Source organism: Lolium perenne, chromosome 4, assembly GCF_019359855.2.
Source record: "Lolium perenne isolate Kyuss_39 chromosome 4, Kyuss_2.0, whole genome shotgun sequence".
Classification (NCBI taxonomy): domain Eukaryota; kingdom Viridiplantae; phylum Streptophyta; class Magnoliopsida; order Poales; family Poaceae; genus Lolium; species Lolium perenne.
The window spans coordinates 120,135,661-120,207,749 of NC_067247.2; the positions used below are offsets into that span (position 1 = coordinate 120,135,661).

At 42.4% G+C, this 72,089-nt stretch overlaps 2 protein-coding genes across 16 annotated transcripts; one reads left to right on the forward strand and one right to left on the reverse strand.

Annotated features, from left to right (window-relative positions):
• Positions 1-10,866: 10,866 nt before the first annotated feature.
• On the forward strand, positions 10,867-14,230 carry LOC127293752 (putative F-box protein At2g02030). The gene is made up of 2 exons (XM_051323395.2): positions 10,867-12,517; positions 12,779-14,230. Exons 1-2 carry the CDS (start codon positions 12,221-12,223, stop codon positions 13,982-13,984), a joined length of 1,503 nt encoding a protein of 500 aa, XP_051179355.2. The 5' UTR covers positions 10,867-12,220; the 3' UTR covers positions 13,985-14,230.
• A 9,956-nt stretch (positions 14,231-24,186) lies between these two features.
• LOC127293753 (uncharacterized) lies at positions 24,187-33,014 on the reverse strand. Of its 15 annotated transcripts, none has more exons than XM_071818765.1 (17): positions 32,141-32,959; positions 31,753-31,866; positions 31,558-31,661; positions 31,410-31,488; positions 31,218-31,325; positions 30,503-30,537; positions 30,030-30,258; positions 29,588-29,682; positions 29,063-29,130; positions 28,663-28,712; positions 28,184-28,372; positions 27,795-27,966; positions 27,384-27,499; positions 26,772-26,929; positions 26,070-26,342; positions 25,755-25,984; positions 24,187-24,654 (listed from the first exon to the last, which is right to left on the reverse strand). In XM_071818765.1, the coding sequence occupies exons 5-8, from the start codon at positions 31,234-31,236 to the stop codon at positions 29,678-29,680; spliced, it is 288 nt and encodes a 95-aa protein (XP_071674866.1). In that variant the 5' UTR covers positions 31,237-31,325; positions 31,410-31,488; positions 31,558-31,661; positions 31,753-31,866; positions 32,141-32,959; the 3' UTR covers positions 24,187-24,654; positions 25,755-25,984; positions 26,070-26,342; positions 26,772-26,929; positions 27,384-27,499; positions 27,795-27,966; positions 28,184-28,372; positions 28,663-28,712; positions 29,063-29,130; positions 29,588-29,677. The 15 variants fall into 15 exon arrangements, 13 of the variants coding, with proteins under 13 accessions (XP_071674866.1, XP_071674867.1, XP_071674864.1 ...); XM_071818766.1 differs by having other exon boundaries at positions 28,838-29,130; XR_011742769.1 differs by having other exon boundaries at positions 28,838-29,682; positions 30,030-30,251; positions 32,141-33,013.
• Between the last annotated feature and the right edge of the window lie 39,075 nt (positions 33,015-72,089).

The following is a 72,089-nucleotide window of genomic DNA, read 5'->3' on the forward strand; positions in this document are numbered from 1 at the left end:
CCGTCGTTGGCTCTGGGTCCGGCGGCGTGCTCGCGGCAATGCTATTCCTCAAGGCCGCCGACGGGCGGCCCGCACTACACGGCTGAGGAGGCGCTCGCCTTAGTGGCCAGGAGAATAGGGAAGGACTGGGATGGCCGGCGCCGCTGGTTAGCCAAGCTGTTCTGCGGCGGGGCGCGGACCACTTCGAGGTCATTCCGGCGGGTGTTCGACACTTCGGTGTGGCCACGCTCGGCAGGGACACCGTGCCGCCGGTGCTTGTGCCCTGCTACGACCTCGCCACGGGCGCACCCTTTGTGTTCTCACGCGTCCACGCCGTCGAGAGCGACGTCCGCGCGGCCACCTGCGCCGCCGCCGCCGTCGGGTCCATGGACGGGCGCATGGCCATCGCCGCCATGGGAAACCCGGCCTCCGCGGCGATCACGCACGTCCTACACAACAAGCAGGAGTTCCCGCTCGCCGCTGGCATGGACGTCATCCTCGTTCTATCCATCGGCATCGGCACCGGCGGTTCATCCACCTCCTCCGGCGCCCACGGGTGGAACACGCCGATGCCCTGGCGCTCTCCTTCGCGGGAAGAGCTGGCGCGCGACGCCGGAGGTGACGAGTTGGTCGGTGTCCTCTGCCGAAAGCTCGAGCAGCGCCCCGGTGACCTCTCCTGTCCGCCTCCCATGGACTAGGAGGGGCCTCGCCCACAACCGCCGGTAGCAGCGGGGCGGTGGGAGTAGGCTGGCCAACCTCGAGCTCGCCCACGTAGCGAGGAACTGGCCGCCGCTTTAGCGAGGAGCTCGCGCGCTGAGTCTCGCCGGCGGTGGTTGTGTAATTTTGTTTTTTTTGTGTTCCCAATAAAATTCCTGTCAAAACTTTGGCCAGAACTTAAGCGCCTACGTGGCTCAAACCAGTCCACGTTAGCAATACTGCCGCCCCAAACCACTCTTATTGTACTGAGGGGTCAATTGTCTGGTATCCCATAGTTAGGGGGTTAAGTGACCCATTTTAAACTTAGGGGGTTCTCTGCCCCAAACCTAATAGTTAGGGGGGTTATATAGACTTCTTTCGGCCATCAATGGCCGGCAAATTTCTTTAAAGATTGGAGGGGATTCCTTGTCCTGTATTGTTGGCTTTTGCAGTTTGACTAGGATTATATTCTGTTTTACTAATTAAATATGAGAAATATTAGGCTTTTAACTAGGCTTTTCGTCAACTATATAGCAAGCTGGGAAGTATTTCGAATATCCAATGTGATTAATGGAGTTGATTTGCATATGCCTCATTGATTTCCGAATTTGACATCTTACATTGATCTAAATATAATATATTAACAGATCCTTGGTAAGACCTGTACAATAGATTTTTTTTTTGTTTCATCCTTTTTGGATGTCCAGATATTGAGATATATCTTATTAGTACTTTGTTCTTAGAAGGATAAATCTTTATTTCCATCCTGAAAGATATTATTTGAAGTTTTTTATTTTTCACTTCTAGCACGTTGTTTCAGATCACTCACGAGCTTTGTTATTTTCATGCAGATTCTACTCTCAAGTAATTATGTGCAATAGTTTCAAGGTACAACTGGAAAGAACATCTGATTAAGCAACGGTCCTCTGCCTACCATACAACCAGTGAGTGGTGTAGATATTTTGATATAAATGGTTACATGTATATAATTATGTTCTCTTGTAGTAATGTTTTGGATGCCTAAACCTATAGAAATTATGTCCATTTACGGGAGTGTACGAAGCTCATACACTTATGCAGTTGAATTCAAGTTTTCCTTCCATTCATGCACTACACTAAGTTGGAATGTTCTCAAATAGTTACTAGCATATGGATATTAGTTGGCTGCAACTTCATTTTGTTTTCTAGAAATTTATTTATTTTGTTGTGAATGTGAATTTTCAGTTGCTCGATTACAGGATATTGGCAATCACCAAATGGATTTCATCTTCTAAGGGCACTCCATTCAGGAGATAACTATTGGTCAAAGCCAAGGTAGTTAACAACAAACGTTGCATTGAACATGGTACAGATTAATTATGTGAATTACTAAAACATGCTATATATGCAGATCCTAAAGATTTCAAGAGGCAGAGAGATAGGGGGTGGTATGCAAAAACTAAAGATGAGATTTCAAAGCTAAGGTCTGCAATAAGATGTACTTCCATTTGACTGTACCAAGTACTCAAAAAGTGTTCAAGTATTTGACACTCCTTAACCTGCACAGCTGGACTTCACCTTCTCCCGAGGTACCAGTAGGCACGTTGTACACACTCAGAGCTCGTGTTGGAGCCTTGTGATCTAACATTGAATCTTATGTTTATGCTGCACCATTTAGGGGTTTGATGAAAATTGTAGTAGGACTTAATTCTTCATACTGTTATAGGACTTATAATTTGACATTAACATGAAAGTTGCACTGAGATGTTGGAGCACCTTGCGGCTAGGTGCTGCTGATCTGTAGCATTGCAACAGTTGTGTACCACGCTATGATAAAAGTCAGCGTACCAACAAATATGGTAAAGAAAACGACAATATGATTTTCGTGCACTAGGTTCTGAAATATGACCTTTTACTTGATTGGAAATTTAACACCACATTTTTATATTAGTTTTCTTTATCTTCTAATATTCTTATTGTACCATAGGCTTGATAGTAACTTGTATGTATAATTCTCTTCATTTTGCAGAATACCTTTGGGAAACTCTATATTATTGGTTTTATTTTAATTTTTCAATCTTGATTGCGATCTCAAAACATCACAGAGAAATTTGACGTTTCAGAGTGGCCTGGTCAGCATGCAAACTCTGAGGTAAATTCTGTAACCTTTTTTTTTTTGTTTTGCTTGCATGAAGCTTCCATGCCCCCGATGGAAATATGGATCTTGAGCTAGCTTCTTGCATGGGTATTAGCCTATTAGGTAATGCCGTGTGCTTTTATAAATGTTGCAGCAGCAGAATTTATTTTATTTTTTTGTCATAGTTGATGCAAGTTGGCCAAATTGGTTTGGACATATTATGATCATAAGTGGTTCTGCACTAATGTAGCATTTGGTCTTTGAAAATTTAATTTTTTTTCTTCAAAGCTAGCCAGTTTCTATAGCTAATCTGTTTCTAATATATGGAGTTGGTTGGCATCACATTTTTGTACAGTACAAAACTTTTTCTAACACCTAATCCTCTACTCTGTGTTAGTGTACACATGTCAGTGGTTTGAATAAACACAAGGATGAAACTCAGTAGTGATCAAAATCTGGCTTAAGAAAGCCGATGAAAATACTGAAAAAGGCGGCTAGGATGTAGGATAGTTGTTTGGGAGCAAGAACCGGATGAGTGGACAGATACATTTTCAGTTTCTATATATTACCATTTTGTCGTAACTAAGTAGTGGCCAAATTGTTTCCTAATTAGTTTTCATGTTGAGCATTTTACGATCTCTATCACCCTGTTCCGAGACTTGATATTAGATCACTGTATATTATTTTGGTTACATGTGTTCAATTGCCCCTCGCCAAAGATGTTGAATGTGGAAGCAAGGTTTGTAGCCAATATTCTTGTGCTTCCAGATTTGGTGGCTTTATTTTCAATCTTTGTTTTGTTTTGTTTTGTTTATTTGGAATCTTTTGTTACATGAATTGTTTTGTCGGTGAGATCTTTTAGCCGACATTATTAGTTTGATGGACTGTTCATATTGACTTAAAAAAATGTTTGGCACCAATTCTATCGGTGCTTAAGATCTGTGGACTAATGATGATACTTGATTATGCACCAGCTTCGAGTAATCAAAATACCTATACTAATGCTGTAATGCAAATCCTTTGGCCATCTAATGCCATTTCATCCACTTTCAGTTCTTTGGTAATGATTCTTTGTAGCCCAAACGATAGAAGTGGAACTCAGCATTTGGAAATGTGGATTAACATGCCCTACAGATGCCGATGGCTGATGCTTTTGACCGCACTAATGCCAGCATCAATCCCATTGAAGAACCTCCAACGAAGAAGCTAAAATCTGATGGTGGATCTAATCTAACCGCGCTCCAAAATGAAGCATGTGTTTGACTGTATGACAGAGGGAAGACGATGAGAGCGTTCACAGGTCTTCACCTACTTCTTTGCTCAAGGATGATCTAGGTAGATTAGACATCCAGGTCTGAAATTAATAATAAGTAGTGCCATGCATCCTTGCTCCTCACAATGAAATTTAAAATTTCATAAGTGACTGAAGTCAGTATGTGTATAAATAAATGTTAAATTTGTGTTGTCATCTTTTTAGTGCGTAGATTGCAAGTTTGTGCAGTTGAAAACTTTATTACTCCCTCCGGTGCAAAATAATTGTCTGAAAATGAATGTATCTTCATGTTGTAGTGTGTAGTTACATCCATTTTTAGGCAATTATTTTACACTAGAGTAAGAATACTTTTTCCAACTTAAGCATGAAAATGAAGTAAATCAATGTGTTCGAGTATCTCGGACAGATTTTGTATTTTCGTATTGTCAGTTTATTTGGATTTTGAGCATGAGGTACAAATTGAATCTCTCATAAGTACTCCCTCCGGTTCATATTAATTGACTCTAATATGGATGTATCTAGACACATTTTAGTTCTAGATACATTCATATTGAAGTCAATTAATATGAATCGAAGGGAGTATATGATTTTTATGTTTCTATATTATTAGACCTCTTCATTGATTTGTTTAGCTTAGAATGAGTGAAGAGATTTCTAAGACTACACGTGCATTGCACGTGCGCGTTTACTAGTATGGTAAAAACATCAGGATATCGGGTTAAAGTTGGCAGCAATCTCGCCGGTGGCGTTGATGAGGGCGGGGATTCTTCTGGTCACTGCATCAATGGAGTAGTGAATCTCGTTCAATCTAGTTCAGTCTATACGTGTTACATATTTGGTGTCAAAAACTTCAAATCAATTGAAGAGTTCAATGGTGATGACTTCGGCTTTGTGGCGCTGGCCCTTAGGGACACGTGCACGAATACTTCTCGACTGTCATCAACAATGTTAGGCTGACTCCGATAGGGGAGCGACGACAACATAGCGTCAGAGGCTCGTTCTAGCGTTGATAGTGGTCGTTATGTCGGTCAAGAACCTTTATATTTTTTTTTACTATGTTTGGAGTACTTTGAACTTCTTCTGAACTTCTATAATAGATCTAGATTCTTCTTGAAAAAAATAGAAACTCAAAAATAGTTGTAAGAGTGGAGCGTGTATAATGCTTAATAAGACCATCTTATCTTTATTATAACTAGCAAGGTTGCCCTCGTAAATGCAAGAGCATCATCTTTAGTATGACAATTTCCCAAAAAGAAAATCTAAATGTTGATTTTCCCTTTCTATTACCTTCTGTATTACAAAATACACAACATATTTGATATGGAGATAATTTGAAGATAAATTGTTTACGATTGTCTATATGATTATAGTACTAAGAAATAAATAATAAATTACCAATCATTTGAATGAAAAATCTTATGTTATCGATTTAACGAAAAATAAAATCTCATGATATTGATTCTTTATTTCTTACTGATTTGATACTATGAATGTCAGGGTAGAGAGGAAGTAACCTCATGATCTTGCCATCATTACTTTGATATTTCCATTCTTAATGAAAGTACTTCTCCCATTAAAAAGTAGATGATTTAGATTTTGAACAATTTCAACTATGCATATCAAAATAATTTTGATTTTTTTGTAAAATTAGTTTGAGCGATGGACCTAATGCATACTTTTTATTAAATAAATGAGAAAACTTGGAATTAGCAGTCCAAATGGATATGTTCGACACCACACTTTGTGGAGATGTATTTTGGAACAAAATAGAAATCAAAGTAAGTATGCATCTATAGCTATATTAAATACTAAATCAAATTATTTTGTAATAATGACAAAAGAATCGAGAACTGCTTAAATTAATATTCAATGAACTTTCAGAATTGAAATATACATATTAGATAGAACCAACGGACAAGAAGAGGAAGCCAATTCAAACAAAAAATAAAGTAAGATCAAACTAATCACTGAGGCATATAACTAACTGAGATACATTACCGAACACGAAAATCTTCCTATTATTTCTTCGAGGGGCTAAATTTCTGAATCATGGAATCAAAATTATATAGACATGTAGTAAATGCATTATTTTTTCTGGACTGTACTACACAGCGGCGCCGCACATTTGCGTTTCCGTGCGGCGGCTGACATCTGCATGCTCGTGTCAGAAAAAAGGTGCGCTAGCTCCTTTAAGCTCACATGTGAACACAATGACTTTTCACTGACTCCTTTGGTTCACATTCAAACACGATGACTTCTCAGCAAAAAAACACAATGATTATCTCGAGCTAGAACGGAATCTAAGTTGTACTACTTGTACCAGTATCTAAGTTAGAGCGAAATCCATAAGTTTAAACATTGTTGTGGCTACAGACAAAAAAAACATATCAGATTATTTAGAAACAACTACTATATTTTTCGAAGCAACCACGCGAGGTTCTCCGGAAAATGAATACCAGATTTTTCAAAATAACTATGAGTATGAAGTTCTCTAACACAAGTTATTTAACAGTAGACTACCAGATTAATTGCAAAGAACTACTAGATTATATACTCTACAAATGTCTACCAGATTATTTTCAAACGACTATCAAATTATTTACAAATGACTATCAGGTTAATTACAAACAACTACGAAGTACTTGATTCTATACAGACGGCTATCAAATTAGTTGCAAATGACTACCAGGTTAATTACTCTTAGTCACCAGGTTTTGACTGTTAGTACTACTAATTTGCACGTAACATCCTTTCCGTAAGAAGTTGTCCGTAGGTTCAGCATTATTGCTAATTAGGCACTGTACTAGATGCCAAAAGAAAACTGCCAGGTTCATTAAGGCTAATTGCAATTTTAATTAAGCCTAACTGCCAGGTTCTAGACTTCAAAATCTGCGAGAAAACCATCTTCCACAAACAAATTGATGCGCATGCATCTGATGTCACTCCAGGTTTACATGCAAAAATTAAGGACAGGGAAGAAATCAAGAAGAGGACTCGTAAAGAACTACTGGGGCTGTGGCTCTATGTGCTTGGCAGCGGCCGGCCACCTCCACCGCAGCTCCGTACTTGGCGGCGACGACGGCTTCAAGCGCTGCTTCGTGCTCGGCAGCGGCGGCGACATCGCGACGACCTCCAGCGCTGCTTCGAGCTTCGCGCCGGTAGCAGTCGTGCTCGGCGGCGGCGACAACCTCCCCACTGCTCCGTTCTCGGCGCGAGGAGGTGGCCGTGTGGCGACGGCGACGACGACTTCAAGCCCTGCTTCATGCTCGGCGGTGGCGGCGGCGGTCGTGCCTCGTCGGTGGCGACGACCTCCAGCGCTGCTTCGAGCTTTGCGCCGGCGGCGGCCGTGTGGCGCCGGCGGCCTCCCGCGCGGCTCCGTGCTCCGTGCTCGGCGCCGGCAGCCTCCCGTGCGGCTCCGTGCTCCGTGCTCGGCGCTGGTCATTCGGCAGCCTCCTCCTCCACTTTTCCCTTTTGGCGCTGGTCTGTTTCGCTTGGTGATGTGTGGTCCTCAAGAGGACTCAAGATAAGGTTGGGTGGGACAACGAGGATTAGGGGATGTGATCGGTCATAAAGAGAAGCGATGCATTTTTTTCCTTATAGGAGCCGTCGCACAGGAGCCTGTAGATGCGGCGCTGATCGTTAGATTTTCCCATTTTTTCTTACATCTAGTCAGAAAAATTTGGTTTCAAATACGTGAGCGTGCAAAAAAAATAAAATTCGTTGTATATCTATTTATTGCATCCATACTTCAAATACCTAAACTCGAAAACAAAATCACCAGGTTGTATCTATTTGAAACATGTAGCTTAATATTCGATGAAAAACTTATATTCCATGTACGCACAAATTTTAGCTTTTCAAATGTAACGGTCTAGGAACACATGTACCTTAATTTTCTTGCCATAATTTATAGTTTCTACATGTGCCAAACCTCATCTTTTTATAATCATGTAACGTGTGAAGACATCAACTTTGCATATAAAGCGATTTTTTTCAGCGTAACCATATCAAAGTACTGATTGCTCTGCCTCATCGCTATTGTGATTAGTGATTCATCCACCATAGCTTAATCAAGCTACCGCCTTTCAATTTACTTGGTGGCAATCAATAAGAATAATTCCCTATGATTAGCATTCTTGATGGAAACGAAGGAGCCTCTGCTGCCAAGTCCAAGGCCAAAGCATGCGGTGTTCTTTGTTTGGCCGACTTCCCACGAGGCCAGGAAGAATACTGTTGGATTGTTGCTAGGTTGATTTACTTCGATGAATTTTTATTGGTGGCAGACCAATTTGCCCATGGAAGCCGGAGGAATAATTATGGATAGTTGCCCGACTAATTTTCTCATGGCGGCAGTCACAATACAATGTGCTAAGTCTAGGTCTTAGCGGATGCATGGATGACGTCAAAACGCACATGATAGGCGGAAATAGATTTAACCGATCAAAAATCTAGTTGTTGTAATATATTATTTAAAAAATGTGCCAAATCGACAGTTTTATGTTTTTCCTTTTTTCTCTTTATCGGATGTTATAATTAGGGTAGTTCACGTCATTATTGGTTAATTAATATTATGCACGTATAACGATTTCAGTCTACCGTTATATTTTTTTTTGAAATAGGCTTTTGTTGACACATCATTGATGCTTTTGGTAAAAAAAAATTTACATTGACATATTTGTGTCGATAGGTAAATATATAGCAGGTAAATATATAGCGACCAAATTTATGAATTAGACTGATCATTATATATCTACCGTGCAACCCCTTGCATATTGTGCCATCAGCGTAATCATGTAATAGAATAAAGATATCATGTTTCTTGGCATATCTCTGGCCGGATGCACGTCTATGAATGGACTCTCACATTTCTATTTTTACCTCTAACCCTTTGCATGTATTGTGGTTAGGGTACGCGTTTTCTTTTCTTTTGCAATAGCATGCACAGACTCCTTTTTTTTTTGAGAAACACAGTACAAACGAAGACGCTTACATACACGCGCATACACTCACCACTATGAATGCACACACGCACACCCTACCCCTATGAGCACCTCCGGAAGACTAAGCCGGCGGACTGGATCTTGAAATTGACGAAGTCACCACAGGCGCCTCGCTGTCGACGGGAATGTCGCCTCCCACTGAATGAATATTCCGCCTTTTATGAGACACACATATGTCTCTGGTGGGCTGGGGATACAACCATCCTCCTAACCACCCAACCTCAGGTTGGTTCTCCTTTTTTTTGAGAGGCATGCACGGACTCTCCTTTTGTAGCAAGTTTACACGTTTTTTGTTCCTTTGACACGTAAATAGTCTAGGTGAACTAAAATAGTTACGAAATTTTTCGCTATATCCTAACCGTAAATTACAGATCTGACAGTTAAAATATTTACGATGATGTGGATTAATATGATGTCTCTATTTTAGACCTTTGTATTGTGCTTTTAGTATATAATAGATTGCATGTAATCAAAATAAGGTAAAACAACATGTTATATAGCGTAGATACCTTGGGGAGTCGGCGCGGTATATGATTGGCCAGTTGAAACAAGAGAAACTCAACCTATCATCTTTTATTGATGATTTAGAGGCAATTGCGGAATTGACCATCGACGACCCATGAAATTAACCTTAAAAGTCAGTATAATGCAAATTTATTTCTCCTTCATCATTATATGAACGTTTTCGACTTCATCAGCAATACGGATAAAAGGTCTTCAGTCAAAGATTAAAAACAAAAAAAGGGTGTAAAGCGCTTATGATTAGAAGAGCAGCTCATCCTCGTTGGCAAAGCTACCTGATGGCCTTTTTGGTTGCTCGGGAGATGCACCAACAAAGAGAACACGATCAACATCATTGTCATACTGGTCACTAGGACTCGACTCCGCCGTATCGGTTAAATCGGCGTCAAGAGTTTTTGGCGAGTAATAGGAGGGGCCTCGGAAGCGATAGGATTATTTTCTTCTTCCTCATTCATAGTGGCCTCACTATGTTCGGCATGAGGATTCTTGAAAGTTCAAAGGATTTGAGCGCGACAGCAAGGGGAGACGAAAGCAAGAAGGAAGAAGAACATGATGGCAGGGATAGAGTAGGTTAATCTCCAAGGTTCTCCTTATAAAGGGAAATTTCTTTGAAACTGGACCATCAGATTCGCGCCGTAGGAAGAATGGATGGAAATCTGACTGAACACGCGTCTCACAAGGAGGTGAGCACGATACACCCACCACATGCGAAAATCGAGGAAACGCTTTGGTAAGTGCGCAATGTCCGGTCATTTTCATAACTGACTGCGCAGGCAAGGAGCATGCCCGCTAGGTCACGTCCCTCTAGTTCCGCTGATATAGTTGCTACATCACAACTAATGTCATTAAAGTTATCGCCGACTGAGCCACATACATTCATAGGCTCGGGGACTACCCCATCGGGAGCGTCGGACGCACACCCGATAGAAATAATCAACTACAGGAGTAATCCAAGGAAAAACAGACCCGAATGTTACAGCAAATCCAGGTTCAAGCCCGGGGACTTGAACCTGTGGAGGATAACATGGTTTTGCCTTCGGCAGTTTATTAATATCGCTTCGAAGAATAAAACTGTGCTTGTTATTCTTATCCCTTACATATGATAAATTGTCGGCTTCTCTTTGAAGTCTTTAAGGACCTGATATATTCATAATCTCGGGTGAAGAAGAAAATTTCAAAAAGCATCGGCAATAGAATCTTCGAGTAGTACAACTTGAGTCTACATCCGTCCCTAGACTCCCATCGGGAGCGCTGGACGCGCACCCGATATCAAGCATAAAGACTCCGTATTCCTCGGATGACCAAGATGATCGGATGAAGGCATCTTTAGTCCCTGCCCAATGCTTCACCTCGTACAGCCACTCGGGGGTTACTGATGTGGGCATTACCCTTCGGGTACCATGCATTGGCCTACCTCCTCCAGCCCAGTAAGGGGCTCACGAGGTTCGTCATGAGCTAAGGTGGGCCTAAACGTCGGTTGCAGCAAAGAAGACATAGAAGAAGACAAATCCTTGACGAACAAGGCAAGGAGACGACGACAAAGGAAAGATAGTTTGGATATTAATGTATTCTAGTCGAGTTCGGATAGGACTCTTGGGACCTGGCCTCCTATATAAAGGTCAGGAGAGAGCCCGTCGAACAATACTCACACAATCACCACAATCTAGCATACACAAACCCTAGAAACTTTACCTTCCGGCGAGTTCACCACAAGTAGTCTATCGGATGCCCCATGGTAACCTCTTTTTCATCGATAAATCCAGATCAGACAAGCAGGAGTAAGAGTTTTACCTCATTGAGGGCCCCGAACCTGGGTAAATCTCGCCTTCTGTTCGCCTGGTATCTGATGTCTCGTGCTAACCTGCAGGATTCCGTCAACCCTAAGTCCCACATGGTGGGCATTGCCGAGGAGCTCCCTCGACACTGGGCCTGTGGTGCTGGCGTGGCCCGCGGTGGAGCAGCCGCGGGCTCGTCGATGTAGAGGCCGCCGGGGCGGCGACCTGCCCTCCTTGCCGACGTGCGTGCGAGGCCTCGCCGGCGCGAAGGTGAAGCAGGTACGCCAACGCGCAGCGTGCTCCACCTTGAACGACAAGTTCCAGTAGAGACTCTTGTCGCTGTAGGCGGGGTCCTCCCGGAGGTCCGCCGACAGCTGCGCGCGTCGCCGCTGGATCTCCGCCAGGCGGGCGCGGCCGGTGGCTGGTATCAGCAGCACCGAAACCCGATCTGGGCTCAGGTGCCAGCCGTGGGGGAGGTGCATGTCGCCCCACGGCATTGGGGCGCTGGCCTCCTAGAAGATCTGTGCCACCACGACGGTGATGTAGATCCGCTCGCGCATCGGCGCCGGCGGCCCTAGGTCGAAAGGCGCCGCCGCGCCTCGTGATCGTTCACGCTAGGCTCGAACTCGCGCTAGAGAGCCATGGCGGCGCCGAAAGCTCGAGCGAGCGTGCGGAGTGGAGTGAGAGTGGAGACTGGATAGGGAGAGTCCCTCTCTAAGTCCACATTTAATAGGACTCCCACCCGCCGGCAAGTGGGCCTGGGAAGCGAGTAGGCGGATGCGAGAGGACGCTGGGCCAGGTTTGCATCAGCCTAGACACCGCGGTCATCCACTTTTGAAATGGGTCGCAACCTTAAACCATGATTTTGTCTGCGACCTTTCCAGATACACGGGCGCAAGATGGATGGCCGCTTTGGAGGCCTCAGGCCATGGAACCCCGACCTCGAGCACGCCCCTGTCCCTCTTTCCTCTTTTCCACGTGCGCGCCGCCTCTTCCGTGCCCTAGCTTTGCCACCACGTGCACCGTTCTGGTTTTAGCCAAGGCCGGGGTGCTGTTGGCGATTCCTACGCTAGCTCGCCAGCGGCGGTGCGGGAGACCGGACCATGGGGACTGGTTAAAGCACTGCTCGACGGTGCAGAGGAATTCACATGTTTCTGTAAGTTGCTACCCTCAATCCTTACTTCTATCGAAAACGCAGGAACTCCTAGTTTCATCCAGCTGTTACACGGTCAGATTTATTCATTTTGATCGATCTGTGTCGAATTTGGAATTTCGAGACGGACAAGGAAACCGAGTCTGATCCGATCCAGGATCGCCGCGCTTATATCTTCTCAAGCAGTTGCATGTTTCAGCACATATCCTATGTTAATCATAGTGTTTTTTGGTGCATGTACTCGGCTACTATATGGGCCTGAAGACCACAAATAAGGCACTGCGCAGCAGCGCCACGGTGAACACGGGGAAGGTGCTGCGGAGGCGTACCGCCCCGAATAAGCCGGAGTTCATGTCAACTCGTAAGAGATTCCGAAGGCCAGCCATCCCTGAGATGCCAGATGACCTTGTATCGGAGATCCTGGTTCGACTCCCAGTGAAATCTCTCCTGCGCTTCAAGTCAGTGTGCAGGACCTGGCACACCACCATCTGCAGCCGATCCTTCATTAGCATGCACCTCCAGCGCGCAGTGTCCAACTACCAGCGCCATCAGTGTTTCCTGCTCACGCCGTATTTTCTGGCAAAAGATTCGAGCACTATCAGCCTATACAGATGGCAAAAGAGTCAAGCCAGCGCAAGTCTTGCATACACACTCAACTTCTTCGAAGGAGCTTCGGTGCGAGTATACATTCTTGGACATTGCAACGGACTCGTGCTAGTTCCCACCAGCACCAAAATGTATGTCCTCAACCCCTCCACTAGGGAACTTCTTACACTGCCTGAGAGCATCCGCAGTATGCTACAGCCATCCTCCATATGTCGCGCCATTGTTGGTTTTGGTCTTGATTCATTTACAAACAAGTACAAGGTCGTTCGGTTCTTTAACTATTCACTGGATGAGGCCCGAATGGGAATGGAGATTTGTACAATCAGTGAAACCGACAGAGCTTGGAGGCGCACTGATGTGGATCCACCATACCCTGTTAGCGGCTGGCAAACCGCTACATTCTTCCAGGGTTCTCTTTTCTGGAGACTCGATGGGCCTGATCTCATACAATCTCCAGAGAGCCGATTGCTTCGTTTTTGCTTAAAAGAGGAAGTGTTTAGCTTAACTATGCAGCCCCCATGCCCTGATCTTGACCATGATGACTTCGCCTTAAACGTGCTAGATGGTGAAATGTGCCTAGCTCAGTTTGACTCTTCTCAGCGAACAGTGCTCTGGATGACAAGTGATGCTGTGAACCCGCAATGGTATCGCCGATGCATCCTTAATGTTGATACCTCCCTCGCCATATCGATTTCACACTGTGGACTGCTTTTGGTGGATCTGCATCGAGTCTTCCAATATGATTTCCAAAGTAAGAAAGTTGAGGATGTGGCTCACTTGGATGGCCTAAAGTATGATGGACCTGGGTCATGCACCATTAAGTATGCGTGCCAAAACTCGATGTACATCGGTGTACTTCCCTGAATTGAAAGTCTTGTTCCCATAGCCATTGCAAGATGATAGGCATGACTGTCGATCTTTATTTGTGTAATAGTAGTAAAAAGAAAATATGTGCTAGCCTGCTAGGGTTCATTATGTTTTTATATTTATGAATGTAAGAAAATAACTGGCAAACGGTTGATTCAATATAAACTGTTGGCCAACCCGAAGTCATCGGACTTTGTTGCCAGGTTGCTTGATGATGGGCATAGTTATGTTTACCTACGCTCTATCTTACTCCTGGGCAAGAAGTAAACTGAGGTTAAACTGCATCAGCAGCTGTTTCAGTTTCCATGAAAATAAGCTGTTGTTTCTGTTTAAAATGCTGAACCATTTTCATTTAAACTCAAACTGCTAGGTCAGCACTTGAAGCGTCAAGGTCTATTGAGCTAACTGTGTTAGTTTCGAGTGAGAAAAAGAATACATAAGCTGACAGATGATGGATCCATGCCATATAGTAGCTTCCGTAAAACATAAAGACTGCACTCCAGGGCTGGAACTTGGATTGTGGTTCCAAACTCTATTTACTTGTTCCTAGCAATAGAAAGTGTTGCGCCAATTTAAAGATATAATTGGCAGAGACCCTAGGGAGCCTCCTCACTGATTTTGTTACTGGTCTTCGGACTGATTCACCTCGTGAGATGGAAAAAAAAGGCCACGTTGAAAACCTTAACTGCTGGGAATGATTTGTATGCTGCTGAACAAGAAATTAGTGAGATCTGATCTAGAATAATTCATGTTTTGCTCGATTTTTTTTTGGACGTGTAGCTCTAGCTGCTGGACACACTTGTGCACGCCCAGTTTTCTCCGCGTAGATGCATGTCTGCATTTTCTGTAGATGGTATATATGTACACTCAAGTGGTAATTTCAGGTTTTGAATAATTTTGGGCATGCCAATTTTGCTATATTTATAGAGGGGCATTTTAGACATCACACATCTCGTGGGCCAAAATCCCATAAACCCCAAAAAAGGGGACTGACTGTTTGTAGGAGCTTCTCCCCAACGCAGGTTTTCTTCACCGATTTCCATAAGCTTGCTTCTCCATAAGCATAAACTCAAAAGAAGGGTGTCAAATATTACCAACCAAGCCACCGAGGTACATAATTTCCAGGTTTCTTTATCTGCTAGCCTTTTGCTACCATGGGCATTGTACGTAGTGAACTTTGGCGACGAATCCAGTAGGTGCTAACTTGCTACTTCTGGTGGGGTAGGCGTATTTATTTTGAGAGACTCTAGCAAGAAAAATATACTCTTAAGGTCAAATCACTTACACAGACGAATCCATTGTGTAGTCGATCAGGGTTGACACATTTACTCGAGCAATACCTTTTTTTTTTTTTTGCATTTATCTTATCTTGTTAAACTTTGGTATATGGAAATAAGCACAAGACTGCCTACGTTCACTTTTTTTTTTCTTTCAAAATAAATACCACTGGGCTGGAGAACACCAAATGGGTGCCTTCTCTTGTCTAATATATGTACTCTGCTATTTCTTATCTTATTTTCAGAAGTAACTGTCATGCTTTTTACCACTGAGGCTTGACTAATCAAAAACAGCTAACCTAAGTGTTTCACTTCCTGAGCTGACTCCTGCTATTACTCGACTGCAAAAGAAAAGATATTTTGATTTTTTTATGCTTCACTGCTACATATATCTTGAATACCTTCACTCTATAGTTTTCTCATCCAATGCTGACCATATCTAGTTATTGAGAACCAACCTGAGGTTGGGTGGTTAGGAGGGTGGTTGTACCCCCAGCCCACCAGAGTTCAAATCCCAGATTTGACATCTGTGTGTCTCATAAAGGCGGAATATTCATTCAGTGGGAGGCGACGTTCCCGTCGACAACAGGCGCTGTGGTGACTTCGTCAATTTCAAGATTCAATCCGCCGGCTCAGTCTTCCGAAGGTGCTCATAGGGGTAGGGTGTGCGTGTGTGCGTTCATAGGGGTGAGTGTATGCGCGTGTATGTGAGCGTCTGCGTTTGTACTGTGTTTCTCAAAAAAAAAAAAAAAAAATAACTAAGGTGCCTTTTCTTGTTTCATTTTACCCGGTTCTAATCTTACTTCAGAAGTAAAGTTTCATGTTTTTTTCCACTGAGGCATCAAATTCAGCTAACTTAGGTATTTCACTTGCTCTTGACTTCTGATATTACTTAGATGCAAATAAATATATTTCAATTTATATGGTTGAATGCTATTTATTTAACTGGTTATGCAATATCCTGCTTTAAGGTGGGTGTGCAAAGCTGAACCTATGGATGGTCAGTTCAACGGGAAATATTTAAAGATAGATTTCGTTAATATGTCATCACTTGTTTTACTATACATTTCTCCAAGAACCGTGAAATAGTGGATATTCGGATTCCGAGCAGCTTCCTTACTCAGTTTACTAATAAGATTATGGCTTTGGTGCTACGTTGTTGGTCGCGAAGAAACCACATATGTGGCTGGATGCTCTTTTAATTCATCTCACACGCAGGCTTACATAAATTCCTATCATTCTATTGAGAAAATATTATACCTATTACCAAAGAAGATCCAATATAACATAACCAAAGTTTTAGTTGATCTGCAATAATAACTAACATGCAATAAGATGCAGTGCCAGCTTTCTGTTTCCTTTCACGTCGATGATGGTGGAGGACAGTTACTAACCACATTCCCATATCGAACTCCTTAGTTCGAACCCAAATAAATTTATATCCTTGATGATGGTGAGGACGGACTTCACAAGCACTCCCTCTACCGGCCAAATTGATGTTTTCCCATCTCAATTACAAGATTTCCACCCATCTTATCCTCGAGAGGTTGGAAGTCCACTCGTTTTAATTCCCAACCCGAAAGCGGGAGACCATGGTATTTCAAGGGGAAGGTCATCTGGATGACCGGCAAGCCCATGAGCAAATCATCAAGGTTAACATCTTGACATCAATCAATGTTTAAAATAGCCGGCTACAGGATATAGCCGCGGCTTCCCAAAACAGCTATAGCCTGGCTATAGCCAGCTATTTAAGGACTTTGACACCTTTTAGCGGGCTAATGCAGTTAGCCGCACAATGCGGGAAAGGCTATAGCGGGCTATAGCCGGCTATTTTAAACTATGCATCAAACGGGAACCACCATGCTTTTTTGAAAGTTAGTCTCAACCGTGTCATATTCTGATTTGATAGAATAACCAGCATGTTGGCTGTTGTTGGTGCGTGAATCAAATGATGTGGTTGTTAATTCTCTGTGTTTCGAGTAGAGCTCCATTGACCATTGGCAGTGTTCCTGCGCAGAAGGCTATCTTTTGGTATTGCTTCAACTATTCTATATGCCGCTAGGGGCATGAAAACTTTTTATTTATGTTCATCACTGAACTATGCATCTGTTGTGAAAATTACGCAATTGGTTAGTTTTGCTAACTGAAGAAATTGAAAAATTCTATTCGTGATGCAGAACCACTATCACAACGAGTAATTGATTGACTTATATGTTCTGCGTACTAAATTGTAGCTTTTCTTTTCTGTTTAGAAAACAAATTCTGGATAAAGATCAAAGAAATATGATTTACTGATTAGCTTGTCCTGCAACAAATTTTTGCTAGAATTAAGTGTAGGATAACCAACAGCTCTATAACTTTCATGAGTTTATAAACTTTCATATAGTTGTTCTAATAATCAATTACTGTCTGCCACGTTCAATCGCTTTTTACATGATTTTTTATACTCTTCATCAACAAGAGTGAGTCATAAATTTTCATATCATGATTCATGCAGGTTAAGGGCGAAAAACAAGAATACACATTGAATGGAGGTAACTTCCTTACGCCACTCCTTCACCCGAAAACTTATTTTCTGATTTCTGTGATAAAAAGACAGAAACACAGTTTAAACATGGCTGTACAGGAAAGTTAGATACACGCACATTTGAATTTAAGTGAGCCTCTGTCGGATCCTAAGATCTTTGTAATTTACATGCATCTTCTCCTTCTTACTACATAATACAGTTCTGAAACTAAATGGTGCTGTAGTGCAAGATCAAGTGTGTAGATCTTCATCATGAGCTATTTTGTTCAACCTCTATGAATCATTTGTTTTCAATGTATTGTTCTCTTAGGTCTCACAAGACACGAGGAGATTACATAGTATTGGGTGTGAATGATTCTTCGGTGACAGTCCATCGATACACTTGGTTCAGGTTCAGACTTACCTATTCTGATTTTATTGGCGATTCGTGTTAAACATTCTGTAGTAACTTCCTATAAAACTGGCAGTGGTGCACCTTATTTAAAATGTTCGAAGTACTAGGAATCACAGTTTAAAATAATTAATCTTCTTATTTTCTTATTCTCATAGAGTTTAGGAAACAACCACTCTGAACATAATTTTCGCTGCAATGCGCAAAGTAGTATCATTTAATTTCAATAGTTGTTAAAGTCAATTTTGTAATGTCTAGGCACATATGTAAACGCGGGGTTCTATTTCTTTAGGCGTTGGTCGTCACTGGTCGGTCATAGAACTTCCTGACTTTGTATTCGTGACGCTCTAGGTTACTAAAAAATATTGCCTAGCTCGTTTTTTATGGGCTGGAGTTAGGGAACTCCTACCATGCTCTTGGAACCCGACAGGGGTCGGAGAATTCATTACCATCGCCCAGGGGCTCTCGGTCCCCTTGCGTAGGATAGCTTGGTTCACGTTTGCGGCGTTATGTTGGTCGCTTTGGAACATTCGTAACAAGCTAGCTATGGAAGGGAAGATGATCTCCAGTCCTGCTGATGCGTTGTATAAAATGTCTATCTATATGCAGAGTTGGAGGGTTACGGCAGACAGAGGGACAGAGCGGTGCTGGACGAGGTGCGGGCTGGGGTTAGGCGACTCCACGCAAGGACAAGAGGGGAGGGACAGGAGGCGGCGGGCTCCTAGGGGCTTATACTGCTTCTACTTTGTCTCGCTGTGTGTATCGTCTGATGTCTATTGGATGTGGTGTGTGGACTATGTGGTCTCTGAACTGTATGATCGTTTGGGTGTGTGTTGAGTTTAGGTATCAGACTGGACTTGTGTATTGATGACTTGCCATGAGGGCTTTATATATAAAGCCGGGCCATGAGGCCTTCTGTTTAAAAAAAAATATTGCACGGCTACGAAGGCCAGAACCATTTGTCTTCACAGCAGAAGTTCTTTTCCCGAGAGAGACTCACGACCAGCCTGACCACGCATGGTGCCGGCCAGGCCTGCCCGGACGGTGTCATGGCCACTGGTACCTAGATAACTAATATGAAAACAAGCAGTCATCAATGGACCTTTGCTTTCTCTGAAAGCCCCAAGCACCATTTGTCTTTGTTTAACCAAAACTTTAAGTCCCCTAGGCCCAAGAACAGCGATGCTGATGTCTGATTAGACGCATAATAATACGAGCATTAGCAAGAACCAAAGAGCCCAATTGGCTCGATCTCTCCGTTTCGGACCTTTGTCCTTTAAGTACAGTCAAGTTTAATTAGTGTTTTCAGCAGCAAACAATGGCGATGGGCTCCATTGGTTGGTGGCATCGCCCCAGATATTATTTGCTCAGATGATACGGACCACGAATGGTGTGATTCTTGCACCACAGTGGGGATGGCAACTTCCAAACCATGAACCGTCTATATCAGACATATATAGGTAGCAAGATCTGCTCTTGTAGATCTTGTTTCTGTTTTCTCCAAGTAGTGGCCTAGAAATTTCAGATACCTTCATTTTTGCTTGTATTGACAAGGACTTTCAGTACAACATAAAACATTCTTGTTATATGCATGGATGGAATTTGACCTGAATCGTCCCTAAATATTGGAAGATACCCTTTCCAGGACAGATGCGCAGCCAGCAAGAGTGTATATCATGGCGATTACTCAGGGATCGCCTGATTAAGTTCCAGATCGTTAACATAGCCTGGTATTAGTAATACTCCAAGCTAGATTGCAAACATATGTAACTAACAAGAACATATATAGCAATCAAGGTAAAACTTTCACCCTGTGAATCCTGAAATAATTAATACGGAGTATAGGAGTATATAACCTTAATAATCAACAGTTTTTAGAAGGAATGCATCACCCTTCAACAACTCTGAAATATTTAATCCAGGTGTGGTATTAATTCATCCCAGATCTAGACCTCCACCAGGTCGATTCGAACTGCAGCATCATCAAATGTTAAACAGCGCCATCAACCGAATCTTGACAGCGAAATGCGAATCTAAAGCTTGGTTCTCATTTCAGGCAATGTCACTATCGATCAGATGGATGGCCTACACAGGTGCAGTTAATTTATGACCAATCGTCAAGGGTTCCCTTGCTGATTACTTGTCACTGTCTTACATTATATATAACCTTGAGATGGATGCATCCTGAATTAAAACCCTTTGGATCGCTTGTAAGTTTTTTGAGGAAGTATCCAGTGAAAAAACCAAGTTACAACGCCGTGGAAATGCGAACCTAAAGCTTGGTTCTCATTTCACGCGAGATCACTGTCTGCACAATGGATGGCCTACACAGGTGCAGTTAATTTATACCCGATCAGGAAGGGTTCTCTTGCTGATCACTTGTCGCTGTCTGACATTGCATATAAACGTGTGATAGCTGCATCCTGCATTACACCCACTCGATCGGCTGTATTTTGGCAAGCTTTGGGAGAAAGTATATGGTTCAAACCAAGTTACAATGGAAACACCCTGGAAATAAAAGGCAAAAGAATAGTTCGTTTTGTGTACACCACGCAGAAAAACAAAACCATGGAGAAAACCACATTTCTTCGTTTTTTTTAAATGTCATGCTAAAGGTGTTGTTTATGAACATATGAAATTTTAAGTTCAAACTCATATTCATTTGGGAGGTAGGAAGAAACAAATTATACAAGGATAGTGTTGTTCCACTACTTGTCACTATTCGCATCCGATTTTTTTTTAACTAACTAGACGAATTGGTTTTCACCTTAACTTGGTTTCCACCTGACAATTTATCAAGCTTTTTTAGCAGTGTTCACAGACAATTATTAGAAGAATAAAAGATTAACAAATTGCTGATAGATATTTTTAATCGCCATGGGACAGCTTAAACTGTATGTTTAAGCTTCGTGATGTTTAATCTTGGGTGTGGAGCAAGGGTTTGGATGTTTCCTAATTGATTTCTAGTTAAGTTTACATATCCATACACCAGTTGGACAACGGATGTATCCTATATGTCTTCCTAGTTTAAGATACCATCACGATACATATCGTTTAGCCGCGGTAGTGTCGTAAAATTGCAAGATACTATGGTACATATCGGATACTGACAACCATGGTAATGAGGTGCACAAAAAAAGATTTATATTTTTTTAACACTAGTGTACATGGTAAGTGTTTATACGATATGTCACCTTCCATGGGTCAACTTGTATGTCACTTGGCCCCACTATTTTTAATTTGTGAACTTGTGGACAATTCGTGACGTTGCAGTCATGTAAATTAACATGTATATAACTTTGAAATAGTCACTCGCTTCGATTGTCCACATGTACAAGAAGGTAGTGCCAATTGACATGCAAGTCGTCCTATGGAAGTCGTATTATCATATTTAGATTCATGAGGAATTATAGGAAAGGAAAAAAAATTATGTGATGCCAAATGATGCAAAATATTTTTACATCCACAATATTGATGTGCACATTCCATAATTGTTGAAGCACACCCAAAGTTTGAAAATATGTGGGACAAGATTCACGGATGCATAGACTTTGATATAAATAGTGCAAAAAAATGTCAGTATGATGATCTAACTGTATATGTCTTGTCTGGATCTTTGTAGTTTCTCATGCTATACTATAAATTAAATAGGTTAAGCATCATAATTTAGTTATAAATATTTTAAAGCGACTTAAGTCATAAGTATATCCCAAAAATTTCGTGGTAGTCTCAATAGAAAGGATATACTACTAGTAGATACTACCGTGGTAGTCTCAATAGAAAGGATGGTGTACACAGTACATTTAACATGTGATAATTTATTACCATTTTTCAAAAACATGAATAATAAATAATATATAATATCATCGTGGAGGACGTGGGCTAATTAATATGAAGTGAAATCAGTACCACATGCACTTGGTTTCAAATATATTTCATGCATTGAATGGTTATTTTTGAAATTGTAAATTCGTCACAAAAAATCCTTAAAGTAGATGAAAGAGGACATGGCATATGATAGTGATTAATTTCAGGGGTTGTTTTCATGTAAAACAAAGCTACTTAATTATTTGATGAAGGGAATATGTCAAAATTGTGTGGTGCAATATATGTGTCCCTGTCCTTTGCTTTTGCACTTGTCCACTGAAATGTTGTATATATACTCTTCAATATTCATAAGTCAATATCATTTCTAAGATTATTAATATGTCTCTATCTTGAAAAAAAACACATTTGTGGCACAGCTACAAAAATCTAAGTTACTCACAAGTGTATACACATATATATGGGAAACTATAATAAGGACAAATACTTTTCAAATAAGGATAATAGAGTTTTGTCACATGCCAAGGAGCTCACAACCTCACATCTTTTAAAATGGAGGTAGCTCCTACTGTGTAAAAGAGCAGAGGTATATCTATGTCTAAAATATCTAAAATAGTGCCATCAGAATACAATTTGATATATATCAAACAGTTGGTTATGTTACACTTATGTTAAATGAGAAACTACAGTAATTATTTTGGTTTTCAATTTCAATCCCGTGAATTTTTCTATTCCTATGCTTTTCATATCCTATGAAGCGAAGGGGCCCTAAACTTTACCATACATTGTGAAGGGTGTCTTTGTCATTTTCTATGGCTACTAAATGGGATTTGTTTTTGGTCTCGCCTCATCTAATTACTATGTACCTAACTTGACCTAAACCATGACGGATGCCATCATCTTCTCCCCGTCGTGCGCAGGCGTCGCCGCCGTGCCTCCTCCCGGTTATAACAATGGCTTGTCTAGCACGCTCACCTTTTCCCCATGTTAGGAAGCCCCAGTTGATAGAAAATTGGTGGATCGGCCTTAATCTTCAGGAATCGCACATGTCTGGCTGCAGCACGACGATTCCAAAAGTTCATTGTCGAAATGAGCAGAGTAGATCGATTAGTACGCCCTCTATGCCAGCTTTCCATGTATTGCTTGATGCGGCCGGTGTTTGTTGTAAGTGCAATGGCTAGGTTGATTCCTGTGTTTAACATGAATTACAAGAAAATAATCAGTTGATCGTTTGGGTGCGTGTCCAGGAAGCCCAACCATGTCAACCACACTGTCATGTGACAACGCGGGCACCACACCACCCCATGATCAGCATCCGTCGGTCGCATATGTCCTCAACTGACAGCACGAGTACCACGCCAACCCCACGATCTGCATTGCCAGCCACCCTGCATCTCTACGGACGAGATTGTTACATGGGCAACATGGGAAGTTACGATCTTACCCCTCAAATCGAGGTACTCTATACTATTTGCCGGTAGTACTCCAAAATTAGATTGATGACGTACTAAACGATCATATCCGTTGGACCACAAGAAATAGAGGTCTATAATATGGTGTTTTAATGGTTGGATACTGTAAAAGTGCTAAACGATCATATCAATTAGGGGTACTGTAAAAGTGCTCTAATAATATGGTGTTTTAATGGTTGGATACAACAACGAAGGATCATTCTCGTAGTCCAGGTTAAAGCAAAAGATTAGCAAAAAGAAAGATAATACTATCAGTAAGAATAAAGATAGTCAACTCTAGTTGATATCCATACCTATTCATGATATTTTTGTTGATGTTCACTTCTGAGAAGAGTCTGCTTTAGGAATACTTTATTGCATAACATGTTTACTGTGATTTTAGACATTAGGTGATACACGAGGAAGTGTAACTTATAACTAAATACTCTATTTCATAATTCTTATCGTGAGTTTAGACCACAAAAAAATTCATGAAACGGAGGGAGTATTCAAACATTTCCGAATGCCCGTGTTGGAGCCCTAAGGTATTCAGACGGCGTTAATTTTCTGCAATATCTTGTCTTGTGGGTTAGATGGGCATTAATTAGGTGAACTAGATTTAGATGTGCGCCTTGGCGCACGATCCCGTAATACTTGTGTCCATGTTCATTTTATATTAAGGCAAGAAAAAATTGCTGCCAACATTACAATGCTGGAAGCAATTAACATTAAAAATCACCATAACTACTGAATCTCATACTTAGTTACTGGAAGAAACAAATTTTGTTCTTATATAAGGTAGAACATTTTTGGATCTCCCAAATGTGAGAATCAGTTATTTGTTTCTTTGTTACATTATTTAAATCAGACAATTCTATCCTTAGTGAAAAGGGACAGAACATAAGCATATCTGAAATCTTTATTGGTTGTGATAGTTGCATTGGGCACCAGTATGCAGATCTCGTGTCATCAGGTACATCATGTTACACATCAGGGCTGCCTTAGAAGGGTACCATCTACCTCACCATCATTTCATTGCCATCTTGGGTGAACACCAGGTGCGGCTTCTTGCCAATATTTAACAATATAGGTCAGCCGCGATCATATGCTGCTGCTCCTTGATCTTCATGCCTTTTTCTATCCTTGCTTCATGTCGATCTCATGATCTTTTCCGCTGTGGTTGATTTCGTGCAGATCTGCCATTAGTAGGATTTAGTAATTCTTTCTCGCCCAAAACTGACAATAAATAATTGAAATGATGGAGCATGCCAATCTCTATAGCTGCCTGAATAATTCCAAACAGTATAAACCAAGAACACATGGCTGAATTCTTAGATTGTATCACAAAAGTTATTGTGGAGCTAGAAAAATCTTTACTGGCTTCTTTCTGTTCTGGAACTCAAGATGAACAAATAATAGGAGAAAAATTGACCTGGCTCTTTGCCCGATGTGAGCCATGAATGGAGGGGCTTGCCACACGAGCCTGTCAAGTGTGGGTTACCCTCCGACGTAACTTATTATGTATGCACGATACCATCTTATAAGGACGATAGAGTTTTTCATCTCTATACTGACCTTATCTTATTTGGGTTCTGTATCTGACTGATACATGGGTTGCATCTGTTCAGAAGGCCTGATTTTTTTTAATGTTGAAACTCAAGTCAATGCTCTCGAATCATCAAAAGGTACTTAATCAATTTAGCAAAGTACCCACACAAAATATAATGCTGACTTCAAGTCCTGGTATGTAGCAAGCTGTACAGGTCAAGGTTGTCACTGAAATCCTCTAAGTCTTGAATGGAACATTAAACAGAATGAAGCTTACAGATAGTTTACACGTATTCAGCTATGACAAAATTAAGTAATTTAGAGAATGGAAATTGGAACAGCAATATGTGTTGAAGGATTAGAGCAAAAAGATAAATTGCATTCTTATTACAAACGGTACTGAGCAAATTACTTGCCTTTGGAAATGTGATATGAACTGTGTCAAGAGAAGTGAGATGAGATAAACTATAGGTATAGAGAACATCCAAACGAAAAGATATTTGCACTAAGGTTTTTTCATCACAAAAGCACTTCAACCCAAATGTGAATAGCCACCATCCATTTTAAAAACAAAAGCTTTTTAAAAGGCTAGATTTGATACTTTTGAGAGCATCCATGGCAAGAATTAAATCCTCAAATCTATAGAAAACAGAAGGGAAAAAAGAGAGTACACGTCAGGTAATATAACTTGTACTTCTATAAAACAGTTAAAAAGGGGGGAAATTAAGTAAAGCAGAGATAACATAACCTGAACCTCTTGCGTCGTCAGCGCTGTGAACTCCTTGTTGTGGTAATGCTTAGTACTGGGCTGGTGCGAAGAGGCCCAGACAATGTACGATGGAGATTTTCTCCGTAGTTCCTCACGACAACAATAAAACTATTTCTTTCAGACAACCATCGGTAGAGCTGTTCCTTCGCTTCATGAATATCACAGAAATTGGGCTTACAGATAGGAGAAGCTAGCTCAATTACATCACGCTGCAATGGGAGAGTACAACCTTTCATGAGATATATTAGAGACTACTATATCACGCTGTAATGTAGAAAACAGAGCACACTTTACATCAGGTTTTGATCATGATGGCATGCCAGCCTAACTTCATTGGCTGGGTCTGGGGCTAGCAACTGTGACCGGGAAAGAAACATCACGGGACCTGATTCTGTAAGACATCTGTGTTCAAATAGAATTGCACATTCAACAGGCACTGGACCAATATGTGCCAAATACTGACACTACAAAATTCGGAATAATGGAGCACGCTGAACTCTAGAATTGGCTGAACAATTCATAACATTGTGTCACCACGAACACATGGACGAATTTGTAATTCCGGATCTGGAGATGAACAAATGAAAGAAGAGTGAAAAAACACCTAGGTCTTTGGACTGATGCGAGCTAAAGTTAAATAGTATATATTGCGTGGCAGAAAAGAAAAGTATAGTTAGTTAGCCAGTTACACTAAGTAGAAAATACATGCTGGATCAGTTAAAAAATAAACATTCTCGTACATCACTCCATCGGATACATGAAAAATAGTCGGGCTAGATTTAATATCCAAAACTATATGACGTGATAATTGTGAAAAATCGATTCAAGCAGCTGTGAGATATCATATATAGAAGACTATAGCAAACACCAGCATAAATGATTTGTACCTTATGAATTTCTGAGGAAACACCTCATATCCCACTAACGTTAGTCTCTAGTTGTAGCTCACCATCGCTAGAAAATGAACGGAGGAGAGCACAAGAAAGAAGGACATACTGAATGATACATCCATGGCCTAAAGACACCATAAAAATCTTCTGCGCCAGGGAGTAGTCAACAACCAGCCAGCCACATCGTTGATGCAGCCTTTAATCACCAGGCACGGCCGCACTCCTTGTTCCTGACCAATCCACTTTCAATCACATGATGGTGGCCTACAAAGGGAAAACAGTTCACAATTTCATCAATAAGAATTAAGAACACGACAAACTCAACCATCCCAGATATCCATATATGAGCTGAAAGGTTCTATTTATTAAAAATAGCGGTTTACTACTTGTTTTTACCAGCATTGCTTCAAACTCTGCTCATACTAATATTTTCCTTTGCAAGCTTGATGACCGAATTAATCGTATCAATGAAAATTTGACTGTTGCAATAATGCAACAAAATAGAATTTTCCATGCCTACTTGAGCATGAGATCTAATGTATCTTTTGCCCGTTTTCATGGCATGCGCAATACTACAAAGATAAAATATGGTACCTGTAGCCACTGCCTGGAGTGATGTGGAGAAAGAAGCAGATGCATTACAGCTACTCCGCCAGTGGAGAGGAAGTCGTGATACATTTCATGGCATGCGCAATACTACAAAGATAAAATATGGTACCTGTAGGCACTGCCTGGAGTGATGTGGAGAAAGAAGCAGATGCATTACAGCTACTCCGCCAGTGGAGAGAAAGTCGTGATACATCCCAAACTGTAGAGAAGCCTACCGACAGAAACCTTAGCACACAGTGGAAACAACAAATTAAAAATATAGGGTTGAAATTAGGCAAACCAAGTACTTATAGCAGCAAGATAACTGGACCGTAAGAAATGATCTTGGAAATTGAAACAACCTGTTTTTGCATTATAAGAGCAAGAGAAAAGATATCACGGGCCTTAGGATTATAAGAAAAACACAACTACTAAATGTATTTTGTGCATTAATAGAATATTACAATATCTAAAATCTTATGAATCATTATCATGTATTTGGAAAAAAATTAGAGGTACCAAAGCCTTTGACTTGATTTACCTTGAGACACCTTTCCTCCTTGTATTTTGTACATAGGAGTAAAGTTGGTTCCATATACTCCACTCAAATCATCACTGCAACCTCTGATGTCAAGTTCAAACTTCCTGTATGATGGAACATTGTGAAACCTCTAGAATCCACCATGCACCGCCTTTGATGGCTTCAAGATTGCCTGCACATCAAGAACTTCAGTTATTGAAGATTGAGCACACAATGACTCCAGTGCAACTACTATAGCTCTCATATCTTACAAATTGGATGAACGACAGGATCAACCAAAACGTTGGACAGAACCAAAACAGTAAATACGAAGGAAGGCATTGTGATTTGATCTATTGGACCATCAAAGTAGTGGCAAAGTATGAAGTATTAACTATGAAGATAATTACATTTTGCTCTTCTCCAAGTATAATTTCCAAATAGGGAGTTTGTACACCCGTGGTTAATTTCTCACACCAAATCAAACTTATAACCAACACTGGAAATATCTTCTCCTTGCTGGTACTGAAGAGCTCTTCTCGCGGCTGTTCCTCCAGGAAAAGAGTCAAGAATTGTAGGCCACATGGGTATACCATTTTCTGAACAAAGTAAAAGAAGCAAATTAGGAAACAACAATTGATCATGCCGCAGCAAAAACCAATGTAGCTGTTAGCATTCGATCTCTGCATAGCCCCTCCATCGTAGCTTGCGATTCTACCTACTTCACTGTGGATACCTAGAAATTTATAATTTTTTCCTCAAAATGAATTTCATTGGCCTATCTCTAGTGTCCGCTCCCAGCCTAACAACTGTAATGTTCATCAAGCACATGTTGTGCAACCGGAAATGAACATAGAATGAAAGTATTGCACCTTGTGACGAGACCTACCTCTGTTAGTGACCAAATCCAATGCTTGCGAGGCAGACGAGCACAATAGTCTGCAATATTCAAGAAATAAACATCTTAGCTAAAAGAAGATATTTATTTGTTTATGAATTAACAGAGATGTAAGCCAAATATATTTTTTCTCTGACAGTGATAATATTTAGAGCATTGTCATCACCACAAGTTCACGAAGGAGGTAGTGGTGGTCGCAAGATACAACGGCTAAACTAAGTATGACCTAGGCGGTGTAGGTTAATGATCCAAGCAGAAAAGGAGGCATCTCTTCCCGTAAAGCACATATAAACGCAACCAATAAACAACAGCAGAATAGTTAAGAAATTTCTTTGAAGTTATCCAACACAAATAGAGATAAAAAAATAGAAAATATTATAACTCATGTTACCTTTTCATGGCTCCATTTGTGAGCACCTGACTCAATTTCATGGTGCAGCAACAAAGCAACACAACAGACTAAATATCAAGAGTAAACAATTAGTGAACAAAAGAGAGATACACGCTTGTTGGGATTACTTAACTAATGTGCCTATATAGTCACATCTCATACATATTCAAGAGAATCGAGAATCAAAACAGTAACTATTTGCAGCATTCTCTAAAAAAACAGTAATAAAGCTTCTGGAAGCATAATAGACTACATCTGTAATCTCAATAGCAGAAACATCTGCAAGATTAAGATTTACCTAGATGTCTAGGCTTCCATCCAAACTGACTGAGACAAAATCTTAATAGCATGTCACTTTATTTAGATAACATGTACACATTGATGTAGTTGCACACTTCTGTTAATTCAAACCAAGGTCATTACGGAAACTGTGTGCTGTTTTTCAGAGGTCAAATGTGATATTTTGTGTCACCGAGACACATCAGTTCAAACAAAAAAATTCAGACAATAATAACAGTGAACTACCTTTCACTTTTACCTCCAGTAGCAAGAAATGAGCCCATTGCTTGTATAATTAAAACCGCTAAACTGACAGTGTTCTTGGCAAAACTTGCATCAACCTGCATGCGTTGAAAAAAATCGCATCTTTATAGATGAAGCATATAAAGAGATTACATATTCAGAATGTACTCAACACTACACACACAACACCAGCAGAAATTTCATTGGAGCTCAAACAAGCTTAGAGCTTCAAATGTCTTATTGGCATGGACCAATAAGTTATATACTTTCATTGACTGGATACAAAAAGGATGAGCATAAATCAGTAGCTTAGAGCTTCCAGGCTAAGTTCCTAGAGTGGTCGGGGTCTTCTCCTTTTCTACACCATCACAAGCACGGCCATGAGCAAGATGAAAGCTCGTGTTTTTAGATCTAGATGCAGCAATGGGGCAGATCGGGATCTTACCTTTGCAGTTGAGCTTGATTCGGATGAAACGAAGTTGTTGAGGAGATCCTCCTTCTTCAGCGTCGCCTCCAGCCTCGGCCGCCGCTTGCCCGTCGCTGTACAGGGCCATCATGGCCTCTGGCCGGCCGCCAAATCCCGATGAAATGGCGCTATGGAGGAGATCCTCCATCTCCAGTGCCGCTTCAGCCTCGGTCGCCATCCATCCATAGCTGTACAGGCCCACTGTGGCCTTTGGCCGGCCAATCAATTTCATTGGAGCTCACACAAGCTTAGAGCTTCAAATGATTTATGAGCATACTGAAATTTATATGTACTCAGGTAGAAATAACATGTCTGAAGAATCTAAAAAATATATATATATGCACCAACAAAGAACAAATCCATTATCACTACCTTTTGAATAAAAACATTATTAGTGAAAGGAACCAGACTATAGGCAAATATATTGATGCTAATTAAGCCTCAGTGGTTACCTTGTTATTTGCATTATCAAGAAGCTCGGCAACGGCTGCAAAAATTGCCAAAGCAAACACTAAATATAATATATGAAGAAAAAGTATTGTATGGTATAAAGCTAGTATATATGCAAGCTAATGGGCTATGATCGGGCTAGATATGATTCAGTTTACAGTGATGTAATGGCTAAGCGCAACGGTTTCAGCCGTCAAACGGCAGATATTTCCTTCAAAATCGCCAATTAAAATATGGGCAGTTTCTTTGCGTGTTCTGCTTTCTATATGCAGATTCTTAGTACAACATTCAAAGGACACATTATCGACTTTACCGTAATTCAGTTATTCTAACCATTGTTGCAAGAAGAAATTTATTCTAAATTGTTATACATTTAAAGTGACACAAAATATTTATTCCAAATTCAGTTTTATCATAATGCTATCACCTTGCAATTAATTACCACTCAGTTATACATTCAAACAGATAAAATTTAACAAGAGGGACAATAATAGAAGCACTTTTGGCTTAGAACAAATCTAAATAAACATTTGGCTTAGAACATGAGTAACATAACAACGGATCAAGCAAAGCATGGGATGCATTATGCAACACCAGGCATGTACATGTCTGATAATGAACCTAAAAAGGAAAAGAAAACACTAAAAAGGTCAATGTTTGAGTAGTTACGGCTCAAGTATCAAATTTATCAGCTATGTTCTTATGTTAACAGTATACCTTCGGTTTGTTCCATCATGCCAGGTGCCTCACCTCACCTTCTCAGTTCTTGTCGTTGTACAACCTCGTTGTACATCCATTGGCAGATGTCTGGTGGCCTGAACCTTGCTGCAAAACCTATCAACATTAAAAATAGAGGAAAATGCTACAGAAGCCTACCAACATGATATATATAGAGAGAGAGAGAGGAACCTGTGGGTCGAGAAGTTTTCCTTGAGGTCCATTGCGATGGATCGAGCCGTAAACAACATGTCTGGTGGCCTGAACCTTGCTGCAAAACCTATCAACATTAAAAATGGAGGAAAATGCTACAGAAGGCAACAAACATGAGAGAGCGTACCACCGCAGGCACCTCATGCAGGAGCGCACCAGTGAACAACAAGTAGGGTAGGCCAAGGCGCTTCAAAGCTGCTCCTCCTTGATGGATTAATCTTCTATTGCAGCCTGCTAGGATTTCCATCAAACGCCTTGCAGCCACATGTAAAAATGAATTTGCACAAACAAGAAAAGAGAGAGGAAATGAAGAGAAGGTTACCTGGGGAAGTGGAAGGGAAGCGTGTTGGCTGCTACAAACACATCAGGCGACAAATATTGACTGGTTAAGGAATCAACCGAGCCCACAAAATACCTGGTTAATTCATCATAGATTCTGCAACGAAACCAGAAGGTTTGAAGTGAAGTAATCACAACTTGTAGACCAAAACAAACCATGAAGTTTTCAACTAAATAAAATGTTAATGGCCCCATATGCAAACCAAAGCCAAGAGTCTGGCACTGTTGCTGCATAATCTAAAGGAGTGACTCAAACTCTTGCATGTATATAGATCAAACCAATCCTAATGAACTAAGGGGAAGAACATTAGCCCTCGAATCTCAGTCACAAATCAAGCAGAAAATAGAAGGAGGGGATTTTGGGTACAAACCTGAACAATCGTTGTGAGCCATGTTGAATATCCCATCGATCCTCTGATCCAAACATACAGAGGGCTTGATTTGGATCACTGGAACTGGGGGAAGATGGCGACGGTGATGGGGACCTCAGCCGCCCGTCGCCGCTCGCTCCCAAGGCCGGCGCGACTACCGGCCAGCCATGGCGACAAGGGGAGGTGGGGCTCACTGGCGCTGCTCCCAGCCGGGCATGGTGACGAATCGAGGCGGCGCTCGAGCCCAAGGTCGGTGCTGCTGCCCGGCCGGTGATGGAGACGGCAGGAGGCGGCACTCGCGCCCAACATACCTTGGGGGCGGCGGCCTCCACCGGCGGCCCTGCTCCGTGCGCCCGAGCCGAATGGAGGCAGCGCTCGAGCCCAAGGTCGGTGCTGCTACCGGCCGGCGATGGAGACGGCGGGAGGCGGCGCTCGTGCCCGACATACCTTGGGGGCTGCGGCCTCCACCGGCGGCCCTGCTCCGCGCGCCCGAGCTGCGCTCCCGCGGAGGGGATTGGGAGGAAGTGGGAGGTGCGCCGCGAGAGAGGAAGGGGGAGGGACGCGGGAGTGGGAGGCGATCTTCCAGTTCATCTCCTCCTGCGGGAGGAGCCGGAGCAGGACCAGCGGCGCCGTGGGGAGGAGAGGCTCGCGTGGTGGCGGCTGGGATGGAGGCGCGAGGGAGAAGAGGAGAAGGCCAGAATGGGTAGGGTTTGGATCGTGGTGGGCACCTTTTCCCCTCTCCTTCCGATTCTTTTCTTTTTCTCCTTTAGCTTAGCCAATCTCGCATCGACACGTGGCCTAAGCGTGGAAGGAGAACGAGGCGCTCGCCCAGCCCTTGCGCGCCTGGTGGCATATCGTGGATGGCCTCTCCATGCTCCATGGGGGTGCAGCAATTATACCTTTAGATACAGATCAGTTGCTTAGCTAGTCCTAGTGCGTGTTCTTTTCGTGGTGGACTGATTAATATAAGCCAATAAAGCTACACGTATGCTAATTTCTTTGTTTTTTATGCGTCGGTCCCTTTTTTTCCGTAGTGCAATTGCTCGCTCTATATATTTAATTGCCCCCTTGCGACCTGATACGGAAGAAAAGCTACGGATTTCAGCATATTTTAGAAGGATACGGGGTACGTTGCAAGTTTATAGAGGTTGCTCGTCTTACAGATCACTATAGTCCTGGAAACGTCTCCTTGGACGATAGTGTCCTGCTGAAACCACACGTTGTTTTCCTGAAGCTCCAGCGTTTTGGGCGGTCGAGCTACTTTGAGGAACATATATAAACGATTATATTATTTTGGTAGGTGGGAGGCAGGAATGTTCTTCGCACTTTCTCTACGTGGAGATGTTCCGTATTGGCATACTGTAGAAGGAACACAGGTTGCTCCTTGTAACGAGCAGCCTTTTGAGCCCTGCAGAGGATATATGATATATCCATCTGTAGTCTATGTTAGGCTCTTCGCCTGCTCTGCTTTTATGGGAGTCAACGTCTCATATTTTATACACGTGCTGTTATCAGCCACATGAAGATTTTTATTCTGTGATGCTTGGGTTGGGCTGAAAACTTTAGGTCTTGGTTTGACTATGCATGTTAGTAACGTATTGCAAAAGTTCAGACTTACCATCTGCAGTCCACACTATCATCCAAAGCGCCAAGACCGTTCCAGGCCTCCTTACGGGCATGCCAAACACAATTGCACTACTCTACAAGCCGAATTCCCTTTCTCGCGATCAACCATCGGAGCGGTTAGTTTGTATCGCGAAACCCACCCGCCGCCCGTGCCTATTCGCTTTTTGTCGTATTCGACCCCCCCCCCCCCCCCCGCGCCAGAAAAAGTAATTGGCTCCTCAGAGATTCAAACCCGCGACCTCCTACCCCCACTCACCTGCTAGGGTAACCATATGAGCCACCAGCATTTCATGTGCGAAACAGAGACAGCTTCGTTTTGTAGTAGCGAATGTACATGTTATCAGCGGAAAAATATGAACTTTTTTTTTCACGAATTCCCTTTTGTGATATTTTCATTTGTATCAGTATTTTTGATTCCGTAAATTTGTCAAATTTAATCTAGCTATGCAATTTTTTTCAATTCCCTTTTAGAAATTCAGTATCATTTTTTATTTTTTCCCAATATTATTGTTACTTTTCTATAAAAAAATCATGTTATTTGGACAATGTTTATAATTCCCATTTTTGGGGCTAGTGGTTTTTAAGAGGAAAAAAATAACGGGTGGGAAAACTACTTGCAACTCAAATGAACTACCACTCACAACTCAAAAAAGTACACTTGCAACTCAAATAAATATCATTTTCAACTTAATTAGATTTTCCGGTCGGTAACTTATTATATTTTATCATTGATAAATAACAGATATAGGGTTAATAAATTTCAAATGAAATTATCTTTCCGGGTAGATAAAATGTTCCCAAAATTATTATAAATAACATTAGGTTTTCGAGTCGATAACTTTTCTCATTTACCATCAATAAATAACGAACAGAGGGGTTGATAAATTGTGAGCTAAAAATATTCCTAAAATTGTTCTAAATAAAATTAGGTTTGCGGGTCGATAACTTTTCACATTTACCGTTGATAACTAAAAAATATGGGGGTTGATAAATTGTCAGCTAAAAATATTTCTAAATTTATTCTAAATAAAGTTAGTTTTTCGGGTCGATAACTTTTTACATTTACCTTTGGTAAATAGTGGGCAGAGCGATTGATAAATTGTAAGCTAAAAATATCCTCACAATATATTAAAAAATTAGCTTTTTGGATCGATAACTTTTCATATTTACCATTGATAAACAACGGATGGAGACATTGATAAATTATGAGCTAATTTTTTTCTAAAATATTCTAAATATAATTATTTTTTGGGTTGATAACTCTTCACATTTACTATTGCTAAATAAGGACAAAACGGTTGATAAATGTTGAGCTAAAAACATTCCCAAAATTATTCTAAATAAAATTTAGGTTTTCAGGTCGATAACTTTTTCACATTTACCATTGAAAAATAACTTGTAGGGGGTTCATAATTTTTGGAGCTAAAAATGTCCCAATGATATTCTAAATAAAATCAGCTTTTCAGGTCGATAACTTTTCATTTTTATCATTGATAAATAATGGGCAGAGGGGTTGATAAGTTGTAAGCTAAAAAAATTCCCACAATATTCTAAATTAAATTAATTTATATGGTCGATAACTTTTTACATTTACCATTGATAAATTACGGGTGGAGGGGTTGATAAATTAAAATAGATTCACTCCAACATAATTTATTTTCCGTCTGATATTTGCATGCATGGTTGTATCTTACATCCGTTTCATTTGCGTTTTTTTAAACATTTTGATCAAGTTCATGATTTATTTGTTGCTGCGATGTTGAATATAGTACAAAATATGTCCGTCTCCTTCTATTACATGAATTGATCGAAGGTCTGATGGTTAGCTCTGTCTCGCAGCTGCGCGGGTAGCCCACAAAGTCGTCTATTCGATTTCCACCGGCGACACGCGAATGATTTTTTACAACCATTGCGCGCAAACTTCGACCGCTCGCTTCGGATGGTGGGGTGGCCGTGAAGACCAGCATGCACGGTGATCACTATTAAGGCAACAATCTGTATCTTCGGAAATGGAAACATGTATAATTGATTTGATTTCCATTTTCGGAAACGCGGCCGTGTCTGTATCTTCGATCGAGAGCTTCAGCTTTTAGACCGTTTTGGGGGCCAACAACGAAAATGGGCTCGCACCGGTGTGTCTCAAACGGTATCGGGCTCCGCCTGGCAGCCAGACACACCGATTTCCCACGCCCGAGCCGACTTCCACCCCTCTAGATCGCCACTGTTGTCCTCGCCGTCGCGCCCCCATAGGCACCGCCGCCTGTCTAGGAACCATCGTCCATTGACATGGCCGCCACCCCCTCGACCGGCGACCGCTGTTTCGCCCGGAACAGAGCTCGCCGCCACTGCGGCACAACCGCCCCGCCCGCAAGGTGTTCGTCTGATTGCCGCGATGGACAACGACGACGAGATGATGATGCAGTTGTTCATGGAGGAGCAGAATGCTCAGGCTATTCGGCGGCAATAGCAGCAGCTGATTCTGACGAACATGTTGCGCGTTCGCTAGCCTTTCTTCGTCGTGCCTCGGCGCGGCGGCTCAAAGCCAGGCAAGAGGAGGAACATCAACCGACATCGTCAAGCTGACGCAATGCTGCTTAACGCCGACTACTTCAACAACAACGCGACTCATTCGCCGAATGAATTTTGGCACCGATTTAGGATGAATAAGGAGTTGTTCTTGAAGATTGTCCATGGCGTCAGGGAGTACGACAAGTACTTCATGGCCAAGAAAGATTGCACAGGTTTATGGGGGCTTCACCTCAATTAAGAAGTGCACTGCTGCAATGCGCTGTCTTGCATACTGAGCTCCTCCAGATACGATACAGTCAATGACTACCTACGGATGGCAGAGTCGACATGTGCAAAGACTCTCTACAAGTTTTGCCGAGCCGTCATAGCGGTGTTTGCTAAAGACTATTTCAGAGCACCAAGAAAAGATGATACAGCTCGGATCCTGCAAAAAAATGCAGCAAGAAGATTTTGTGGGATGCTCGGAAGCATTGACTGTATGCATTGGGGCTGGAAGAATATTGCCATTTTTCTTGGCAGGGGATCTACAAGGGACATACTTGTGAGTGCAATGTCATTCTTAAGATGGTGGCAGACCATGAGCTTTGAATTTGGCATGCGTTTTTTGGCGTGGCAGGAACAAACAATGATATCAACGTGTTGCAGCGCTCTCCGGTGTTTGCCAGGCTAGCTGAGGGATAAGCTCCTGCCGTGAACTTTAAGGTAAACGGCCACGCATACAACAAGGGGTATTATATAGCCATTGTCAGGTACCCTGCTCTCACTTGGTCTGAGTCTCAGATGTGAGAGGTGATGAACGTCTGTGTGATCATGTACATCATGATCATTGAGAGCGAGCGCGACGCACCTGTGCAGGATGATCAACCATTTGATTATCAAGGACCACTCGCTGACGTAGAGCATGTACCCCAAGAATTTGCCGCTTTTCTTCATATGCACAATGAAATTCGAGATGCAGAAGGCGGATCTAGCTGCGTATTTGTGGGCGAGGAGAGAAGCTACCAACAATGCATGATTTTATTTCTATTTTTTTGATTGTATGATAATTTAAGTACTATTTGTTTGTTTTGTTGTATTTAATTGATTGTATGAATAATTTAAGTACTATTTGTTTGATTGCATGAATAATTTAATTCTAATTGTGTGATTGTATGAATAAAATGTGATTGATATGTTGTTTCAAATCATTGTAAAAAAGGAGGAAAAAATTTGGGGGTCGCCGTTTGGGAGGCGCCGGTGTGGAAACAACGCCCTCAAATGGAGGATGCACTACCGTCACCCCCCATACAGCAGTATCGGCGTTCCTGCCGGCGACTATTTAGAGGCCGCCGGTGAAGATGCTCTTAGGGACCTTTCCTCGCGACCCCTATCGTTCGGCGTGAGATCGTCGGGAGTTCGATATGGTTGTTATGCCCCCCATTGGGTCCGGTTAATTCAAGTTAAATTTTTAAATAGCCGGCTATAGTCCCGCTATAGCCCGGCTATAGCCTTTCGAGCAAGGTGCAGCTAAAGGCATCCGCGTGCTAAAAAGCTGCTATAGCCCGCTACAGCCTTTTTCACGGGTCACGGCTATATTCCTATAGCCCGCTATTTAAAACTACGGTTAAAACTACGGTTAAATCTAAGTCCGTCAATGTGCACCATATGCATGTACACGTGACAAACAATGTTTTTGTGCATATTCATGTGAACGAGGTCCTACGAAAATTGAACGAAGTAGATAACTTTAGTGATTTAGATTAACCTCGTGTCTTTATTTTAGACATTTATATTATCTTTACTATTAAATTGCAATAGGTGACTGGCTGGTGTCACACTTGGGCTTTATTTTATTCTAATTTTATTTAGGCCCGAAGTCCTACGGCCCAATCTCCTCTCAATCTAGACCCGATCCAAAATAGTCAATACCGATCAATCGACGATCTGTATCCGATTGAATCTTAATCTTTGATTCTCGTACGTCAATAGTGGTGTGTCCAAGAAGACACAGCCGGAGGCCATCGAGAGAAGACACAGCCGGAGGCCATCGGAAGAAGACGGACGGGGGAGAGTCGTTGAACTCCCCCAATCCTAGTCGTTGAACTCCCCCAATCCTTATCTCTTTGCTCCAGGCGATAAGGCAGGCGACCGGGAAGGTCCTCGTTCCTCGCTCCGCCGCGGCCAAGTCTGGCGGTTCCCTCGCCCTCCGCCGGCCGCTCCGGCGGCGGGAGGGTGGGGGAACCCTGGTGCTTTGGTCTCGGCGTGTAGATAGTAGGAGGAGTATGTCGGGCACCGCGGCTCGGATGGGGACGACGGCGGCGCGTCGGCGAATAAGGTGGCCTCGATTCTCCTCTTCTCGTTGCTCTTCCTTGGGAGGGCGGCGAGGAATCGACGGTCTTTTGGTGTCTAGCTGTGGTCGGCGAGGCGGCGGCGGCGACCACGGTATGGACTTTTGTCCTCCGGCTTCATCCCTGCCACGGCGACGTCCGCTCCCTCGTCTCCGTGAAGCTTGTGAGGTTGGCTCCAGGTTCGGGAGCCTGTACAGGAGCGGGCTTAGGTCTTGCGGAAGCTCGCCGGCGACGACATCGAAGAAGATGGTGGCTTCTACTTCAGCGCGTAGGGCCTTCGTGGCCCCTTTCTTGGAGGACTTCCGGCTGCTGGCCTTTGCAAAGCTCCCCGGAGCGATGATGGCGGCGGCGTGTCTCCAGTGCGTGGTGTTGGCAGCGGCGGCTGTCTTTCCCCGGGACTTTGCTGTATTTTTCTTGTTTGTTGGGGGTGTCTGTACCGGTGTTATTTCTTAATAGATCTGGGTCTTGCGTCAAAAAAAAAATAGTGGTGTGTCCTCGATTTGGTGCTCCTCCTCCACCCTGTTTTCGACCAAACCGGATTGATTCTCATACGTCAAAAAAACCAAGTTGTCCTAGCTCTTTGTCCCGTGAGAAAACCGGAAGCACGAAAAAGAAAAACCAAACGCCCCGCACCCACGGTCCTTCCTCCCCAGCCGCCCCTGCGCTTTGGACGTTTTGCTGCTCCATGCGCCTCCACGGCCGGTCACCACGCTCGCTGCCGACCTCCACGGGATCTCCTCCGACCAGCGCGCCGGACGTTGGAACGAGATCAGCGTCGGCCCCAAAACTCCCCACTCCCGAGATCCGGGCCCTGCCACGGCCGAGTCCCGGCGCTGCGAGATCTTGCCGTGGACGCCGCCAACAAATACGATCCCCGAGCCCTTCTCCCACCTGCATCGATGCTGCAGTCTGCCCTGAAGCTGCCTATGTCGTGGCTGCCTCCGCAAGGACAACCACTTCCTGGACATCGGCCCACCGCCGCGTGGCGGGTCGCTCTGCCTCAGTGACCCGACTACTGCCCTTTCTTCTCGGATCTACCTGACCACGCGCCTCGATTTGGTGCTCCTCTTCCACCCTGTTCTTTCAACCATGCACATCTGCAGCAGCATTACCTAGGTACCTGGATGGGGTCTGAAGTTCATTGTATGTACTGATTGGATGTGTGTATCAAGATTAGTTAGAGATTACGAACTACAACTGAAGTTCAGAACACGTGCACTGTTGTACTTGAAAAATCACACGCATCAACATGCGATGAAGTACATCGTAAACGAAAGTGGACATTAGTGGACATTCATGGTGCAGCAGCTGAACGCATCGCAGTGTTTGTCCTATGAGATCATTAGAACAAGTTAATGTGCTTGCAGGCTTGCAGCCGGACAAGCGACAGAAATTATGGTCGACTTGCCAAAACCTATGCTATCATAGAAATGATATGAGGTCACACACTATGTTTATCCATATAAACATAAATTCATAGTTAATTTTTACTACTTTGCAAATCCTAGGTGATTTCAGTGTAATGGTAAAATAAATGTCTACAAATTTTTTTTGATAATAAATGTCTACAAGTATAAACATGGCTAAAAAACATGGTGTTTTGGTCAACAATCATACCCGGAGTATAATTAGTTGCGACGATTAATGTGTTTCTCTCAATCTTTACTACTCATGTGGCACCTCAAACAAAACATTCCGGCAACCAGCGAAGAAAAAAACGCAAGCTAATAATACACGCGTTGCGAACTGGAGAGGGCGCCGGCGCTCGACCGTGAGAAGGAGGACGCGAACGGGCAGTCGAAGTAGAGGAGTAGGAGATGCAAGGGCCAAGGGCCAAGGGCGATATGGGAGCATGCGAGAGGAGGGGGAGCATCGACGGGAGAGCGAGGAGCGCCTCCTTCCTGCGTGCCTGATGTGTGAACGACAATAAAAGGGTTAAAGGGGCTTGATTGCGTTCGTAGAAAAAAGGAAAGAGGGTGCCCGCAAGATTGCAAAGGGGTTAAGCTTTACTAGGATGTCTATGGTGGGCTTGAAAGATGGAACCGGTTGGCCCACTTGGCCTGGCTGGCTAGCACGTTTCTCCCTCACTCTAAATAAAACAATTTATTTGTTTTTCATTTATAAACCTTTGTGCAATGAAATTTTTATAAACGGTATATTCAGTAAATTATCAAAGGCCTAAAAGCTCTGTCCCTTCAAGAAAAAAACATTATGAAATTCTCCTTGCCCTCAAAATATTCAATATGCGATCAACTATGAGTTCACATCGGAGTGGGTGCTTATCGGGTAAAAGCGGTGGCCACGAGGTTTAGGTTTGACGATCCGCAGCGCTGCATTTCATAGAAAGCTGAAATTTAATACATGTGTTATGTTTAATATGTGATATGCATGACAATAATTTTTCGTAAAACCCATAGCAACGCACGGGTATTCAACTAGTGTTATTAATATATAATAGATAGAAGATGATTACCTACACGATGTCCAGAGCACGCTAAGCCAGTGTGACGAACTGAAGGTGACACTCACGGTAGATAGCACGAATGGAAATGGACGACTGGACAGCATGTCAGGCCAAGCCGACGCACGAGAGAAAGCTAGCCGCTCTTCTGTTCGATTGGCGCTGGCGGGGCGGCCTTGTTCCATGCACCTCTCTAATAACAACAAAAGCAACTTGGCACAGTGGCACAGTGGCTACCGTAGCCGGTCAGTATATGTACGCTTGAATCCCATGCGTTTAAAAAATAGGTGCCTTAATTTTTTTAAATACCACTAGTAGAAAAAGAGGCTTCCATACGTCCATTTAGTTCCTAAAATATTCGAACCGCGACTAAAGGGGTCTTTAATCCCGGTTCTGCTGGTGAACCGACACTAATGCTCCGTCCCGGGACTAAAGGATACCCTTTAGTTACCAACCGAGACTAAATGGCTATGGGACTAAATGCTATGGTGGGCTACGGCCGGCGCATGCCTCTTTAGTTCCGGTTGGTGTTACCCACCGAGACTAAAGGATACCCTTTAGTCCCGGTTGGTGTCCCCAACCGGGACTAGCGGTTTTTCCTGGTTTTACTCCCCACGCACCCTTCCCCCCCCCCCCCCCCCCCCCCCGGATCGCCTTTTTAACTCTATAAAATAGAAAATAAAAATGATAGAAAATTTTAAAAATAAAATCTTTTGAGGTTCCTGTATATTACGCAACCTACTATTAGGGAAAATTAAGAAATTCGAACTTTCACTTTTTTGCAAAAAAAATTTGAAAAATGGTAAAACCGCATTAACTTTTGCATACGAAGTCGGAAAAAAACGTATAATATATCAAAATCATCATGGGAAAAAGTTACATCTGAATTCACCGGGTTAACCCGGTTAGCCAAATTTTAGATTCTCAAAATTCCAAATGAAAATACGAAAGTAGGAAGATTGTAGATTTTGCTATAAATTACTATTACTTTTACCCAATTTTTAGATTTTCAAATTTTTAGGTTTTAGGTTTGGCAAAAAAAATTAAAAATTTAAAAAATACAAATAATACAAATTTAAAAGTTAATGTTTATTTATTTATTCAAATTATTATTACATCATTACTTTTGTTTATTAAAATAATTATTTAAAATTTAAAGAAAAAATAAATGTGACATCGACCAACATGTTAATAGAATTAATATGATACTACTATCACATACATTCGCGCGAAGCACTTGGATGCGGGACGGAATGAAACTCGGAAGTTAAGCGTGCTAGTATGAGAGGATGGGTGCACGTGGATGGACCTTTTGTCCCGGTTCGTAAGCAACCGCGACTAAAGGGGGGACCTTTAGTCTCGACCCTTTAGAGCATCCCCACTCGTTGGCGCTCCCCACGCCCAAATTCGGCGAAATTTTCGTCCGGATTGGATGAAGATTTGGCGTGGGGAGCGCCGAAGTTCCAGCCGTCCCCCCGGCAGGAAACCCCCAACCTCGACCATTTGACATATTTCAAACAAATTTAACATAAAATTTAACAAGTTCGGCAAACAAGAGGACGAAAATTGCTGAAACAAATTCGGCGATAACAGTACAATGTTTAACAAGTGCTGAAACAAATGAAGCACACAAATTTCACAATTTTTCAAACAAATTAAGACAGACTAGTTGGCGTCGGCGTTGGCGTTGCCTCGGAGCCTCCATATGTGCTCCACCAGATCATCTTACGTGGTGGTGCATTGTAGAGTCTCGAATCTCCTGCCGCATAGCAATGAAGGCGGCCCATGATGGAGGCACCTGGTGATTAGGCTGTGCAAGAGGACCCTCTCTCTCATATGGTGCTTCTTGCTCAGCCAGAGGAACCGGATGCTTTCGCTCATCTTCAATAATCATGTTGTGTAGGCACACACAGCAGTTCATCACCTCCCACATCTGATCTTTGGACCAAGTCATAGCGGGGGAACCGGACGACACAAATCTCTGCTTGTAGGACACCAAATGCTCGCTCGACGTCTTTTCGGCAAGCTTCTTGTTTCTTGACAAACTCGCAAAGTTTGGGGGTGCTAGGGTTGGAGATCGTCTTCACAAATGTTGCCCACTTTGGATAGATACCGTCTGCAAGGTAGTATCCTTTGTTGTAGTGCCGACCATTGATCACATAGTCCACCGGGGGAGCATGACCCTCAACAAGCTTGGAAAAGACCGGGAGCAGTTTAGGACGTTGATGTCATTGTTGGATCCAGGCATACCAAAGAAAGAGTGCCAAATCCAAAGATCATGGGTAGCCACCGCTTCAAGTATCACGGTGCAGCCTTTTTGTGACCCTTGTACATTCCCCGCCACGCAAACGGACAGTTCTTCCATTGCCAATGCATGCGGTCAATGCTTCCAAGCATCCCTGGAAAACCTCTAGCTTCATTTGTTGCAAGGATCCTCCGAGTGTCTTCGACGGTGGGTGATCTCAAGTAATAGTCCCGAACAACTGCTATGACGGCCTGCGAACCGGTAGAAACAATCAAGGGCGGTGGACTCCGCCATCCGAAGATAGTCATCTGCAGTATCACCGGGAGCTCCATACGCCAGCATCCTCATAGCCACTGTGCACTTCTGCAGTGACGAAAATCCAACCAAACCAGTGCAATCCGCCTTGCATCTGAAGTAGGGATCAAAGTGGCGGATGGCATACACAATTTGCATAAAGAGCTTTCGGGTCATCCTGAAACGACGCCGGAAAACAGTCTCACCGTGCAATGGATTGTCGGCGAAGTAGTCGGCGTACAACATGCAGTAGCCCTCCATTCGCTGTCTCGGCTTGCACTTCCGGCGACCTCGTGCCGACCCACCACGCCGACGAGGTGCCAGTCCGGCGTACATGCTTGCCAAGCAACCAAGGATCATCATGTGCTCGTCGTCTTGGGCGGCTGCTGCCATCTCTTCTTGCATAAGCTCGACGAACATCTGCTCCTCCTCTTCGTCCGAGTCCATGGCCGGCGAGGCAAATGGACGAACACCTGACGGGCGTGGTCGAGGCAACCCGAGCCGCGAGCGACGACGAGCAAGCAGGCCGGAAAACAAAGCCGCGGAAGAGCGGCCAGATAGGCCGTCGTCCAAACACGGCGGAATATAGGCAGTGGGGAAGGAGTGGCGGCGCAACTGGGCAACAAGCCGGCGGGGTGGTTCCGGCGGCGAGAGAGATACGAGGGGTGGGGGAGATTTTGAGCGACGTGGCGCTGTGGTTAGTGCGACGAGTCACCGACAGATCGGGCCCTTCCCTCGCTTTTCACTCGTCCGGAGTCCTCGAGCGCTCCCGGGGGCCGGGGGCGTGGGATCGCCGGATGAATTTAGGCCCAAATCCGGACGAAAACGAGGAACCGGGGGCGCGACTGGGCCGAATTACGCCGTCCGGATGGAAAAAACGCTCGCCGGGGGCCTCCTCGGGGGGACGAGTGGAGATGCTCTTAGTCCCGGTCGTTATGAACCGGGATTAAAGGGATTTTTTTCTACTAGTGTACAAATATATCTATAACTAGTTTATCTAGATACATCCATATCTAGATAAAACTAAAACACCTAATTTTAGATGGAGGGAGTACTTGAGCTTGCGATGCGAGCGACGTTGCGCCGAGGTGAAACGTAGATGATCCCTAGCCTGGGTGGCAAATTACGGGTGTGAAGATGGACTCATGCAGGCTACGAGCGCTTGTTGGCAGCATGTTAATTAGCATCGACGGTAGATCTAGCAAAGACTATGCAGAACTTTTCGTGAAAAATAGACAGCAGTTGATGGTGAAAATGGATTCTGCAGCGAGTGCATGAGATTGTTCGCCAATAGACTGTTTTGTTATAGCCTAGAATTTAGCTGGTGCGGCAACATTTTTGATTTAGGATATAAGGGCCTGCCATCATGTTCTTCATCAATTGTCGGGTTTATAGACTTATGCTCTTGAAAGAGGTGCATTCATCTCTCCGATGAAAAGGCTGGAGGTCTTATCCTCCATTTCAAAAATTAATCTTTTTCACACGAGGCACAAAAATATTGATTTTCTGCAAAATTTGGGACGCGCACATAGAATATCGAGATGTACTCGCTAAATTTTTTGGTATTTTTTTACGTTTTAAACTATTACTTTCTGATAGGAACATATGCACCAAGAATTTACACATTACAAGGAGCAAAGTGTGTTCCCTTTCGAGCCCTACTGCATGCGCATATCGATCTTTAGGGCATCTCCAACGGGGTGACCCATCCCGCGCCCGCGTGTCCGGATGGGTCGAGCCGGACAAAAAAACAGCCTAACGCGGGGACGCACCGCAAAAGCGGACGGCAGCGGCGTCCGGAACGACGCAAACCCGGCCCAAATCTGGGCTAGGTTTGCGTGGCCGCGGATGGCACGCGGCGTCCGCTCGCGTCCGGGCGCTTGTCGCCTCGTCTCCCTTGGGCCCACCGGTCGGTGACCCGGGAGCCTATCAAATGGGCACTAGAGGGGATATGTCCCTCCACTCCAGTCCCCACTCCACTCCCCGAGCGAAACCGCCGCCATGGCCCCGAAGCGACGGTTCGCTCCCGGAGCGAACGACGATGAGGCAAGCAGCAGCCGCCGTCGTCCGCCGGCGTTGCGGCCATCGGGAGGAAACCGAGGCGGCCTCCACATCGGAGAGGCCGCCCGCGGCGGCGCGGCATTGCCGCAACCGCCGCCGCTGCTCGAGCCCAAGACCGAGTCCTCGGAGGAGGATCCCGACCTCCGCGCCGCGCTGCTCATCTCGGCGGCGGAGGAGGACGCGAAATGGACGCACCTCCATGCGGCCATTTGCACCTCCGAGATGGAGGAAGCGGCCCGGCGGGAGGTCGAGGAAGCCGAGGCCTGGGAGCTGTACGCCCAGGCCCGGCAGGCGCGACGGGAGAAGGAGGAAGCGACTCGGCGGGAGGAGGCCAGGCGCCGCGCCGACGAGGAGCGGCGCGAGAGCAGCAGCGGCAGGAGGCGAGCGCCGCGCGGAGGAGCAGCGGCGGCAGAGGCCAAGCGCCGCGCCCGGCGAGAGAGGAGCGGCGCCTCGGGGAGGAGGCGCTGCTCCGTGCGCCGCCGCTTCCTCGGGTGGCTCCGGACCCCCCACTCGGCCTGGGAGGAGGCCCTGTGGTCTCCGTGGCTGGAGTCCCCGGCGCGGTCGAGCCACAACAGTGCCTCGCCGCCCGGGGGCATTGTCGACGCCGACGACGACACCGACGACGCCCACAGGGGCTAGGCGGCGCACCGGTGGCCACCGCGCCGTCGACCAAACCCTAATAGAGGGTTTTTAGTTTAAATTTTAAAGCCCATATAGAGGGCTTCTTTTGTTAGTTATTTGCCCAAAATAGGGCTATGTATAAATATGCCCAAAATAGGGCATGTGTTTAATCAAATTTCGTTTAAATTCACATTTTACTTTTCTTTTTCTATTTCCTCGATTATGCGCTGCGTTCGCGCGTTGGGCGCACCGCGCGATCCAAACGGACGCGCGGACGCGGGGCTCCGTCCACGCGGCCATCCAAACGGCTCAAAACGGACGGCCCAGCGCGTCCGTTTGGGTCGCTCGATTGGAGATGCCCTTACTATATGTTCGGCTAATCACCTGCTATGCTCTTCCTGGAGTCAACGTTTCACATTATTTTACACACGTGTAGTTATCAACCACAAGCAGTCTAGCAGATCTCTGATGTATGTGTGAGTTCAGAACTTCAGGTCCTGGGTTGAGTATATAGCAATCTCCCTCTTGGAAGATAAATCTCCCTCCTCTGTTTTCCTTCTCTGAAATAGCAAACTACACGACGTCGAAGCTGAAACCGGAGCTGAGCCGGCAGCTGGTTGGCCGTTGGCATACATGTCTATGGCACTGGAGATGTAGAGAGCACGCGGTGTGAGTGTGACGGTGACGCGCACGGTAGATACTACACATGCACGTCAGGCCAAGTTAAGTTGACGCCCGAGAGAAACCTAGCCGTTCTTCTGTTGGATTGGCGCTAGCGGCATCAGCTCGTTCCCTGCACCTTCTTGCTACACTGACACTGATGAAGCTACCAGCTGGCTGCTACAACAACTAAAGCAACAACTTGGCGCAGTCACTGACAATCCAATCCATATACGCATGCTCGGTACAACCATGTGCCAAATTGGGCTCGCGCTGCCAGCGACATCAGAGCTCGTGCGCCTTGAGACGGTAAAATGGACAAAAATAATCTAAAGCCAAAAAAATCAAAAAATATTTGTTTGGCGAAATAAAGTCACAGATCTAACCATTTTTAGCCGCATGACACTAGGGCGACGCACCCAGCCTTGTCATGCCATAGTGCAAAGCACCACACACACTACCAGCGTGGATGAGTGGGTCTCAGCTGCACAAGTTTGTCGGGGCCTGCGACACATTTATATTGATTTAGCCACTCATCCGGCCCAGCCCTAGTCAGCCATCCATATTCCCAAGTAAAGAAGAGGTCCAAGGTTGGCAGCTCCCCTCTCTCCTCTCAATTTCCCTCTCCCAAATGTCGCTCCTCCATCTTCGGTTTTTTCTGCCTCTTTGTCCTTCCTCTTATGCCTCACCCTCGTCCCAGCCTCCTCCCACACTCCCGGCCTCCCACTGTCACCATCATTGTCCTCCTCCCACACCCATTCCCCTTGTTAGGTTGAGAAGACTTACCTAGAAGGACAATTAAAAGATATAAGTTAGCAATGACAAGTAAGCAATATAAGTAACAATAGTGGAGCATATAATGGAGACAAATACGGAATTGGTCCCGCTAGGTATCCTATCATACTAGCCGGATTAACACCACCACGTCGTCTTATAAGGCCAAGTTGGCTCCCTCTTGGTTTCCTACGAACGTGTTACCAACTTCTTGGTTGGCTGCGGACCTTGTAGTGAAAAAGAGCTTTCACAAGCTCCATGATGCTCTTGATGCTCATTGTTGGAAGTGAAGACATGTCGTTGGGAATCCTATAAGCGATGAACTTGGAGGTAAGTTGTCGTTGCTCGTGCTTCACATCTTGGCCATCCATCCTCTTGCCTCGGCATATGTGAGTTGATACACAACTAGATATGTGCCAATTGGGGCATCCCTTCCATGGTTTTGCACTCACAATCCAAGGGCATCCATCCTCCTCTCATTTAACTGTGAATTTCACCCCTGTGATTCCCGGGTAGGGAAACTTACTTTCATGTGTGGCACCATGTGTTTTAAATTGCCTAATACCTTAACCACATTTTACTTTTCCAAAAGCATTTCTATTTTACAATTTATATGATTGTGTATAACCGGTTTGTTGAGTATGACTTGTCGTACTCACCCCAGCTCCCCAATGTTTTTATCAGAGTTGCGCAGCAGAAGAGTTCGTCGATCGGAGATTAGGCTGGACCAGCGGGTGGGAAGCGAAGTAGAGAAACTAGTTGTATTCTTTTGTAAATGGAAAAGAAATATCTAAAGATGTTGTATGTGAGCTTATCGTGATCCACTGTGCTGGTTATTGCCTGCATTTTTAGCCTTGCCCGAGTATAAGCCTCTCGGTTTATAGGCGCGCGGCGGCTGTCTCGTCTAGGCCCGGTCTCGGGGCGTGACATTAACCCTGTAAGGCTTCTTCACGTCCGAGTGAATCACGTTGTGCGTACGATGATTCTTAACAAAGTAGTCCTTGATCCAATGTTTAAATTTCAACAAGGTAGTGAACTTTAATCCGGGAGAAATCCTATTCTTCTCGTGATTATCATACCGGTGAGAACTTGGCCTTGGTCCAAGCACTATACCCTTGCCACCGTCAACTGTGACTTCACCAAAGAGACTAAGATCACAAAACAAAGGTACCCGATGATCCTGTCCCAATATCGTATCGTTGATTCAGCATCATTGGCCGTGAACCCCTCCATGTTTTCTTGCGTATACGGCATGCCACGGTCCATATTTTCTTGTGTATAATACGTATCAAAATATCCAACATTGTTGTCATGGAGATCAACATTATTTTCATCTTCCCCATACTCGTTTTCTCTTCCAATACTTAGTCTTGGTTCTGTGAAATCGGGCTCATTGTTTGCATCAAGTCATGTTGAGTCCAAAGAGGTTCGCTCATTTCCTCTTAGTTCAAGAGTTGAGAACTCCTACGATTCAATGGGGAGGCAAGCCCATTTAAGTCCAAGTGCAAAGTACTATCAACCTTTTTGGTGGCGACCTCCTTCAAGGATAAACATATACCCTTGCCTTTTTTTCGTCCATCTTTATCAGCATATCCCTCGGCATCAATGTATCCAACTAAATGAAAACTACCACCTTGGTAGCATAAGAGTGAGATTCATCATACCACGTAGGTAGCGAAGGAGACACTTTACTGCCATCCAATGAGAAATTCCGGGATTGCTTTAGTATCGACTCACCATACACATCTTTTACCTCATCATTGTCATCATTTGTCAGTGCATATAATGACACATGCTCCTAAAGGATATCACAACAGAACCAACCTTTTGTAGCTAAATTAGAGTTTGATCTTTTACGTTTGTGTTCTCTTTTTGCATTTTTGTTTCAATCCGACATCAGATCTGAGTTACTCAACTCAACAACTTGAAGTATTAATCTTATATTTAGGATGAGAGTGGATTTGGTGATTAGGGGGATACGTGAGCACCCGGTTATCACTGCTGGATTTGGTCCACCACCATTGGATTCAGTTACTCACTAACGGCCACTCACTAACGGCCACTACCTCGCCGGCCTCCACCTCCACCTCGCTGGCCTCCACCTCGCGCATCCGAGGTCGCGCCAGTGTCTCCCCGGCCAAGCGCGTCGCCGTGCACCTTCCCCGCGTCTCTCCGCCCTTCCACTTGTAAGGGTATTTCACCCTTATCCATTATTTTGGTAACGATGACACCGTGCTAAAGTATTTGGCCTAATATGTTTATAAGGATAATCTCAGGTATTAGGCAATGAGGCGTAAATGGTGTATCAAAGGAACAAGAAGGCTAAAGGAGACCCCCCATTTCAACAACAATCAAAAAGGGGTTACAGGAGAAATCCGGTCACCAGCCCGGTCCAACCGGGCCAGCAACCGGCCAGTCCGGCGTGCTGGCCGGTCAATCGGGCGGCAACCGGGCTCCAAAGGAGGAGCCAGCAGATCCGGTTTGCGCCCGGTCAACCGGGCTCTGATGACGCGTAAAGCACACGCTCGTTGGGAACCCCAAGTGGAAGGTGTGATGCGTACAGCAGCAAGTTTCCCTCAGTAAGAAACCAAGGTTTATCGAACCAGTAGGAGTCAAGAAGCACGTTGAAGGTTGATGGCGGCGGGATGTAGTGCGGCGCAACACCAGGGATTCCGGCGCCAACGTGGAACCTGCACAACACCACCAAAGTACTAGGTCCCAACGAAACATTGAGGTTGTCTATCTCACCGGCTTGCTGTAACAAAGGATTAACCGTATTGTGTGGAAGATGATTGTTTGCAGAAAACAGTAGAACAAGTATTGCAGTAGATTGTATTTCAGTAAAGAGAATTGGACCGGGGTCCACAGTTCACTAGAGGTGTCTCTCCCATAAGACAAACAGCATGTTGGGTGAACAAATTACAGTTGGGCAATTGACAAATAAAGAGAGCATGACCATGCACATACATATCATGATGAGTATAGTGAGATTTAATTGGGCATTACGACAAAGTACATAGACCGCCATCCAACTGCATATATGCCTAAAAAGTCCACCTTCGAAAGTTATCATCCTAACCCCTTCCAAAGTATTAACTTGCAAAGCAACAGGACAATTGCATTAAGTATGGTGCGTAATGTAATCAACAACTACATCCTTAGACATAGCATCAATGTTTTATCCCTAGTGGCAACAAAGACAACACAACCTTAGAACTTTCACATCCTTGTCGGTGTCAATGCAGGCATGAACCCACTATCGAGCATAAATACTCCCTCTTGGAGTTACAAGCATCTACTTGGCCAGAGCATCTACTAGTAACGGAAAGCATGCAAGATCATAAACAACACATAGATATAACTTTGATAATCAACATAACAAGTATTCTCTATTCATCGGATCCCAACAAACGCAACATATAGAATTACAGATAGATGATCTTGATCATGTTAGGCAGCTCACAAGATCCGACAATGATAGCACAATGGGGAGAAGACAACCATCTAGCTACTGCTATGGACCCATAGTCCAGGGGTAGACTACTCACACATCACACCGGAGGCGACCATGGCGGCGTAGAGTCCTCCGGGAGATGATTCCCCTCTCCGGCAGGGTGCCGGAGGCGATCTCCTGGATCCCCCGAGATGGGATCGGCGTTGGCGGCGTCCGGAAGGTTTTCCGTATCGTGGCTCTCTGCATCGGGGTTTCGTCACGGAGGCTTTAAGTAGGCGGAAGGGTAGGTCAAGAGGCGGCGCGAGTGGCCCAGACCATAGGCCGGCGCGGCCAGGGGTGGGGCCGCGCCGCCCTAGGGTTTGGCTGCCTCGTGGCCCCTCTTCGTTTCGTCTTCGGACTTCTGGAAGCTTCGTGGAAAAATAGGCCCCTGGGCGTTGATTTCGTCCAATTCCGAGAATATTTCCTTACTAGGATTTCTGAAACCAAAAACAGCAGACTTGACAAGCGGCACTTCGGCATCTTGTTAATAGGTTAGTTCCAGAAAATGCACGAATATGACATAAAGTGTGCATAAAACATGTAGATAACATCAATAATGTGGCATGGAACATAAGAAATTATCGATACGTCGGAGACGTATCAGCATCCCCAAGCTTAGTTCTGCTCGTCCCGAGCAGGTAAAACGATAACACAGATAATTTCTGGAGTGACATGCCATCATAATCTTGATCATACTATTTGTAAAGCATATGTAGTAAATGCAGCGATCAAAACAATGTATATGACATGAGTAAACAAGTGAATCATAAAGCAAAGCCTGAATAGCACTTCAAGACAAGCATCAATAAGTCTTGCATAAGAGTTAACTCATAAAGCAATAATTCAAAGTAAAGGCATTGAAGCAACACAAAAGAAGATTAAGTTTCAGCGGTTGCTTTCAACTTGTAACATGTATATCTCATGGATATTGTCAACATAGAGTAATATAATAAGTGCAATAAGCAAGTATGTAGGAATCAATGCACAGTTCACACAAGTGTTTTGTGGTGACCCGGCATACCACTGCATGGTGTAGTATGCAAGTCTGATATAACACCAATGAAACACCGTTCCACTAGTATTATATCGCTCAGAGTGGTACAACAGAAACATATGCGGGTCCAAGGCATGTCTATAGAATTACAACAATGACTCTGTTACATAAGATCATCACAGCCTCCTACTTTACAATGAGGTAAAAACTGCAAATAACTCCAGAAGAACGACTCGTAGTCTAATCCTATCACGAACTCTATTTGTAGAGTATTTGACTAACTACAGAGGCTAAGAATAGACTCTAGCTAAGTAGGAGCTAGGTTTAGGAAGCTGGTTCCCTTCTATGGCTAAACTAGGTTTTCTCCTTGTTGGATGTGGTATCTGACTCCTCCGATAGGGTCCTGTCTCGTGAAGTAGTTGTTGACTCCTCGGTCTTCGAGTTGCACTGTAGATCCTCCTTCGATGCCTCCATATCTAAGCAGGGGATTTAAGAGTGGGATGAGTACGAGCGTACTCAACAAGTTCATTATAGGAAAGAGGTGTTTAATGCACTAGCTACGGCATTAGACCAGAAAGTCTAATACCAATGCAGGTTTCCATAATCATTTCTTCAAAAGGTTGCTTTTATTCAGAAGAACTATGTCCGTCAGCCTTCACCGGTTTACTAGAACTTCATGGAGCTCCTTTCCGGCCGCGTTCGCAGTTCCTTATCCCGGAACAGGGAGTGACAGGTCACGGTTCTTTACTCTCTGCAGAGGTGTGTTGCTTTACCCATAAGAGATCTTAACCTTGGTGCCAACCAGGTGTACATTCCTGTCCACACTTCCTTTGGTGTGAGGCCCGGTATAAGGTCTAGCCAATCATGTTCCTCCGCTACCTCGCACACCCACCCTTTGTTGCATACCCCGACCCTGGGTCCTCGTCGGTCCTCTTATACCAATTAAGGATGGACCCCGACCACGACAACAGTTTGGGACTCGTTAACCAAACTCCTTCGCCGGTAGCTGCAACCCATCATAGACCACTTACCGTGGGGAATTAGAATGGGATCCCCACCCCACCGCTTGCCCAACCTGGGTCAAGTGTCTACGGTAAGCGCATCCGTTGATGTACGAGAGGTGGAAACACTTTTGACTACTCCGTCCCACTCCGGATCTTATGGTTAACACGGGTATTACGGCACAAGAATCACTGGCGACATTTGTTGTTTAATCCTAGATGGATATTAACCCTTGCAATGGAACCTCCACCATATCAACACAATCCATGGTTCCATTGCCCACCACATAGTCATATTCATAGTTATGAAAATAGTGGTTTTGGTTTTTATGCAATAGTGATAATCATAGTACTTTGCAAGTAATTTGATAAAGATACTCAAATGACATGAGCAAGCGATGAACTTGCCTTTCTTGTCTGCAAGATTATGCAGGCAAGGTCTTCGATACGCAATAACTCCAAATTCTGAAATAACATCATCGTCCGGTAAGGACGATGTTTAAAAGATTGGCAAGGATGCAATAATGCATAAGTATGAGATGCAATTGCTCTAAGCGTGACCTAACCCCGATGATTTAGGATTAGTGAGTGGTAATAATTAATTCGGGGTGTGTTACATTTTTTTAGAGTGATTCACAGACAAGGTTCTTATTCAGGATTGTGTTGTTTTAGAATCATAAGCAAGTGGTAAAATGCATAGTAACAATCATACATACCAAGGAATAGTAGTTGTATAATAAGTAAAGAACAATTGTCAATTTTAAGTCTTATGATGCATGGTTGATGATTACTTATTATATAATTCAAAAGAATAACTCTTGAAGAACATGTTCTTAAATAAGGAACAAGTATGCTAATTTAGGTGTGTGGGGTTCTATGGTTTTCTATGGTTCTAATTGGTTGTTGGAGTAAGTAGTAGATGGATCCCAATGTTGGATTCATCGACACCTATGTCTGGTAAGGCTGAGTTAAGCCTAGGCATCCTAAGCATTTGTTCATACAAGGTTGCTATCAAGACTGGTTTATCTTGTTGGTGATAGCTAGATAGGGTTTATGGGTCCTTATAAGTAGGGTTGGTGATGATTCTTTATTTAATTCAAGAGAATAACTTTTGAAGAACATACTCCTTAAATAATAAGAAGTATTACAATTAAGGTTGAGGTTGTCTTGTATTAGCCATTGGATCTCTAAGTAGAGAATGGTTGGTTCCTAAATAGGATGGTTCATAAGTATCTCACACTAGTAGGGTTTAGTGGAACAGGGTTATGTAAAGTAAAATGGTAGGTGTGGTTGCTGTTAGGGTTCATCACAATGGTGTGATGCTAAAATAGGAATGAATAAGGATGATGGCTTTGGTAATAGGATCTAGGGTTTACACTTGGTTAACCCTACTTAATTATCTAGGTCTGATGAAGATGAACACATGGGATGCTAATTAGTAGTGATAGGGTTCCCATATTTTATGTGGATTTGAACTAGTATTTAGTTGCTAGATATGAATCTATGTTTACTGGTGAAGTAACATGATCACATGTTACTTAGGTTGAGGTTTGGGAACAATTTAGGGTTCATAAGAAGTAATGGATCTAGGGTCTAAATGGCATTAGGGTTTTAGGATTACACATGAAATGATGAGGTTATCACTTTGTTTCTAATGGAACTAGGGTTTCCTAATTACCCTATAATTCTTGGATTAATAACTTCATTAATAAAGTTGAAGTTATTAATAACTTTGAAATTAAAATAATATTGGATTTGTCCTTTTTATTATTTTTAAAGAATTAATAATTAAGGTATTTATTAATCATGGTTTTAAATCCTCCTAACAAGGATTTAATAAGTTAATAGAAAAGGAAAATTAATTTTAATGTTTTCCTTAATTAGTTACTGGTTTTTATTTACTTTTGGAAATTTTTACTAATTATTGAATTTTAATTGATTTTAGAATTAAAATTAAAGGCTTAAATAACAAGTATTAAATAATTGAATTTTTATTAAAAATAAAAATTCCATTTTTTTTATTGGATAGAGTTTTCTTTTCTAAGAATTTTAATATCTTATTTACATTTTTCTGACTTAAATTGAATTTTTTAGATTTATTTGAAGTTGCAGCAATTTTCTGGATTTAAATTTAAACAGGAAATGACTTATTGTACCGGTTGGGTTCTACACGTGTGACTGACTGGTGGACCAGGGATCCACGTCAGCTGCCACGCAGGCGAAGACTGGTCAAGTTTGACCGGCGTTTGACCTCGCCGACGTTTAGCCGCCGGCGTTAATCGGAACGGCGCCGCCGATTTAGGGCACCCCCGGAAGCGAAACTCGTACCTACGGACTCCCCTCGCCACGCTGGACAACATAGTGGTGTTGGATTTTCGAATGGGTCACCGGAGCATCGCCGGCAAACATGCCCGCGGCGGAGCAACTCCGGCGGGATCTCGAATCGTAGGCTACGGTTGATGAAATTGCACAAATAAGGGGTCTCTGGGAGCGCACACTCACCCTGAGGCTGATAGGCTGCTCGACGAAGGCAGGGTTAGTCGGGTTCGCCGGAATTCGTAGCTGCCGGTGTCGGAGAAGACGGTGGCGTCGGCGTTGATTTCGGGCACCTCAGCTGGATTCCTTCCGTGAGCTGAGCTTGTCGAGGGTGGCCGTCACGCTGGTGTGCTTAGATTGGCTCGTGGAGGCCTCGTTCGCCGGCGGTGAGTAAGACTGGCGGGGCCAGGTTTCGGCATGGATGGAACTGGAGAGGAAAGAGGAAGAAACGGAGCAATTTCGTCGTCCAGGGTACTTATAGGGTTCGGGAATGCGCCTCGTCACGAATTCGGAGCAAGGAGAGGACGCCAGCGAGAGGAGAAGCTCCTCACGGTGTCGTGCTGTCGTCCATGCGCTCGGAGAGGATGAGGACGAGCTCCTCTCCGATATTTTGGACGAAGGGGTATCGGGCTGGCTTAGTGGGCTGCTCCTGGTTGGTGGACTGGGCTGTTCTGGTGGGCTCGTGCTGGGCTGCCGTGGCCTGCCCAGGTAAGTATCCCCTTTTCTTTTTCTGTTTGATTTTCTGTTTTGTTTTGTTCTATTTGAATTCAGGTTTGAATTCATAGTTTAACTCTTTTCTATTTTGCAGGTATTTGATAATTGAAATTTCATGAGGACTAATATGGAATGCATTATATTATTGCATTCCTCTTGAATAAACATTAATATATATAAGTGGCCTTGCTACAATTTTTAATTAGGCAAGAATTTAGGTATTAGTTTTAATTTCCTTTCTCATTTCTGATATACTCCCTGTTGAATAATTAGAGTTAATACCTTGAACTCAAAGTACTACATAGATTATTATTAGTGCTTGGTTTTTATTTGAGGAATTTGTCACTTGCACATAATTTTATGGGAGCACTTACTTGTTAAGGTCTTGTAGGTTTTATTATAACCTTATTTCAAGGTTAGCATTTAAATTGTATTCTACTAGTACCTTGAAATACTTAGAGTAATTCTGCTCTCATCATGGTTTGATCTTGGTTAATAGGTTAATTGGTTGATCACCCTACATATAGTTTCAATTATAAAGTGTAGCACAAGATTTTGCTTATGTTCAAGAATTGAAGCATAAGGTTTATTTGATGTGCAATTATAGGTTTCCAATGTTATTTACCTAATGACACATGAGTTGAATCTTAATTGTGATTTAGGTTTTATTTGTGATTATCCAAGTGATACACAAACTAGGGTTGAGATTTAATTCTGGGTTGTAGAGTTGAGATGACCCATACTGCATTTGCTAGGTTTTAATATCCCCTAACCAAGGTAATATGGCTAGTTGTTTAATTGTTTCTGTTCTCCCTCTAATTACTAAGGACTTGAGAATTGGTTTTCTTATGTTTCTTAGGTGAAGAATAAATGGAATGCAGATATGGTAGGATACTACTTATGATCACCAAGTGGTTCACAAGTTAAGGTTGGGATATAAGCCTATGGTTGCTTACTAGTTACCTCCATATTATTTCTTGTGGTGAATAATATCTATTAATCACATAAATGTTAGGTTTTGGATTATTCTCCTTTTTCTCCAAATAATGGTCATGGCATTATCATGGACAACTTGTTCATAATATATCTACCTCAAGTTCTTAGGTTTTATGATCATCACTCAATTTGTAATGATCAAGGTTTGGCTTCCTAAGGTACCTCTCATTAGATGAGGTTCTCACTTCCATGATCAATCACTGGCTTGATCTACTAAGCATAATATCTCCCTTATAGTTTCTTGGGTGGACATGGCTATGGTTGTTTCTATATATTATACCCCAGGAGAATACCTGAGATACTATGTTAGGGTTCTACTCAACAATGATGATATGATCATCTGGTTATAAGAATAATTCTCTCCCTCAAATCCAGGTGCTGCCTCAACTATCTTGAGTGTAACACCAGATCTTGAGCTCTCTTATCTAGGAATGGATTATTTTAGGGTTTATGGTGTACTCACCAGATCTCAATAGGTATCTAGTCTAAAACTCCACTTGGCTATCTTGGTTATCTCACCACTCCAAGATGAAATGGTTTACCTAATACTTTAGTTCAAAGTTTATCCTTGATTCTTAAATAAGTAAATCTAAAATTAGTATGATTGGTCTCTCTCATTTGGGAAGGTCTTTAATACTAACCTAAGGTTAGGCTCCATAGGGATTGATGTGATCATCAATATCTATGTTTAGAATAAATGGTCTCTCTCTCTAGGAATGTCTTGAATAATATCCTAGGGCTACTCTTAAAGATAATGATTTGAATACTTGGATGTATGTCCAAGGTTTAACTCAAGGTTTGTTAATGCTTCTCTAATAATTATAATAGAACTCTCACCTCTCTAGGCTTGATGCTTAATAATAGAGAAAGATATATATACTTCTTGAGTGGATCTCCTTGTTATAACTCCAATGTTGAAGTAAAATGATTACCATGAGGTTCATGGTAGGATCATGGATTAATTTAAGACATGGAAAAGATAAGTCAGGAATGGTTTCTCCATTTTATTGTTACTTGGTTTGTAATTGAGCAGATGTCCTTGTGTTATGGCAATGATTACCATAATATGATCTGTTATAAGATCAAGTAGTTGATCATTGAGTAAAGTGTTGTTGTGTTGATTATTAGTTCCATTTGATCTAACCTCTTAGATCAAATCATCTCTACCCAAAACAAAGTTTTAGCAAAGTCACATTGAGGTTTATAGCGCTTGACTTGATGAGCTACTTCAATTCCACCAAGGTCAAGTGAAACTTCGGTTACTGTGACTGTTTTACTTTAAAGCGCGAAAATTCCCCAGATTTTCTATGCATGAATGCAATGCACACATCTGTTTCCTCTATTTTTGTAACCCCATTACCTGGGATATTACAGTCTCTACCCCTTAAACTAAACTTCGTCCTCGAAGTTTAAACTCTCTCACGTTTCCGAAGTGCGGTTCTGACTTATGCAGACTTAAACTTTTCTAGAACTCTGTAGTGATCTCACTGGATATAATTGAATATATCCCTTGTCCAGATTCTTCCTGGAATCCATTAGTGTTTGACATCAAACAACTATTACTTCCTTTACTTCCATGATTTCCTCCAATATTATAAGCGTGTTTCCTTTCTCATTGAATATTCAATGATTGGGACTTCTTCTTGTCCTGACAGTCTTAATTGAGGACTAATTGGATAACATTCTCCTATTTGATAAAATAGGTCTTTGTTTTTCCCTTACTACCAAAACTGCAATAATGGTACTTGGTAAGGTACTAAACATGGAATGGTCGTGATGGTTTATTTTCCGAAGAATGGATTAGACTAATTTAGTCCATCCAATCATGGTTTATAATTAATACCTCTAACTATTTTGGTTATTTAGGTTCCATGAAAGGAATCATTCTTTTAGTCCGTGGTTCTGGTATGGTCAATCTCCTTCGGTCTTTGGCCTTCTAGGGCTGTATTTGGTCTACGGTATTTCCTTCGTTCAACTTTATTAACCTTAGTTTACTTGAGCTTCCGTACTTCTGAGTAACTATTACTCACTTTCTCAAGTTATAGTCCACTTCTTACTTCCTCGAAGTATAAACCTCGGCTTATGGTCTGACATCCTTCTGAAAGTAATGTCCAACAATCTTATGAAAATAAGATCGAACTTCCTCTCAGTTCAGACCTTTTGCTTCTATCAAGCTTAAAGTATTGAGTTATTGTATATCTAACTCAATGTTTACTCTACCCCTTAGAGTTTTCTTATGGTCTTCAACTCCTTTTCTTCCAACCATTGGATTGATGGTTAGAATATTGGTTTGGTTCTAGCTTATGGTTTATATTCTTCTAAGGTATTGCAGAGAATATTTGTGGTGTATCCACTCAATTGTGGACATCCCACGTGAATCCTTCGACTAAATGATTATAGGTCATTGTTATTTGGCTAACAAAATTTTTATTTGTTCACAACTTCTTGGTACAATTAATCCAATACCAACTGTGGTTATTATACCAACTGTGGCTATTTGATATCTAAAGATGGATTCTATTATAGGTTCTGATCAACTGGACGAGACATCTTCTGCTTTATCTCGCAGTATTGATCCTATACCAATTGTGGTCTTCTGATATCAACTATGGTCTTCTTATATCTGCTATGGTTTCATAGGTCATCTTCCTTCTGTCAGGGTTTATTTTGCAAGAAAACCACTAGCTGACACTATGAATATAGTATCCTAAGTGATTTCCCATGCATTCCCTCTTCTATATTAACTATGGATCTGCTTGAGCTTCACCATAATCATCATATTTCTCACCTTCATGCTTCTTCCGTACTAAAGTACTCCTCTGTTGAGGTAAAGCATGAGTTTTGATTGGTACTATCTCAGAGTATTGTGGTTACTTCCCACAACTTTGTTTCCTTTTTCTGATTAATCTTCATCTTGTCTTCGGAATCTTCCAGAATTCGTCGCTTCCTCACACAAATACTATTACCCTCTAGATCTATAGCATCAAGTAAGGACTTGATATTGCAACATGCATTTGCATATCAAAGTCAAACTTCATGTATAAATCTAGTCAAACAATGAAAATCCAATAAAATCCAAGAAGATTCAGCTTTGTGTTTATAGTACACATCATCATAAGCCTGAATAAAATAGTTGATTAAGACATCTCTAAACATCAGGCTCTGATGTGTAGTATATAACACCACATAATATAGGTTTATATTGTGATACTTAGCACGAATGTATGGAATTCTACTATTTATCTCAACATTTACCATAATTGCACATTTGCAATGAGATAAACTTGAAACAAAGTGGTCTAGGGTAGTTATGGTTAACCTAGTTTTGTTTGGAAATACTACTTAACTTTCATTTTATTGAGGACTATCTCACATGATATGTCTAGGTTCTAACATTGCTACTCTAAACACATAACTATGGAAATATAGCTCATATACTTCCATGTGTTCTTACCATATAGCCAGGGTTCTGATGTACTTGACACAGTTCCCATGGTTTTGGAACATAATTCTTACACTATTGTTTAACACCTGACTTCTTATTGTACTCCTCCTATAGACTTCAGATGTTCTAGTCCATCACATAATGATTCTCGGGTGAATCATATATGATTTCTATCTCTACCATGTAAGTAGGCATATTTTATTCCTATCTCTCTTCCTTACCTCCCATGATTGACTCATCATGGTCTATGCTACCTTAAACAACTCATAGTTATCACTTACTATCAGTTGTTTCACATGTCTAGATAATTTTACTTACTTTTTTTTTATCTAGGTCTACATCTTCTATTAGGATATCTTAATTATCTTCATCACTTGATATTACTCCTATTACAGGTCTGGATAACTCTTACTTAATCATAACATATGTTGGTACACATCTTCCAATAGGATAGCTTCCTTATGGTTGTATCCTCTCTTTGGACTACCATGTGTTGTATACCAACTGAGGTCTACTCATCTATTGTTTTAAGGACTTAATGATGTGCTACATGTTTGGAATTTTCTAACTAACTTCACTTTATCTTGGTAAGTTAGGTAAGAAATGTTGACTCAAGTGTGTCAGGATTATTCTCAAGTGAATACCCATCTCAAGTCATAAGAAGTATTTGGTTTACCTAGGACAACTTCCTATAGACACTACCAATCCTATAGGTCTCCTTTAAAGGGTTTTAATCCTAGGGTCAAAGCATTTGCTCTGATACCAACTGTGGTGACCCGGCATACCACTGCATGGTGTAGTATGCAAGTCTGATATAACACCAATGAAACACCGTTCCACTAGTATTATATCGCTCAGAGTGGTACAACAGAAACATATGCGGGTCCAAGGCATGTCTATAGAATTACAACAATGACTCTGTTACATAAGATCATCACAGCCTCCTACTTTACAATGAGGTAAAAACTGCAAATAACTCCAGAAGAACGACTCGTAGTCTAATCCTATCACGAACTCTATTTGTAGAGTATTTGACTAACTACAGAGGCTAAGAATAGACTCTAGCTAAGTAGGAGCTAGGTTTAGGAAGCTGGTTCCCTTCTATGGCTAAACTAGGTTTTCTCCTTGTTGGATGTGGTATCTGACTCCTCCGATAGGGTCCTGTCTCGTGAAGTAGTTGTTGACTCCTCGGTCTTCGAGTTGCACTGTAGATCCTCCTTCGATGCCTCCATATCTAAGCAGGGGATTTAAGAGTGGGATGAGTACGAGCGTACTCAACAAGTTCATTATAGGAAAGAGGTGTTTAATGCACTAGCTACGGCATTAGACCAGAAAGTCTAATACCAATGCAGGTTTCCATAATCATTTCTTCAAAAGGTTGCTTTTATTCAGAAGAACTATGTCCGTCAGCCTTCACCGGTTTACTAGAACTTCATGGAGCTCCTTTCCGGCCGCGTTCGCAGTTCCTTATCCCGGAACAGGGAGTGACAGGTCACGGTTCTTTACTCTCTGCAGAGGTGTGTTGCTTTACCCATAAGAGATCTTAACCTTGGTGCCAACCAGGTGTACATTCCTGTCCACACTTCCTTTGGTGTGAGGCCCGGTATAAGGTCTAGCCAATCATGTTCCTCCGCTACCTCGCACACCCACCCTTTGTTGCATACCCCGACCCTGGGTCCTCGTCGGTCCTCTTATACCAATTAAGGATGGACCCCGACCACGACAACAGTTTGGGACTCGTTAACCAAACTCCTTCGCCGGTAGCTGCAACCCATCATAGACCACTTACCGTGGGGAATTAGAATGGGATCCCCACCCCACCGCTTGCCCAACCTGGGTCAAGTGTCTACGGTAAGCGCATCCGTTGATGTACGAGAGGTGGAAACACTTTTGACTACTCCGTCCCACTCCGGATCTTATGGTTAACACGGGTATTACGGCACAAGAATCACTGGCGACATTTGTTGTTTAATCCTAGATGGATATTAACCCTTGCAATGGAACCTCCACCATATCAACACAATCCATGGTTCCATTGCCCACCACATAGTCATATTCATAGTTATGAAAATAGTGGTTTTGGTTTTTATGCAATAGTGATAATCATAGTACTTTGCAAGTAATTTGATAAAGATACTCAAATGACATGAGCAAGCGATGAACTTGCCTTTCTTGTCTGCAAGATTATGCAGGCAAGGTCTTCGATACGCAATAACTCCAAATTCTGAAATAACATCATCGTCCGGTAAGGACGATGTTTAAAAGATTGGCAAGGATGCAATAATGCATAAGTATGAGATGCAATTGCTCTAAGCGTGACCTAACCCCGATGATTTAGGATTAGTGAGTGGTAATAATTAATTCGGGGTGTGTTACATTTTTTTAGAGTGATTCACAGACAAGGTTCTTATTCAGGATTGTGTTGTTTTAGAATCATAAGCAAGTGGTAAAATGCATAGTAACAATCATACATACCAAGGAATAGTAGTTGTATAATAAGTAAAGAACAATTGTCAATTTTAAGTCTTATGATGCATGGTTGATGATTACTTATTATATAATTCAAAAGAATAACTCTTGAAGAACATGTTCTTAAATAAGGAACAAGTATGATAATTTAGGTGTGTGGGGTTCTATGGTTTTCTATGGTTCTAATTGGTTGTTGGAGTAAGTAGTAAATGGATCCCAATGTTGGATTCATCGACACCTATGTCTGGTAAGGCTGAGTTAAGCCTAGGCATCCTAAGCATTTGTTCATACAAGGTTGCTATCAAGACTGGTTTATCTTGTTGGTGATAGCTAGATAGGGTTTATGGGTCCTTATAAGTAGGGTTGGTGATGATTCTTTATTTAATTCAAGAGAATAACTTTTGAAGAACATACTCCTTAAATAATAAGAAGTATTACAATTAAGGTTGAGGTTGTCTTGTATTAGCCATTGGATCTCTAAGTAGAGAATGGTTGGTTCCTAAATAGGATGGTTCATAAGTATCTCACACTAGTAGGGTTTAGTGGAACAGGGTTATGTAAAGTAAAATGGTAGGTGTGGTTGCTGTTAGGGTTCATCACAATGGTGTGATGCTAAAATAGGAATGAATAAGGATGATGGCTTTGGTAATAGGATCTAGGGTTTACACTTGGTTAACCCTACTTAATTATCTAGGTCTGATGAAGATGAACACATGGGATGCTAATTAGTAGTGATAGGGTTCCCATATTTTATGTGGATTTGAACTAGTATTTAGTTGCTAGATATGAATCTATGTTTACTGGTGAAGTAACATGATCACATGTTACTTAGGTTGAGGTTTGGGAACAATTTAGGGTTCATAAGAAGTAATGGATCTAGGGTCTAAATGGCATTAGGGTTTTAGGATTACACATGAAATGATGAGGTTATCACTTTGTTTCTAATGGAACTAGGGTTTCCTAATTACCCTATAATTCTTGGATTAATAACTTCATTAATAAAGTTGAAGTTATTAATAACTTTGAAATTAAAATAATATTGGATTTGTCCTTTTTATTATTTTTAAAGAATTAATAATTAAGGTATTTATTAATCATGGTTTTAAATCCTCCTAACAAGGATTTAATAAGTTAATAGAAAAGGAAAATTAATTTTAATGTTTTCCTTAATTAGTTACTGGTTTTTATTTACTTTTGGAAATTTTTACTAATTATTGAATTTTAATTGATTTTAGAATTAAAATTAAAGGCTTAAATAACAAGTATTAAATAATTGAATTTTTATTAAAAATAAAAATTCCATTTTTTTTATTGGATAGATTTTTCTTTTCTAAGAATTTTAATATCTTATTTACATTTTTCTGACTTCAATTGAATTTTTTAGATTTATTTGAAGTTGCAGCAATTTTCTGGATTTAAATTTAAACAGGAAATGACTTATTGTACCGGTTGGGTTCTACACGTGTGACTGACTGGTGGACCAGGGATCCACGTCAGCTGCCACGCAGGCGAAGACTGGTCAAGTTTGACCGGCGTTTGACCTCGCCGACGTTTAGCCGCCGGCGGCCAACTGGGAACGGCGCCGCCGATTTAGGGCACCCCCGGAAGCGAAACTCGTACCTACGGACTCCCCTCGCCACGCTGGACAACATAGTGGTGTTGGATTTTCGAATGGGTCACCGGAGCGTCGCCGGCAAACATGCCCGCGGCGGAGCAACTCCGGCGGGATCTCGAATCGTAGGCTACGGTTGATGAAATTGCACAAATAAGGGGTCTCTGGGAGCGCACACTCACCCTGAGGCTGATAGGCTGCTCGACGAAGGCAGGGTTAGTCGGGTTCGCCGGAATTCGTAGCTGCCGGTGTCAGAGAAGATGGTGGCGTCGGCGTTGATTTCGGGCACCTCAGCTGGATTCCTTCCGTGAGCTGAGCTTGTCGAGGGTGGCCGTCACGCTGGTGTGCTTAGATTGGCTCGTGGAGGCCTCGTTCGCCGGCGGTGAGTAAGACTGGCGGGGCCAGGTTTCGGCATGGATGGAACTGGAGAGGAAAGAGGAAGAAACGGAGCAATTTCGTCGTCCAGGGTACTTATAGGGTTCGGGAATGCGCCTCGTCACGAATTCGGAGCAAGGAGAGGACGCCAGCGAGAGGAGAAGCTCCTCACGGTGTCGTGCTGTCGTCCATGCGCTCGGAGAGGATGAGGACGAGCTCCTCTCCGATATTTTGGACGAAGGGGTATCGGGCTGGCTTAGTGGGCTGCTCCTGGTTGGTGGACTGGGCTGTTCTGGTGGGCTCGTGCTGGGCTGCCGTGGCCTGCCCAGGTAAGTATCCCCCTTTTCTTTTTCTGTTTGATTTTCTGTTTTGTTTTGTTCTATTTGAATTCAGGTTTGAATTCATAGTTTAACTCTTTTCTATTTTGCAGGTATTTGATAATTGGAATTTCATGAGGACTAATATGGAATGCATTATATTATTGCATTCCTCTTGAATAAACATTAATATATATAAGTGGCCTTGCTACAATTTTTAATTAGGCAAGAATTTAGGTATTAGTTTTAATTTCCTTTCTCATTTCTGATATACTCCCTGTTGAATAATTAGAGTTAATACCTTGAACTCAAAGTACTACATAGATTATTATTAGTGCTTGGTTTTTATTTGAGGAATTTGTCACTTGCACATAATTTTATGGGAGCACTTACTTGTTAAGGTCTTGTAGGTTTTATTATAACCTTATTTCAAGGTTAGCATTTAAATTGTATTCTACTAGTACCTTGAAATACTTAGAGTAATTCTGCTCTCATCATGGTTTGATCTTGGTTAATAGGTTAATTGGTTGATCACCCTACATATAGTTTCAATTATAAAGTGTAGCACAAGATTTTGCTTATGTTCAAGAATTGAAGCATAAGGTTTATTTGATGTGCAATTATAGGTTTCCAATGTTATTTACCTAATGACACATGAGTTGAATCTTAATTGTGATTTAGGTTTTATTTGTGATTATCCAAGTGATACACAAACTAGGGTTGAGATTTAATTCTGGGTTGTAGAGTTGAGATGACCCATACCGCATTTGCTAGGTTTTAATATCCCCTAACCAAGGTAATATGGCTAGTTGTTTAATTGTTTCTGTTCTCCCTCTAATTACTAAGGACTTGAGAATTGGTTTTCTTATGTTTCTTAGGTGAAGAATAAATGGAATGCAGATATGGTAGGATACTACTTATGATCACCAAGTGGTTCACAAGTTAAGGTTGGGATATAAGCCTATGGTTGCTTACTAGTTACCTCCCTATTATTTCTTGTGGTGAATAATATCTATTAATCACATAAATGTTAGGTTTTGGATTATTCTCCTTTTTCTCCAAATAATGGTCATGGCATTATCATGGACAACTTGTTCATAATATATCTACCTCAAGTTCTTAGGTTTTATGATCATCACTCAATTTGTAATGATCAAGGTTTGGCTTCCTAAGGTACCTCTCATTAGATGAGGTTCTCACTTCCATGATCAATCACTGGCTTGATCTACTAAGCATAATATCTCCCTTATAGTTTCTTGGGTGGACATGGCTATGGTTGTTTCTATATATTATACCCCAGGAGAATACCTGAGATACTATGTTAGGGTTCTACTCAACAATGATGATATGATCATCTGGTTATAAGAATAATTCTCTCCCTCAAATCCAGGTGCTGCCTCAACTATCTTGAGTGTAACACCAGATCTTGAGCTCTCTTATCTAGGAATGGATTATTTTAGGGTTTATGGTGTACTCACCAGATCTCAATAGGTATCTAGTCTAAAACTCCACTTGGCTATCTTGGTTATCTCACCACTCCAAGATGAAATGGTTTACCTAATACTTTAGTTCAAAGTTTATCCTTGATTCTTAAATAAGTAAATCTAAAATTAGTATGATTGGTCTCTCTCATTTGGGAAGGTCTTTAATACTAACCTAAGGTTAGGCTCCATAGGGATTGATGTGATCATCAATATCTATGTTTAGAATAAATGGTCTCTCTCTCTAGGAATGTCTTGAATAATATCCTAGGGCTACTCTTAAAGATAATGATTTGAATACTTGGATGTATGTCCAAGGTTTAACTCAAGGTTTGTTAATGCTTCTCTAATAATTATAATAGAACTCTCACCTCTCTAGGCTTGATGCTTAATAATAGAGAAAGATATATATACTTCTTGAGTGGATCTCCTTGTTATAACTCCAATGTTGAAGTAAAATGATTACCATGAGGTTCATGGTAGGATCATGGATTAATTTAAGACATGGAAAAGATAAGTCAGGAATGGTTTCTCCATTTTATTGTTACTTGGTTTGTAATTGAGCAGATGTCCTTGTGTTATGGCAATGATTACCATAATATGATCTGTTATAAGATCAAGTAGTTGATCATTGAGTAAAGTGTTGTTGTGTTGATTATTAGTTCCATTTGATCTAACCTCTTAGATCAAATCATCTCTACCCAAAACAAAGTTTTAGCAAAGTCACATTGAGGTTTATAGCGCTTGACTTGATGAGCTACTTCAATTCCACCAAGGTCAAGTGAAACTTCGGTTACTGTGACTGTTTTACTTTAAAGCGCGAAAATTCCCCAGATTTTCTATGCATGAATGCAATGCACACATCTGTTTCCTCTATTTTTGTAACCCCATTACCTGGGATATTACATGTTTGCTTGGACTAATAGTGCCCGCACCTTGTCCTAATTAGCTTGGACTACCGGATCATCACAATGCACATGTTTTAACCAAGTGTCACAAAGGGGTACCTCTATGCCGCCTGTACAAAGGTCTAAGGAGAAAGCTCGCATTGGATTTCTCGCTATTGATTATTCTCAACTTAGACATCCATACCGGGACAACATAGACAACAGATAATGGACTCCTCTTTTATGCATAAGCATGTAACAACAATTAATAATTTTCTCATTTGAGATTGAGGATATATGTCCAAAACTGAAACTTCCACCATGGATCATGGCTTTAGTTAGCGGCCCAATGTTCTTCTCTAACAATATGCATGCTTAACCATAAGGTGGTAGATCGCTCTTACTTCAGACAAGACGGACATGCATAGCAACTCACATGAAATTCAACAATGAATAGTTGATGGCGTCCCCAGTGAACATGGTTATCGCACAACAAGCAACTTAATAAGAGATAAAGTGCATAATTACATATTCAATACCACAATAGTTTTTAAGCTATTTGTCCCATGAGCTATATATTGCAAAGGTGAATGATGGAATTTTAAAGGTAGCACTCAAGCAATTTACTTTGGAATGGCGGAAAATACCATGTAGTAGGTAGGTATGGTGGACACAAATGGCATAGTGGTTGGCTCAAGTATTTTGGATGCATGAGAAGTATTCCCTCTCGATACAAGGTTTAGGCTAGCAAGGCTTATTTGAAACAAACACAAGGATGAACCGGTGCAGCAAAACTCACATAAAAGACATATTGAAAACATTATAAGACTCTACACCGTCTTCCTTGTTGTTCAAACTCAATACTAGAAATTATCTAGACCTTAGAGAAACCAAAAATGCAAACCAAATTTAGCATGCTCTATGTATTTCTTCATTAATGGGTGCAAAGCATATGATGCAAGAGCTTAATCATGAGCACAACAATTGCCAAATATCACATTACCCAAGACATTAATAGCAATTACTACATGTATCATTTTCCAATTCCAACCATATAACAATTTAACGAAGAAGAAACTTCGCCATGAATACTATGAGTAGAAACCAAGGACATACTTGTCCATATGCTACAGCGGAGCGTGTCTCTCTCCCATAAAGTGAATGCTAGGATCCATTTTATTCAAACAAAACAAAAACAAAAACAAACCGACGCTCCAAGAAAAAGCACATAAGATGTGATGGACTAAAAATATAGTTTCAGGGAGGAACCCGATAATGTTGTCGATGAAGAAGGGGATGCCTTGGGCATCCCCAAGCTTAGACGCTTGAGTCTTCTTAATATATGCAGGGGTGAACCACCGGGGCATCCCCAAGCTTAGAGCTTTCACTCTCCTTGATCATGTTGCATCATACTCCTCTCTTGATCCTTGAAAACTTCCTCCACACTAAACTCGAAACAACTCATTAGAGGGTTAGTGCACAATAAAAATTAACATATTCAGAGGTGACACAATCATTCTTAACACTTCTGGACATTGCATAATGCTACTGGACATTAGTGGATCAAAAAAATTCATCCAACATAGCAAAAGAGGCAATGCGAAATAAAAGGCAGAATCTGTCAAAACAGAACAGTTCGTATTGACGAATTTTAAAATGGCACCAGACTTGCTCAAATGAAAATGCTCAAATTGAATGAAAGTTGCGTACATATCTGAGGATCATGCACGTAAATTGGCTTAATTTTCTGAGCTACCTACAGGGAGGTGGACCCAGATTCGTGACAGCAAAGAAATCTGGAACTGCGCAGTAATCCAAATCTAGTACTTACTTTTCTATCAACGGCTTTACTTGGCACAACAAAACACAAAACTAAGATAAGGAGAGGTTGCTACAGTATTAAACAACTTCCAAGACACAAAATAAAAACAAAGTACTGTAGGTAAAAACATGGGTTGTCTCCCATAAGCGCTTTTCTTTAACGCCTTTCAGCTAGGCGCAGAAAGTGTGTATCAAGTATTATCGAAGGATGGTGCATTCTCAGCGAGGTGCGGAGTTTTCTCAACCAGGCATAGTATATTTGATACATAAGTTTTAGCATCTCCCTTTTCATTAGTCTTAGGCGTGCTACTCTCATCAAACAAATTTTCAGGAACAAGCCAAGCATAGTTATTTTCTAGTGCATCATTCATAGCTAGGAGTTTACATGGTATTGGTGCTTTGATCTCCCCTCCATCATCAATATTATTAGTGTATCTTATTCTTTCCATGTCCATCTTTTCAAGGAGACTAACAAAATTAGTATGAGAACCAAGCATATTAAATTTAGCAAAGACTTTTCTAGCCTCTCTCGCTAGACCACCAAATTCTCTAAGAAGGGTTTCTAAAACAAAATCTTTCTTTTCCCCTTCTTCCATATCACCAAGTGTGAGAAACATGTGTTGGATTATAGGATTAAGATTAACAAATTTAGTTTCCAACAGGCGAACTAAATGCGCAGCAGCAATTTCATAAGTAGGCGCAAGGTCTACCAAGTGTCTATCTTCAAAATTTTCAATGGTACTAACATGATTGAAAAATTCTTCTATATTATTTCTCCCAACTATAGACCCACGTCCTACCGGTATGTCTTTTGTGGTAAAATTAAAAGGAAACATGATGAATCAAGTAAGGTAAATGCAAGTAAACTAATTTTTTTGTGTTTTTGATATAGCAAACAAGATAGCAAGTAAAGTAAAACTAGCAACTAATTTTTTTTGTATTTTGATTTAGTGCAGCAAACAAAGTAGTAAATAAAACTAAGCAAGACAAAAACAAAGTAAAGAGATTGAGAAGTGGAGACTCTCCTTGCAGCGTGTCTTGATCTCCCCGGCAACGGCGCCAGAAATTTAGCTTGATGACGCGTAAAGCACACGCTCGTTGGGAACCCCAAGTGGAAGGTGTGATGCGTACAGCAGCAAGTTTCCCTCAGTAAGAAACCAAGGTTTATCGAACCAGTAGGAGTCAAGAAGCACGTTGAAGGTTGATAGCGGCGGGATGTAGTGCAGCGCAACACCAGGGATTCCAGCGCCAACGTGGAACCTGCACAACACAACCAAAGTACTTTGTCCCAACGAAACAGTGAGGTTGTCAATCTCACCGGCTTGCTGTAACAAAGGATTAACCGTATTGTGTGGAAGATGATTGTTTGCAGAAAACAGTAGAACAAGTATTGCAGTAGATTGTATTTCAGTAAAGAGAATTGGACCGGGGTCCACAGTTCACTAGAGGTGTCTCTCCCATAAGACAAACAGCATGTTGGGTGAACAAATTACAGTTGGGCAATTGACAAATAAAGAGAGCATGACCATGCACATACATATCATGATGAGTATAGTGAGATTTAATTGGGCATTACGACAAAGTACATAGACCGCCATCCAACTGCATCTATGCCTAAAAAGTCCACCTTCAGGTTATCATCCGAACCCCTTCCAGTATTAACTTGCAAAGCAACAGACAATTGCATTAAGTATGGTGCGTAATATAATCAACAACTACATCCTTAGACATAGCATCAATGTTTTATCCCTAGTGGCAACAGCACAACACAACCTTAGAACTTTCTCATCCTTTGTCCCAGGTGTCAATGCAGGCATGAACCCACTATCGAGCATAAATACTCCCTCTTGGAGTTACAAGCATCTACTTGGCCAGAGCATCTACTAGTAACGGAAAGCATGCAAGATCATAAACAACACATAGATATAACTTTGATAATCAACATAACAAGTATTCTCTATTCATCGGATCCCAACAAACGCAACATATAGAATTACAGATAGATGATCTTGATCATGTTAGGCAGCTCACAAGATCCGACAATGATAGCACAATGGGGAGAAGACAACCATCTAGCTACTGCTATGGACCCATAGTCCAGGGGTAGACTACTCACACATCACACCGGAGGTGACCATGGCGGCGTAGAGTCCTCCGGGAGATGATTCCCCTCTCCGGCAGGGTGCCGGAGGCGATCTCCTGGATCCCCCGAGATGGGATCGGCGTTGGCGGCGTCTCTGGAAGGTTTTCCGTATCGTGGCTCTCGGTACTGGGGGTTTCGTCACGGAGGCTTTAAGTAGGCGGAAGGGTAGGTCAAGAGGCGGCGCGAGTGGCCCAGACCATAGGCCGGCGCGGCCAGGGGTGGGGCCGCGCCGCCCTAGGGTTTGGCTGCCTCGTGGCCCCTCTTCGTTTCGTCGTCGGACTTCTGGA

Excerpts from the sequence above, each read along its gene's own strand:
- LOC127293752 (XM_051323395.2), top strand. The coding sequence starts at position 12,221 with ATGATTTTGTCTGCGACCTTTCCAGATACACGGGCGCAAGATGGATGG. Across the intron at positions 12,518-12,778 it reads AGAGGAATTCACATGTTTCT|ACCACAAATAAGGCACTGCG; the intron begins GTAAGTTGCTAC and ends ATGGGCCTGAAG.
- LOC127293753 (XM_071818760.1), bottom strand. Across the intron at positions 30,259-30,502 it reads TTGATAATGCAAATAACAAG|GCCACAGTGGGCCTGTACAG; the intron begins GTAACCACTGAG and ends GGCCGGCCAAAG. Across the intron at positions 29,943-30,029 it reads AATCAAGCTCAACTGCAAAG|AAAAGGAGAAGACCCCGACC; the intron begins GTAAGATCCCGA and ends GTGATGGTGTAG.